General features: G+C 45.1%; 2 protein-coding genes, 3 non-coding genes and 1 pseudogene across 5 annotated transcripts; 4 read left to right on the top strand and 2 right to left on the bottom strand.

Annotated features, from left to right (window-relative positions):
- The first annotated feature begins 4,864 nt into the window (after window positions 1-4,864).
- On the top strand, window positions 4,865-5,399 carry LOC140207638 (uncharacterized). Its single transcript, XM_072276193.1, has one exon. It carries the CDS (start codon window positions 4,881-4,883, stop codon window positions 5,382-5,384), a length of 504 nt encoding a protein of 167 aa, XP_072132294.1. The 5' UTR covers window positions 4,865-4,880; the 3' UTR covers window positions 5,385-5,399.
- Window positions 5,400-36,298: 30,899 nt separating this feature from the next.
- Window positions 36,299-36,398, top strand: LOC140208834 (U6 spliceosomal RNA; annotated as a pseudogene).
- A 5,373-nt stretch (window positions 36,399-41,771) lies between these two features.
- Window positions 41,772-41,844, bottom strand: trnav-cac (transfer RNA valine (anticodon CAC)). The gene has a single exon. It is a non-coding gene; the product is annotated as a tRNA-Val (tRNA).
- A 9,693-nt stretch (window positions 41,845-51,537) lies between these two features.
- trnav-uac (transfer RNA valine (anticodon UAC)) lies at window positions 51,538-51,610 on the top strand. Its single transcript has one exon. It is a non-coding gene; the product is annotated as a tRNA-Val (tRNA).
- Window positions 51,611-54,915: 3,305 nt separating this feature from the next.
- Window positions 54,916-54,997, bottom strand: trnas-gcu (transfer RNA serine (anticodon GCU)). Its single transcript has one exon. It is a non-coding gene; the product is annotated as a tRNA-Ser (tRNA).
- Window positions 54,998-59,039: 4,042 nt separating this feature from the next.
- Window positions 59,040-68,307, top strand: LOC140207637 (uncharacterized). Its single transcript, XM_072276192.1, has 2 exons — window positions 59,040-59,077; window positions 65,434-68,307. The coding sequence occupies exon 2, from the start codon at window positions 65,840-65,842 to the stop codon at window positions 67,565-67,567; it is 1,728 nt and encodes a 575-aa protein (XP_072132293.1). The 5' UTR covers window positions 59,040-59,077; window positions 65,434-65,839; the 3' UTR covers window positions 67,568-68,307.
- The last annotated feature ends 3,782 nt before the right edge of the window (window positions 68,308-72,089 follow it).

Below are 72,089 nucleotides of genomic sequence, written 5' to 3'. Positions count from 1 at the left end.
AGCCTGTTACGTTGCTAGAAATGCTTTGCACACTGAGCAAAGAGAACAAAGATACAGAAACGATCACTGACTCAAGACCCATTCAGCTTTTCATCATTGTCAACTGGTACGAATATTGTTGCTGAGGGCTTGAGTATAGTTCTAAAAATAAAAGAGAAGTATAACATAGCAAAGACGAGTGGGAAGCCGGAGGATTGGGAAACGTTTAAAGAGCAACAGAAGGTAAATAAAAAGGCAATATGTGGAGGAAAAAAATGAGGTATGAAGGTAAACTAGCCAAGAATATAAAGGAGGATAGTAAAAAGCTTCTTTAGGTATGTGAAAAGGAAAAAAAAAATAGTTAAGACCAAAATTGGGCCCTTGAAGACAGAAGCAGGTGAATTTATTATGGGGAACAAGGGAATGGCAGATGAGTTGAACAGGTACTTTGGATCTGCCTTCACTAGGGAAGACACAAACAATCTCCCAGATGTAATAGTGGCCAAAAGAACTAGGGTAATGGATGAATTGAAGGAAATTTATATTAGGCAAGAAATGATGTTGGACAGGCTGTTGGGTCTGAAAGCTGATAAGTCCCCAGGACCTGATGGTCTGCATCCCAGGGTACTTAAGGAGGTGGCTTTAGAAATCGTGGAAGCATTGGTAATCATTTTCCAATGTTCTATAGATTCAGGATCAGTTCCTGTGGATTGGAGGGTGGCTAATGTTGTCCCGCTCTTCAAGAAGGGAGGAAGAGAGAAAACAGGAAACTATAGACCGGTTAGTCTGATTTCGGTGGTGGAAAAGATGCTGGAGTCAACTATAAAAGATGAAATTACAACACATCTGGATAGTAGTAACAGGTTGGTCCGAGTCAGCATGGATTTACAAAGGGGAAATCGTGCTTGACTAATCTTCTGGAATTTTTTGAGGATGTAACTATGAAAATAGACAAGGGAGAGCCAGTGGATGTAGTGTACCTGGACTTTCAGAAAGCCTTTGATGAAGTCCCACACAGGAGATTAGTGGGCAAAATTAGGGCACATGGTATTGGGGGCAGAGTACTGACATGAATTGAAAATTGGCTGGCTGACAGAAAACAAAGTAGCGATTAACGGGTCCCTTTCGGAATGGCAGGCGGTGACCAGTGGGGTACCACAGGGTTCAGTGCTGGGACCGCAGCTGTTTACAATATATATTAATGATTTAGATGAGGGAATTAAAAGTAACATTAGCAAATTTGCCGATGACACAAAGCTGGGTGGCAGTGTGAAATGTGAGGAGGATGTTATGAGAATGCAGGGTGACTTGGACAGGCTGGGTGATAGGGCAGATGCAGCTTAATGTGGATAAATGTGAGGTTAAACACTTTAGTGGTAAGAAAAGGAAGGCAGATTATTATCTAAATGGAGTCAAGTTAGGAAAAGGGGAAACACAACGAGATCTAGGTGTTGTTGTACATCAGTCACTGAGAGCAAGCACGCAAGTACAGCAGGCACTGACAAAAGCTAATAGCATGCTGGCCTTCATAACAAGGGGAATTGAGTATAAGAGCAAAGAGGTCCTTCTGCAGCTCTACAGGGCCCTGGTGAGACCACACCTGGAGTACTGTGTGCAGTTTTGGTCTCCAGTTTGAGGAAGGACATTCTTGCTATTGAGGGAGTGCAGCGTAGGTTCACAAGGTTAATTCCCTGGATGGCGGGACTGTCATATGTTGAAAGATTGGAGCGGCTGGGTTTGCATACTCTGGAATTTAGAAGGCTGAGAGGGGATCTTATTGAAACATATAAGATTATTAAGGGATTGGACACGCTGCAGGCAGGAAGCATGTTCCCGCTGATGGGTGAGTCCAGAACCAGAGGCCACAGTTTAAGAATTAGAACAGAGTTGAGGAAAAATTTTTCCACCCAGAGAGTGGTGGATGTATGGAATGCTCTGCCCCAGAAGGCTGTGGAGGCCAAGTCTCTGGATGCTTTCAAGAAAGAGATGGATAGAGCTCTTAAAGATGGTGGAATCAAAGGGTATGGGGATAAGGCAGGAACTGGGTACTGATCGTGGATGATCAGCCATGATCACAGTGAATGGCGGTGCTGGCTCGAAGGGCCGAATGGCCTACTCCTGCACCTATTGTCTAAATGTCTCAAATGCTGTGAATAAGGCATAACGATACCCAATTTTTGTTCTATTACACAATAAAAGTGAAGAGATTTGCATCCTTATACCTTGGTCATCAAGTAACAGAGTCTCTGGCTTGATGTCCCTGTGTGTAATTCCATTGCTGTGAAGATATTCCTGAAAGTAGGCAAAGACAAATATAAATCAGGTATTCTGAATTTACATCTTTTTCTAATTCTCCAAGCCCACAAAATATCAATCGTAGAAATGGAACAGATTTCTGGCAGAATTAGTGACACTAATAAGTCAGATACAATTGCTGGACAATCGGTTCAGAGAATATTTTGTGACTTAATCTGGGTGCACACTAGATTTCCAGTGCCGATATGAAAGTTGAGTATGAAGGCTGGCCTGGAAGAATGATGAAACTTCTGAAGATGCTCTGGGAGGTCACCCATCCATGAACAGCATTTTACTGTCAAAGGGAACTATGGTGAGCTCCAAAATTGATCTCATTTGAAAATTGGGACAAAGCACTGTTAACCTCCTTACTGCTGGTTATAGTGCTAGTTCAATTCTGGCAGACAAAGCTCTTCGAGAGCAAACATGGGCAGGTCAATCCATCTATGATCATGCTCAGTAATGTACGTCGAAATAGAGAAAACTGCTGCTGCACGTCATAAACACTCACTTAAAACAAAGGGATAAATGATGAGGAACACTTACCACTCCTGCTATCAGCTGCTGGAAAAACCCATCAGCATCTGCCTCGGGCATCCCCACGTCAGGCTCTGTGGGAAGGCAGATCACATTAATCAAAGGCTGAACTTGGGATCAGTTTGCAAATCATTAATATTGTCTGAAATTATGTCATTTTACATCATGCTTAAATTTAATCTCAAATCCCAGGCCTCATTTCACTCAGGTGCCCAAGTAGATGGATTCTCCAACGTGCCAATTGTACCCTATGATCAAATACAAAACAGTTGTGTACATTGCAAAACTTCTGAATGATCCATTGAGTTAAATGCATCAGAAACAGAGCATGAGCCAAATGGTTCTTCATCCCTGCTTCCCCATGCAATAAGATCATTATTGATCTGGTTTTGGCCTCTACACCACTTTCCAACTCTCTCTCTGCACCTGTAGATTTCCATGTAGTTCATATGCCTACAATATATTGTATATTCTATGGCTCTACCATAACTCTTAACGTGGAGAATTCCAAAGGATCACAACCTGCAGAAGAAATTCGTCTTCATCTCCTGATCAATGGGAAACCAATTACTCAAACTATATCCCATTTTCTCGATATCCTCACTTGGAGAAACATCGTCTCAGCATCTTGTCTGACAACACCCTCAGAATCTTGCTTCAGTAAGATCACTTCTCATTGTTCCCTACACGCTCACCCCTCGCCCCCATATGTGAATCCCCTGATTCAAGTATGTCCTTTATTAAAGACGAGATCTAAACTGTACACAGAACGCCAGGTGTTGTCTCACGAGCTCCCAATAAAGTTGCTACAAAATATCCTTACCCTTGTATTCCATAACCCTTACAATAAAGGCCAACATTCCATTGGCCTTTCTGCATATTTGTTTAACCTACACACCCTTTTTGTGTGCTAGAGATTGAGTTTGCACTGCAACATTCTCTAAACACCTCTCTATTTAACAATCAGGTTTGTCTTTCTTCTTTCCAGAGCAGGCAGGCAACTTCATATTTTGTTCTATATTATATTTCAAAGGTCACTTTCCTGCTCATCCACTTAACCTGTGCTCATCACGTTGCAGGCTCTTGTGTACTCTGCATCACCTGATAAGCCACTTATCTTTATATTTTCAACAAATTTGAGAACATACATCCGGTCTCCTCAGATTACAACCAATGCATCCACTATCTCTGATGTCACTCATTTGTAAAGATACAAATTTGTCCTGTACTTTTTCACTGATAAAAATAAAAAAAATCTCTCTCCCTACAGACCTTTGCAATCTGTTATTATTTTCATTATTTAGAATCTGTACCTTCTCATTCCCAATTTTACAATCAGCCTCAAAAACCAACATTACTTTTGGCTTTTTGCTTGTATTTCTGTAAAAACCCCATCAATATATTTAATAATTTACTCATGTGTCCCACATTCTTTACAATTTTTGTGGCATACCTTGTAGTTTTAAACTTTCCCAGTCCTCTTGACTACCATCAATGAATTAATCCTCATTACAACGTATATTATTTCAAAGATATAGCATCCTAACTTCCTTGGGAATTCTCCACAGATGGTGCACCCTTCTCGTGGGGCGTTTCTTCCTCCAGACTTTTGCTGTAAGTTAAGAAATACCTCCTTAAATGAGTGCTTGCACTAACATCAGACGCTAGAGAGGGCGGGCGGAACAGTTCGACAGGACTATCAGCTGAGAGGAGGAGTATTCATACAAACCAGGTCCGCCTCTCTCATTTGGTTGGTGAAATATCAGCTATTTTACACGATCAGCTATATTCGAAAAGAGCTTTCGCGACGAGGGAGAAAAAGACAACTTCTGTCAAAGATTGAGAGAAATTACACCAAACCTACTTCAAACGTTGGAGAGAAGTAGGATAAATCGGTGTCCTGTAGACAGTCGGTCTAACTTAATAGAGGGAAGACTAGCAGGATCCGAAAGGGTCCGGACAGTTGTGGGTATCGCTTCTCCGCTTTTTGGCTGCATCGTCGCACAGTGACAAAGGCAGTGTACAGCTTGCTTCTTGCGTTTTTCTCCGACCTCGGAAACTGCAGAACCATGGCCGGCAAAAACCCCAAGGTTTTTATGGACATCTCTATTCGGGATAAACCCCAGGGTCGCCTAGTGATGGAGCTAAGACCAGATATTGTCCCAAAGACTGCAGAAAACTTCCGTGCATTATGCACAGGCGAGAAGGGTTTCGGTTACAAAGGCTCAACGTTCCACAGAATCATTCCTCGCTTCATGTGCCAGGGTGGCGACTTCACAAAACATAACGGCACTGGAGGCAAGTCCATCTATGGGGAGAAGTTTAAAGATGAGAATTTTCAGCTGAAGCACACGGGGCCAGGCATCCTGTCCATGGCCAATGCTGGACCAAATACAAATGGTTCCCAGTTCTTCATATGCATCACAAGGAGCAGCTGGTTGGATGGGAAACATGTTGTCTTTGGATCTGTGGTAGAAGGAATGGATGTGGTAAAGAAGATGGAGAGCTGTGGCACCGTGAATGGAACACCAAAAGCCACGGTTAAAATCACTGAGTGTGGGCAGTTGACCTAAAGTATTTGAATTTGGAATTGTACTGTTTAAATAAAGTGTGATTGTTTGGAACTCCAAAAAAAAACACAAAAAAAAAAACGTCCGGTGCTGCTGGCAGATCAGCTCGGTGAAAGGCGCTCTTTGGTCGGCCCGAAACTTGATGATCTACCAGATGTCCAGTGTAGACAGGAAAACCTGGATCAGGGGTCGATGGACCGGACCGTGAACCGGAATACCGTCTTTATGGACCGGACGATGACAACATATTTTGGTCTTGTTCTATACAGGAACAGTACTGGATGTCAGTTTTTTCGACAATTTCTAAAGCACTTAAAATTAATTTACAATTTAGCAAATTAACTGTACTTTTTGGAATAATTCCTCAAAATATCCGTGATATCTCTATGTCAGACCATCATGTTATTGCATTTGTTACATTGATAGCTAGGAGGGTCATTTTGTTGAAGTGGAAGGATACATCAGCTCCCACTTTGTCGCAATGGTTCTCTCAAGTGATGCTATGTCTTAGTTTGGAGAAAATTAGAAGTCGAACCTTTGAACCTTTATTTGATTTTGAGAAAAGGTGGGGTTCATTTGCTCGTTATTATCATTTGAGTTAATTGATAGATTTCCTCCATGATCTAATTGTAAATTTTTGGTATATATTTTTTTTCTTGCTGGTGGTTTGATGTTTATTTTTAGAGGCTTTTTGTATGACGCATTGCTCCGGGTTGTACACCTAATGGGGTTTTATCCCAGATTTTCTGCTTAGTAGTTTTTTTTTAAATTATCAGCAACATTTTTCAATCTTTAAAATAATGTTTTTTTTCCTCTAGACATTGTGTTGCTTAATTTGATGTACTCGTGTTATTTTTGAATAATATAATAATAATAAAAAGATTTGAATAGAAAAAAGAAAGAAACTGCTGAGATACAGTCGGCTATGAACCAAGTGCTGATAAATGGGACCCGTGTAGAATTGATGAAGTTCCTGTCTCTTTCTCCATTAATGTTTCCTCCTTACGGCAGAACTAACCCTCTCACTGTGTCAGAATCAGTGATTAAATCCGGCCCCAAACACTGTGCTTTCATCCCTGCACACTGTAACTTGAACCATCTCACTGAGGGTCTCATGGAGACACAACCCCTGCCCTCTGCACATGTGATCACATCTCCCCTGATTCTGACATGTCAAATAACCTCAGAATGGTTTTCTGATTCAGTCTGAAGGTTATGGTACATTCAGCTCATCATCAGACCTGACAAACCATGTCTTCCCACAGCTGGTTCCACCTGTTGGTGTGTCCTCTTTCCTCCAGCTCCAGAGAAGCTGCATCTCCACACAAACTCCTCACTTGAGACGACTGTCTGTACCCGTGACACAGAAAATCACAACACTGTCATTCTCCTGATACCATCCGGGAAGCGGTACCGCAACATAAAAGCCATGACCAACAGGCTCCGGGACAGCTTCTTCCACCAGGCCGTCAGACTGATGAACTCACGCTGATCTGAGTGTACACTATATTACATTGTCTATTTTATTTATTATACATTACTATGATTACACGTTGCACATTTAGATGGAGACGTAACGTAAAGATTTTTACTCCTCATGGATGTAAGAAATAAAGTCAATGCAATTCAATTCCTGATTCCGTATCTGAGCTGCTCGCCTCCGGGTATCCTCCGTCAACGAGCTCCTTCCTCAGTCACCATCTGTGAGATTATAAAAAACAATTAAAAACGATCTATCAGACAGCTCCTGTACCCCTCCACCCCTGTTAAAACTCTCTGCTCAGCCCCTTCCCTATTCCCTTTCCCTTTCAGACTCCCGATGTGCCAGCAGATCCGAATTCACCGTGTGGACATTTCTACCCCACAGGAGGCTGTACAAACCCGTGTCCTTCTCTGATGCACAGCTCAGTGACCCCAATCCCTGTCTGCACTCGCAGCCCATGACGGTGACAGCTGTCCTAGACTCTGTAACTCACAATCTTGTAACACATAATCTTGTTCACAGCAAGTTTAGACAGTCATTAATATGCAGAGAGAATTGTTGTTTCCTGAAAGGACAGGCGAGCGAAGCTGTCTGATCCAATTCACCAGATGGTCCGGTGTTTACAAGTTAATTTGTCCCGGGACCCACACCCACACCCACTCATAACCCCGACCCACACAGACAGACAGACAGACAGACTGTCCCTTCGCCCCAAGCCCCCTGCAGAACCACAAGGAATTGATCCACGGCCCGGGCTCGGTCGCAAAGTGAAAACCGGGGCTGAGGAGAGCCCGGAGACAAACACCCCGCTGCCCACTCCACCAACAACACGGCACAGCCGGACACATCTCACAACACCGGATCCGCTCCCGATGAAACCCGAATTTAATTTTGTTGTTCCAGATCGGACCCAACAAAAGGTGTTTTAAAATTGAAGCGCTCCCCCTCACGTGACGTCACACAGCAGTCCCCCCCCCCATGCGCCTGACGTCACCCATGGTCTCCCCGTATCTGCATCTGCTGTCACGAGCACGGTGCCTTACGTCACACACGCGCTGCTGTGCTCGAGCTTTTTCGGTTTAACGGCTGAGCTACTGAGCACGAGCCGCGCGCCCCCCCGCCCCCCGAGCAGTCAACAGAGGAACTGAATCGATTGCGGAGCTGCGCTATTCCCATTGGTGCGAAGCGATGTCAATCACTGGTTACACCCAATAGTGGAAGCGGACCAGCCGAGAGGGCGTTACCTCGTCTCTGCTGCAGAGCGAACTGCCCGTCAAAGCGGAACAAAATCCCAAAGTAAATGTCCGCTTTCTGATTTATTTCCATTTCCCTCCGAGGGAAGTTGGGGCGTTTGTGAAGCGTCTCCTGCGGCCGGAGTCTGATGTATCGCTGAGAGGTAGGAGGAGACCGCTCGGCCCGTCGGTTTGATGCCGGTTCCCCGGGGAGGGAGAGGATGAAGACGGTGAGAGAGGGGGCGGACAGGATGTTTGTCCCGGTGGGGACAGGAGGGGCTCATCTGTGGAAATGTCTGAGCCCACGGTGGTGGCGATTCACCACATTGGGGGGCAAACACCGGCAGACTGTTGCCCTGCAAGCGGGGAAATATTTAGCTTTCATATCACGGCGGCTGTGGTTATCGGGACAGTGAGTGTGCTGGCCTGTTTGGAGAACGTCCCCTGGGGCTTTGCTTCTGAACCTCTTGTAATAATTGATGGTGTTCCCTGGTATTGTGTTCTTACACCAAGCTACAAGTACTCTTCTTCTTGGGCGGTATTTGAGATGCTTCATCGCATTTTCACCCCTTGTGTCCCATTCTTTCTGATTTTGTTGTTCAATATTCTGACAGCCAGGCGGATTCTAGCGGCCAGTCGAGCCCGCAGGAGGCTCCGGGGACAAAAGAGTGGAGAGAATGACAAGGACCAGGAGATGGAGAACCGACGCAAATCCATCGTTTTGCTCTTCAGCATAACCGGTAGTTTCATATTGTTGTGGTTAACACGTTTGGTATTTTATATCTATCAACGGATTTCAATGAGTTTTGTTTATTATTCTGTCATGCATCCCGTTTACATTGTAGAAGAGACATCGGGAATGCTGCAGATCATCAGTTCCTGCGCCAACACGTGTATTTACGCCCTGACTCAGAGCAAATTCCGAGAGGACCTCAAGAATGCGGTGATATACCCACTGAACTGGATTTTGAAACTCATTCAGCCGATATAAATAAATGCTGTGCAGTAGTACAATTCAGTTGCTTTCATGTCCCTATTCTGTACTCCCACTTGTGAGCAAACGGAAACAATACGATGAACAGAGTTACAAACAAAGCATGAGAAACTCTGTCGATGCTCGAAATACAGAACACACACGAAATCATGAAGATTGTCGGCCCGAATAGTTGAATATTTACTTTTTTCCAAAGTTGCCCCCTATCTGCTGAGTTGCTCCAGCATTTTGTGTGTGTTGCCTTACAGTTATAAAACAGCTATTTACAGTCGATCCCGACGGCACCAGTGGCCTCAGCATTGCAGAAAAATCCCCTTTGCATCTCACCCTCGCCAAACTGAAATTGAATCCTGAGGCTAACCTGTCACCCCTTCTTCCCGATTCTGACAAAACTGTCTGTTTTTGGAGCATAATTTCGTCGGTATCAAGCACTCCTGTTCCCATCATTACCTGTCCTTTCCTTCACGATCTTTTTCTCTTCTGTCTCTACCTATAGTTTTTCCTTTTGTTTTCCCGTTTGAACTAACTTTCAGTGTCAGAATTTTAGCTCTCAGAGAAAGAGTTGCTGGGGGGGGGGGGGGTGGGAGGGGAGAGCTGTGGTTGAGTGGAAGAGGAGATGCTGTGAACCCAGAACAAAAGACACAGTGAAGAAACTGGGAACTGATGTGGTCTAATCCTACACATAGTGCTGGAGAAAAGCTTCAGCTCAGGCAACAGGAACTGCAGAGAGAGAGAGAGAGAGAGAGAGAGAGAGGGAGAGAGAGAGAGATCCAATTCTGCCTAAAATGTCCACAGTTTACTCTTTTCCACAGTTTACTCTTTTCCATAGATGCTGATGTCCACAGTTTACTCTTTTCCACAGTTTACTCTTTTCCATAGATGCTGATGTCCACAGTTTACTCTTTTCCACAGTTTACTCTTTTCCATAGTTGCTGATGTCCACAGTTTACTCTTTTCCATAGATGCTGATGTCCACAGTTTACTCTTCTCCATAGATGCTGATGTCCACAGTTTACTCTTCTCCATAGATGCTGATGTCCACAGTTTACTCTTCTCCATAGATGCTGATGTCCACAGTTTACTCTTCTCCATAGATGCTGATGTCCACAGTTTACTCTTCTCCATAGATGCTGATGTCCACAGTTTACTCTTCTCCATAGATGCTGATGTCCACAGTTTACTCTTCTCCATAGATGCTGATGTCCACAGTTTACTCTTCTCCATTGATGCTGATGTCCACAGTTTACTCTTCTCCATAGATGCTGATGTCCACAGTTTACTCTTCTCCATAGATGCTGATGTCCACAGTTTACTCTTTTCCATAGATGCTGATGTCCACAGTTTACTCTTCTCCATAGATGCTGATGTCCACAGTTTACTCTTTTCCATAGATGCTGATGTCCACAGTTTACTCTTTTCCATAGATGCTGATGTCCACAGTTTATTCTTCTCCATAGATGCTGATGTCCACAGTTTACTCTTCTCCATAGATGCTGATGTCCACAGTTTACTCTTCTCCATAGATGCTGATGTCCACAGTTTACTCTTCTCCATAGATGCTGATGTCCACAGTTTACTCTTCTCCATAGATGCTGATGTCCACAGTTTACTCTTCTCCATAGATGCTGATGTCCACAGTTTACTCTTCTCCATAGATGCTGATGTCCACAGTTTACTCTTCTCCATAGATGCTGATGTCCACAGTTTACTCTTCTCCATAGATGCTGATGTCCACAGTTTACTCTTCTCCATAGATGCTGATGTCCACAGTTTACTCTTCTCCATAGATGCTGATGTCCACAGTTTACTCTTCTCCATAGATGCTGATGTCCACAGTTTACTCTTCTCCATAGATGCTGATGTCCACAGTTTACTCTTCTCCATAGATGCTGATGTCCACAGTTTACTCTTTTCCATAGATGCTGATGTCCACAGTTTACTCTTCTCCATAGATGCTGATGTCCACAGTTTACTCTTCTCCATAGATGCTGATGTCCACAGTTTACTCTTCTCCATAGATGCTGATGTCCACAGTTTACTCTTCTCCATAGATGCTGATGTCCACAGTTTACTCTTCTCCATAGAGGCTGATGTCCACAGTTTACTCTTCTCCATAGATGCTGATGTCCACAGTTTACTCTTCTCCATAGATGCTGATGTCCACAGTTTACTCTTCTCCATAGATGCTGCCTGGTCTGCAGAACTCCTCCAGCGTTTTGGATTTCTAAAATCTGCAGAGCTCCTCTTGTTTGTGTTTGGTCTAATCCTAGTCAGTGTCAACGAGATGTTCGGCTGTGCCAACACAGAACCGACCCTGGACAAAGAACAAGCGAATAATGGTTGAAAAGGACAGTGTTACAGAAACAGACACTTGATAATTAATGGAACAGAGGCTCAGTTAATTTTGAACTCATGCAACTGGAAGATTGGAGGATCTCTCTAAACAAACGCGATGAGGGATATTATTGTTTATACAATTAGAAAGGTGATGAGAGTAGTGGCAGTTTGTATTCAGATATTACATACTCCAGATGAAACTGAATTGAGGAATCAATCTGAATCCTTCAGTGGTTGGTCTGTGATGTCAATTAATGTTCATCGTGAGGGGGTAATATCTAAATATAAACTCTAAATGTAAGCTTGGTTAAGACGGGTAATAGGTAGTGAGGATAATCCTGTTAATTGTATAACCATGACTCCTGGCATTAATGGAGGCTAAATCTTTGAAGGGAATTCTTTGCGATAGGGTTGACAAATATTTGTAGAAGCATAATTAGAGACAGTCAAATGGCTTTGTGAGGGGAAGATCATGCCTTACGCACCTGAATGACTTTCTGAGGGGTTGACAAAACAAAGGCTAGAGTGGTGGACGCTGTGTGTATGGAATTGAGTGAGGCGCTTGACAAGAGCCCCTGCAATAGATTCACCCAGAACGTCGGGAGGCATGGGACTGATGGAAACTCAGCTGCCTGGGCTTGGACTTACCTTGCCCAGTGAGTATGGGACTGGCAGCAGGTGGGGCGTTTCCAGGAGATCTACTTTTTCTCATATTTGTAAACGACTTGAAAGAGGAAGTACATATGTGGGTTGGTAACTTGCAGTTTGAAGCTCCACGTAGCGTAGCGCTTAGAATCAGACTATTCCAGCTCGGGGCACTGGAAATCAGAGCTCAATGCCGGTGTTTTGCTGGAAGGAATTTGTACTAAATCCCCGTCACATTTATGGGTTTTCTCCCAAGTTAAAAAAGGAAACAAAACTTAGCGATTAGGCTAGAGTAACGTTGAGGTTGCTGGGCGCTGCGGCTCATTGTTCCTCACTTCATCTCTAATTGAATCAAGGACACCTATGTGCTGCAGCTGTGGATAGTGTAGAATTTCATCATAGGTTACAATGGGACGTCGACACGGTGTAGAGCTGGGGTACGATGTGATAGATGGACTTCCATGAGTAACAGTACGAGCTGATACATAATAAAAATTCAAACTGGATTACAGAGCACAAATGGCAGATTTTATCGTAGTGTGGAGGATCAGGGGAGTCGTGCTATGCAAGTCTATAGATCCCTCAAAATTTCCAAACAAGTTAATTGAGTAGCTAAGAAGGTTGATGGTTTAAGAACTGGCAACTCCGGAAAAGTGATCTCACTATTACTTCCCGTATCACGGGCTTAAGAGGGAAAAGATGCTAAGGAAGAACAGGTAAATGTGTGGCTAACAATTTGTGCAGGAGGAAGGGCATCGCATACACATATTATTGGGCTCTCTTCGAGGTTTGGTGGACTGGTGTAAGAACATTGGTTTTACACCTGCACTGAAAGGGAGTTGATATTCTAACTGGCAAGTTTGATGTATCTGCCCTGGCATTAACATGTGGCATGTGCAGGCCTGGTCTTGGGGGTTGGGCGGGAGAGTGGGAAATGGAACTGCAAGTGAGTAAGTAGGATTGAGTAAAAGGTAGAGACGAGGTCAAGGAATGCAAAAATGAAGTCCAGCCAGGACCCCGTTAATGAGCCCGGTGTCTCCGAGGGGCTGAAGTGAGGTTATGTCAGTAAAGGTGTGTAACACTTAAGACAGACGTACTTAGAACCTGGATTAGTACGTGACACAGTGAGCCAGATATTGCAGAGCTCTGGTTGAGAGAAGGTCAGGGCTGGTCGCTAACCATTCCAGAATTCAGATGATTCAGGCAATCCAGAGGGTGAGGTGGTGGTGTGGGGGTGGGGGGTCCTGCACTGCTGATCAGGCAGAATTTCAGAATGTCCCAGGTCCGAGATCATCCCATAGGCTTCATCAGTAACACGATGCAGGTAGAGCTCAATAATAAGGAATGTGCAATCGCTCTGATGGTGTTCTACCTGCAGCCTGTAAGAGAGAGCAACAGACAGGTCTGGAGGTTATGGGCTGATGTAAAAGCAATCATGCAGTTATTGCGGGTAAATAATCACTCCAACATTACTGGCATTCCCTTATCCCTTGAGGATGGATGGGGCTTTGTGGTTCAGATGGGTCCTGGAATGCTTCCTGAAAGAGTATTTAGATGGACGACCAGGGAGGGAGACGGGCTTGACTTAGTAGTATCAGTAGTATAATTCTGGAGGTTCGCAAACAGTTTTTGATAAGGATAAGACTGGAGCTGCAGGGGGATAAATGTAAATTCGGTGAAGGATAATGACAGTAGAATTGGGCATTGACTTGCAAACCAAATTATCCCCAAACTAGAATCATTCCAACCATTCACAGGATGACAAAATATGTGTACACCCCCAAATCTGCACACTCCTCTCATATAAGTGTGCACCTCAAATCCAGCGACACCCCCAAATATGCGTGTACCCCCAGAACTGAGTGAAAAACATTCTAAGGAACAGGATATATAAGTCAATCGTTATATGGTAAACTGGATTTTCAGATGACACCTGGATTCGGAGTGTCAGTGGACAGCGAAGTAGGTTATGAAAACTTTTAGCGTGAGTGAAGCAGCTGGAAAAACGGGCTGAACATTTTGAAGTTGGAACTTAATGTGAAATTCCATCGAGTTGGGATCTAGTGTGAGCTGTTGCACTTTGGCAGGACCTACCAGGGCAGGACTTATACAATTAGTGGAAGGTAATTCAGATGTGCAGGAGAGCAGAGGGTTCCGAGAATGCAGTTTCAAAATTCCTAGATAAGGTCATGAGGAGAATCTTTGCACACACGCCTTCATATATCAGAGTACCGAGTACACGAATTAAAATGTTATGTTGAAGTTGTGTAAGACGTTATTGAGGATCAGCGTGGAGCATTATGTATAGTTCAGATCACATATCTGCAGGAAAGAGATCAATAAACTTGAAAGATTACAGAGATAATTTATAATGATGTTTCAGAAATTGAGGGGTTGAGTCAGAAGGAGAGAATCAATAGGCCTATTCTCTCCCAAACTGAGGCACTCTCCCCTCAAGTTAGGTGAGACTGGAACAAGAGTTCATATTTTAAAGGTGAAAGTAGACCACGAGAGGAAGCTTCTTCACTCAGAGGGCGGTATGAACGTGGGATGAGTAGCCAGAGAAAGTGGTGAATGCAGGCTCAATCGCAACATTTAGGAGACACTTGAACGGGTAAATGGATGGGAAGTATATGAAAGGCTATGGTCTTAATGCAGGTCGTTGGGACCAGACCAGAAAACAGCTCGGCAGAGATTGGAAGAGCCAGAGAAAATGTTTATGTGTGTGGTGTTCGATAACACTACATCTAATCCCGAAGAATCCTCTCCAGTAAGTTTCATACCCCGAAGTGTGACTCAGAAGTTGATATTTTCCAGGATAACCCATCCCCTTTTATGAATAATGGAATACCATTTATCTCCGCTTTTTGGGTATCTTGCTTGCAGCTACAGAGGAGAGGTCCTCAGAGTTCTAATCTCCCGCTTCTCCAAGTAATCTGTAAGTATATCCCGCCTGGCCCTGGAAAATTATCCACCCTAATGCTCTTTAAGAGACAAAACACTACCCCCTTAGAGGTCCTGTACTTAAACAAATTTAAAAGACACTTTTGGTAACTACAGGATAGAAAAGGTTCGATCAACGACTCTTACGGCACGGAAAAGTCTCTTCAGACCCAATGCCTTGTGACTGAGATGTACATTCAGGCAAATTGCCGTCCCAGGGCAAACGGGACAAACGCAGGCAGATGGAAATGTTTTGTATGGCACCTGAACGCCACAGAAGGGGTGGGCCGAAGGGCCACTGTCAATGCTGTAATGGAAATGTTGTCGCTGAAAGGTCGACTCTACTCCTCTCGATAGATCCGGCCTGACCCGCTAAGTTCCGTGAAAATGCTGCATTCAGCTCTGGTTAGCATTCTATATCAATGATACTTTGTGCTGGAAGACTGCAGAGGAAGTTGACCAGGACTGGGGCTTATGTCATGGGGAAGATCAGTATGTGTTGATATACTGTGTTGATCTAGAAGGGGGTTTGGGATCCCAGTTCATTACTCTCTTTAGGTGCTGCACAGGGTGAGGGGTTGCTGCGAGCGGCGTAGGGCCTGCTTGTCTTTAGCAGTCGAGGCACTGAGTTCCAGGGTCAGGTAGTTATGTTGCAGTTTTATAAATCTCCAGTTTAACCACATCCTGAGTATTGGATTCTATTATTGGAAAATTGTGGGGGTTTTGAACTGAGAGTCGAAGAGCCTTAACAGGATGCTTCCTTGATAAGGAGAGATTAGACAGTCTTGGGATATTTTATCTGGAGCGGCAGAGGCTGAGGGAGGCCTGATTGAAATTCATAGGAACATGAAAGGCACCAACATCGTGGACAGCCCGTTTTTTTTCTTTTCGCTGAACATGAGACATGAAATAACTAATACCAGAGGGCATGTATTTAAGATGGAAGGCCAGCGAAATCAGCATGGCGGTTGTTGTCAGATCTGTGCCTGGACGAAAGGAGCAAAAAATCAAGCAGTTTGTAGGTTGGGGGAAGAGGCAGAACGAGCCTCTTGTTGGATTTGGAGTAGGCGAGAGGAGGGGAGCTGGAAGCCAAGAGGAGATGGGCAGTGATTTGGCCACCACTGCCGGCCCATCAACTGGAGAGTGTCGTGGTTAAGGGTCGAAACACTCTGTGAAGGTTGGGAACCACCTGATGACATCTGCTCCTGGCTGAAGGCTACGGATACCTTATAAGGTAACTGGAGAATGCATCCTAACAGGTATATGTAACAAGGTGAAAGGGGGAAAACTACTGGTGAGAGAATTTATTGGGCTAATGATAATGTGTGACTGATGAAAATGGAGCATTATGAACTGTAAATTCAAAATCGCCGCTCTGAGAAACGATTCTCACATGGCCACGGAAATAAAAGACATTCAAATATCTGAGTCCGCGTGTTGTTTTGTATTCTCCGACAATATCACTATTTGAGTCCGAACGTGATTTGACTTGGCCTGACAAATTTGGCGACGAGGATGGGAGCCTTTAAACGCGATATAGTGAACCCTTGACCGAGAATTTGGCCCCTCGGACTGCGCCAGAAGAGGTTGTCCCTCACCAGCCGGTGACCAGTGTACCTGCGTTCGGGTAAGAAAAAGAAGGAAACTGCGAGAAGGGACAGGGAACCATGAAATTTAAAATTGCTTTAAAATAAAACTGATCCATTTTGGGACCCAGATGTTCGCTGTTATATTCAATGGATTGTACAAGTGTATAACTGAGGCGCGCGAATGTTGCAACATCTGTTAAGTACACTTTAATTCTGAAAAGTGTTGGGTTACCGTCCTAGTAGGTTGGTGGACCCCTCTAAAGGTAAACCGGCGAGAACCGCGCCTCACGAGCGACGCCCGAGTGATCCTAAAACGAAAGTACCGGTAAACGACACCACGATGTAGAAAGTCGAAAAGTACAAGACAAAGAATTTGTTGGTTTCCTGCAGGGTCGCCCGCTGATAAGGTTTGGTTGAGAACAGGGGATAGCATGTACTCTGTCACATTTTCTAGTGAGTTATATGCTTGGAGTCAAGGGGATTGGACTTGTGGCGGTGCTTTCGATTCGCTAAAACTAAAATATTAGACTTCGATTACATGTTGTGGTTTACTAACAAATGGGACACCAACAACTTACAACTGAACGCAAGAAAGAACATATTTCTAACAAATGAATCATGATTTCGAGGACTGGCGCTCTCTGCGTCGGCTATTGTTTCCGCCGAGGAGCCGGGTCAGAATGGTTCCCCGAATTAACACCTATTCGTCGGGAACAGACAGGTCAGAAAACAAAAAAAAACAAAGGGAACAGGAGCAGAAGCAGCAGATAGATCTACTGGAGAAGATATCAGTGAGTTTCCCCAAAAATTGTGGGGGAAATCACAATTGTAAAGCCCTGGGTCGCGCCTGTGGTATAGAATACCGTTAATTAATCTCCTAACCCGCTAAGACAACCAACTGGCTCACACAAACTTGTCAAGTTTTCCAGCTCCTGCCCGGGGATTTGCGCGCACTCCTCAGTGTTACATATGGAACTTCTTGGGGAGGGACACACAGTAGGTTCTCCAGTCCCAGACAGACGCCCGAACGTGACTGGAAACCAGGTCGGGCGGGCGATGTAAGACAAGCCATGGGTCGCTAAGGTAATGGAACCCATTTTAATGACGGCCCGACAGCACGGGGAGTTTTGCGAACTTTCCCGAAGTCTACATATAAAAGGCGAATCCCTTTCGGACATTATAGCTCGTTTTAAGGATACCTGGTAGTCCAATGCTGGCAAACTCCTAGACCATCAGAATACCCAGCTGGCAGTGTAGACTTTTCTGAACTGCCTCCGACCTGCGATTGCCCAGTCCTTTCAGTTAACTAATCTTAATTGGCAGACCCAGCAGTTATTATTAAAGTTTCTATAAATGAAACATTCTTGAGATTTTTCACTCCCCACCCCCCACCCCAAATCGGTGTGCAAATATATTTGCCAACATACCCCTAAATTTGTGCACATTCCTAAATCAGCACGCACCACAAAATCCTTGTGGAATCCCAAATCTGTGTCGGCTTCCAAATTCACGCAACCCGCAAACTCGCTGACATCTCCACATGCACATTAGATTATTCTTGAGCAAAATAATTTCAAACAGATCACAATCTATCTGCTTCCACCTTATAAAACAGTAAGAACAAAGTTTATAATTGAAAGTGCTTTAATTAATAAAATATCGGAAGTAAAGGAATGTTGAGATTTGTCACAACTCCACATACAACGGCTCCCACAAATCCGTGTGCAGCCCCACTTGCCTGTGCAATCCCATCTTGTTAAAATGATTCTTCTTTGAAAATCAAATGTGCATACGTGGGTGTCAGCTGGGTTGGTGGTGCATACGGTCTGAGGGTGCTTACAGATTTGGGGATGTCGGTCGATTTTGAGTTGTAACGAATCTCAAGGTTGTTTCATTGATCGGTACTTCATTAATAAATACACATTTAATGTTCTTCTCTGCTGTTACTATGATTTTTTAAGATGGAGGTTGCTACTGAGTGGACTATTTGAAATTATTCCTCCTCTGGGATAAGCTGATGTGTATCTGGAGGGTGTTGGCGGGTTCGCAGTGAGCAGCGATATGGGTGTCCATCCGTATTTGTGAGTGCATCTCGATTTGTGGGTCTTGGTGGATTTGGGTTAATGACAAATATCAAGGTTGTTTCGTTTAGAGATACTTTAATAAATAATGCACTTCAACAGCGAACTTTGCTCTTGCTATTTTCAATGTGGATTCAGCCATCTTGTGAAAAAGATCGAAATGATTCTTGCTCCAGGATAAACAATCGTACTTGCAGGAACGCACTCGTATTTGAAGGTGCACAGACATTTGGAGATGTTCACGGCGAGATTGAGTACACATGGATCTGGGGATGTCTCAAGGTCTTTTTGATATTTCAGTCGACTTAGCTGAATATTAAGTTGAAAAAATGGCTCTTAAATAATAAACAAATGTATGTATTTTGTTTTAAAATCCCGTGTAAGGAATGAGGTAAATAAGTCAAAAATCACATGTGATTCTTCCTTGGTGTGTGTAAAATAAGAAATGCAAAACAGCGGTTCTGAAACAGCGCATTAGCTTAGGACGTGTTAATTTTTATAAGAGAGAAAGACTATCAGCCTTTCTAGAAAAGGGGTTCCCTTGGTAGCCGGGAGTGGCGAGTAGACAAGAGCGGCAGACATGTGGAGAGGAGGAAGACAGAAGGTGAGGGAGAGAAAGTCAGAAACAGAGTCAGAGAATGATGGAATTAACTGTCGGCAACTGGGTTCCCTCCAGCACAGTGTGGATCAGATCACCGAGTGGCCGCTAAGTATTCATTGCACACAGTCTTACTGTGCCTTTACACGTGGCTGATTAGTATTTCTCATGTCATCCTGATATAGTAGTAGATTAATAATCTTCAACATGTGTACTCTGTCTCACTTTACTGCGAATTCTTCATGCTGTTAAATCAGAAAGAAACAAGGAAAAAAATAACCCCTTACTGTCGATACCCGTATACCATACAAGAGGCCAGGACGCATTCATACATACATTACTACTCTCCGGCAGCTGATGCAATTCCGCTGGGTGAAAAAAGTCGATGTGACAGAGAATACTTAAATCTAGGAGCATCAGCACCTTTCTATGAAATGACTTTGTATTTATTGGCAAGCAAAGGTGACGCTGTACGTTTGTACAATTTACCCTCCATTGAAAATCACACAAAAAACAAAAGACACCAGTGCTCTAAATCGGTTATTCGGTTTACTTTATTATGTTTCTCCTCTTTATGTGCCTTCTTGCAATGTTTCCTGTTCTTTAACAGTATCTGCCTTCATATATTATTTGAAAATCTTTGGAAACTGGTGTTATTTTCATTTCCCTGAATAATGTCATGGCATATTTGTGAGACTGCAAAGATCGAACGGGAACTAGTGAAACACGTCTCTTCTTGGCTGTTATTAATCTCTGTTGTGGTTTGCAATGAGCTCCTCTTAAAACTTAGAAATGTAGAAACAGCAGAACGGGCACGTTTATTCACAATGGTCACCGCAATAAATTTGACAGAATGGTGTTCAAAGCGGTAAGCTTTTGATTAAAAGCGTACACGTTGCAATAAAACATATTTCTTCGTCACACAAAACATCAGGCAAGCACAGTTGTGCACAGCAGGTGTCGAAGTAAAGGTATTCTTAGATTTCTTTTGTCGGCACCATTACGTCCAGCCACTAAATACAAGCGGCACATAGTTCTTTGTCTGCTAATCAACTGAGCAGTGATCAGATTTAGATTTGTGCATATAAATCACACATTTCAACAAATTCTTTTTACAGATGTGTAACCCTGTGCGATAAACACTCGTTTTCCCTGCTGTGCTCGGAGTGTAACCACGTCTGATGTGATGATAACGATAAAACACAGCGAGCGTTATTCCCCAACAGCATGTGTTTACTGATATTCTAGTGTAAAAAAAAATATCTAGGTCTCCCATCAATGATACCAATCCTGAGCCACTGACTCTGCAGTTTTGTATCTTGCTCAAACAGCTGTTATATTTGCCTGCATGTGAGCGGCCATTGACAATCGAATATATTATGAATATTTTCATATTTGCCTTTCGTAACCCGTGACAATGGGATCACTGATAATTGGACATCATCTTTAGTCGAATAGCTCTGCTGAGTGAATTGTTTAAAGACAGAGCTTCGCACTGCCAGTGACGGTGTTGGAGTAGCAGCGACATTACTAGTGTGGAACATAATGAGATTGAGCAAGCCGCTTAGTTATCCTTGCGGAGAGTGATGGGACTGGATATGCAGTGAGATTATCACTGTGGTCAGGGATGTGGATTTGATCAGTCGTGACTCTGTCAGTCTGGTCAGAGATGTGTCTGGATCTGCAATGATAACAAGGAATAGCATATTTCCCTCAGCAATCAGGATTCTGAAAGGGCATTGAACCCAACAATACTCCCTCACTACATGTTGTCCTCTTTTTTCACTAATTAAATTTAGTTTTTTTTTTTTACATATTATCTTCCAACTGTGATTTACAGATTTTATTATTATGTATTGCAACGCATATCGACACATTTCACGACATATGCCGGTGATATTCAACCTCATTCCGGTTCTGATTTTGTACACTCTGTGATTCGCTTCTAAGATTCGCGGCTGCTCCATTTATTACTACTCGGGTCCATTTCAGGAATAAACTATGCCTCTGATAGCCGTCACGTTCCAGAAGTGCAAACGATTTTTCTCCTTCAGATCTGACAACTTTCTCTATCTACTGTGCAATATTACACTTGTAAATGTTTTGAGTTTACACTCTAACACGAATCACCTTATTCAGAACATTTGAGATTCCTCTGACATATGTTTGGAAGAGTTTTTCCTCAGATCCTTCTGTATTACCAATCCCTTTACACAGTTCTATTGTCGAAATACTCTCCCGTCTCATCGGGTGAGAAAGCTGTCCGGTTTTGAGTATTTCACCACCAGATGCAATGAAGAAGATATTGATTATGACTTATCTTGTGCGTAAGTCTATACTACACACGCGGAGTTTGAAACATTGACTGCACAGAAGCTAAAGCTGAAATTAGCAAAATGTTTTCCACCAAGTTGCATTACTGCTTTGCTCAATCGCTTCGCTCCGTCGTCCGAGCTATAACACAAGTTATTTCTGTTGGTGTCTGTTTCATAGAATTGGCAATCAGGTGTGCGGTGGCTTACCTATATAGATTCCAGGCCAGATGCAGTTTAATAATTTGCAATCTATTGGCACTATAATAACGACATATGGGCTGCACGTTTAAGATAAAAGCCGATGTTCGGGCTAGGCGCTGATCCTGCACCTGAGATTAGCGCTGAATCTACAGGACAGTAGATGGAGCAATAATGTAGAGCATCTATTGACGCCTTTGATCAATATAATCGCGATCATCTGACTGCAGGGAGCTCTCACTTGATAATTCTCAACTTGGATTCCACGCAAAGTGGAGGAATTTAAAATATGGGTGCCCTGACAATGACCAGGACACGCTGTTACATAACCAGTACTGTCAGTGTTAAGGCCACAGAGACAACAACATTATCATCATGGTCAACGGTAGTAATGACGCGGCAGCTTGGCCTGCAGTGAGATCATCCAGTCAGCTGAGCTGAGTTCCAGAGAAGCAGTGACAACACCAGGGTGTTCAGTGACGTGCTTTGAAAGTGCAATCCATTCTGCGTATTGAATACAACAGCCCGTAGCGGTTCTGACGCTCCAGCATTACACTCAATGTGTCGGCATCGTGCCTGCTGTTCTGCATTTCCAATGCAGGGAGTGGCTCCCTGGAGGTCGGAGAGATGCATCTGACCGCGTTTAGTGGAGACTTCGGCCAGATTTATCAAGGCTGTGTTTTACATCCGTCCCCATCTGCAGAGTCCTTCTCCGTAGAATATTGACTCCCATTGTAGCAAACATTTCAAATTATTGCACAATACTTAGTAATAACATGTCGTACTCTCATTTTATACCAGCATATGGCTCATTCCATATTTCTACATGTACTGAACTACATCTGTTTCTGACTGCAGTTAATCTGATTTGTGATGTGCAATAATTCTCTTTGTTGTTGTACACTGCCTGGCTGGCACAGTACAAACCCCAACATTTATTTGCAGCACTCTTTACAATATGTTGAAGCGTTTAAATATATTAAACGTATGTTTACGTGCATACAGGATATTTTAATAATTATATTCACAATGTTATTGCCAGTATGGGAGAGCAGAAATAAAGAAGCAGCTGTAACAAGCTGAAAGTGATGTCGACTGATATTTTTCGGTTCCCCGGTGAGTTCCATTATCTGCACCTCTCAATACAAGCTGCACCTCTTTTCATACTTTATGTTCTTTATCCACTAATCAGCCGACAATTATTCGGAATTATTTTAGTGCAGGCAGACCAAATAAAAGAGATGAGTGCGCCTCCTTTCCTCCGCCTGTCTGCAGGTTACACTTGAGCACGGTTCGCCTACCTGCTTAGACAATTACTCTGTTTCGCCCCTCCGCCGACAGATCAGGGGGACTTCCAGCCATGGGAGTTGGTGGAGGATGGTCGTATGAGCAGCTGGTGTATATCACAGGTCCCGGTTATGCGACCACTAACAGCGGGCAGACGATCACTGAAGAGTGTAGGTTATGCCTCGGGTGTTCAATCACAGGGACGATGTGTTGCCTTTTTGGTCATGGGCATTAACGATGTGAATGAGTTAGTTGTTGAGACTGTGCAGGAGATTCTGGAGAGGGTATGACCGGTACGAGAGGGAGGGATGGGTTACAAGTGAATTTAGCGGGCAGGTTGGCCTGAGTTGCTTGGGTGGGTTTAAATTAATTTGTCACGGGAATGGGAACCTGCAAGATGGTGCTGAAGATGTAGTCGTTGGTTTACAAGCAGAAGCAATGTGTAGAGAGCCTCCTTGAAAGGAAAGGCCGTTGATAGGGCAAACTTGCAGTTAGGAGGACGAGTTGCAACATCAAAGCGGGAAAAATCGAAGTGTCTGAATCCAGGAATGTTGGTGTGATATTGAATGCACGCAGTACACTGGATATGGTAGAAGAACTTGTAGCACAGTTACTCATTGTCATACATGCATATGCAAAACGGAATCATAGTTGAAAGAAGATTATAGCTGGGAGTTAAATGTCAAGGATACAAATTGTATCGAGGGACAGGCAGGAAGCTAGAGGGGCGGCTTTTCTCTGTTCTGTAAAGATTAAAGCAAATCATTAGAAAGACGTTTTATAGGAGAGGAAGGGGTTGATTCATTGTAGATAGATCTATGATCGAACTCATCATGAAACTTGAGAAGGAAAAATGAAAGTCAGATGTATCAGAATTTCAGTGGAGTAAATGAAATTACGGAGGCATGAGAGAGGAATGGGCCAGAATTTATTCGGGGGGGGGGGGGTGGGAAACACACGGGCAGACATGGCGACAGAGCAGCAGTGGCTGCAATTACGGAAAGGATTTAGAAGGCACAAGATACGTGCGTCACAAGGAGAAGTAGTATTAAAAAAGAAATCTGACACAACTGTGTCGAACAATAGAAGACAAAGCCAACTTAATAGCCAAATATCAGGCACGTAAAAGAGCAAAAATTAGTGGGGTTAGATGATTGGTACGTTTTTAAACAGTCAACAGAAGGCAACTAAAATGTCAATAAAAAGGCTTCAAAGGAATACAAAATAACGCTAGCCAACAGTAAATCTAAGCATTTGTTTAGATATATAAAGTGAAAGAGAGTGACCAGACTGGACATCGGACAGCTGGAAAACGATGCTGGACAGATACTAATGGGGAACAATGAAACAGCGGACGCGCTGTAACATTTTGCATCAGTTTTCTCCGAGGAAGACAGTAGCAGTGAGGTGGAAGTTCCATATGTCAGGATTCATCAAGAGAAACCAACACTCTCCCCAATAATCCCAAAATCAGAGTTGCTAAGTATTTCACGTTCTGCATACGAACGAGTAAATTTCCTGTCACATTAGAAGCACTTCAATGCTACGTGATCCATCATTGGATCAACAGTTCAGTAGTTTCTTTATCATAGTAGCACATTAGCTGGTGCACGGTGTTTCTGAAGTTGTGGATGTTGGGAAAGTCTCATAGACCGGAAAATATTATATACAGCACTGAACAGACCATTTGGTGAACAACGTTTGCCGACATTGTGCTTTTATAAAGGTTTCCCTTTAGTAAAAATGATCAGCTGGGCACAAAGTGTTTCCCAGATACCCCCACCCCTTCCAATAAACAGCCACAGCATAGAAAATGTAAAAACTGTTTTCCGCAAGGACCGCCCCCTACGCGACTCCCTTGTCCATTCGTCCCTCCCCACTGATCTCCACCCTGGCACTTGTCCTTACAAGCGGAACAAGTGCTACAGCTGCATGAACACCTCCTCCCTCAATACCAATCGGGGCCCCTGACAGTCCTTCCAAGTGAGCCGACACTTCACCCGTCAGTCTATTGGGGTCATATACTGTGTACGGTGCTCCCGGTGCGGCCTCTCGTATATCGGTGAAACCCAACAGAGTTTGGGAGACCGCTTCGCCGGGTACCTATGCTCCGTGAGCCACAACAAACGGAATCTTTCAGTGGCCACCCGCGTTAATTGTATTCCCATTCCCATTCCGATATGTCCATCGATGGCCTCCTCCATTCTAGAGATAATGCCACACTTAGGTTGGAGGAAAAACGCCTTATATTCCTCCAACCTGGTGACATGGACATCGAATCCTCAAACTTCCTCCTCGTCCTCACCATCACATTCCAATGTCCCTCTCCTTGCCCACCCTTCGCCTCCCTCTGCTGCCTCTCACATCCAACCACCGCCCCACCCCCCGCCTTATACTTTCCTACAATGGACTTCTGTCTCTGTCAGCAATCAACTTCCTTCGTCATTCCTTCATCCGTACCCCTCCGTTTCACATATCGCCTTGCGTTTCTCTGGCAGCCAGTTCTGGTGCGGTCGCGGGAGCAGGAGCATCTGTAACAGCACACAATGCTGTTCTCGGGGTGGATTGGGTGTGGTCTCCATTTGAACAATCGCAAAAACCTCTCCCCTGTAGGACACCCTTCCGAACTGTCCAGTCGATCGCTGGCCCAACCGCTGAGAAGGCCCAGTTCATTTGGTATTCACTCCCCATTCAGACCGGGGTTGAGTGCCTTCAGGTGCCGTGCGCAATTTCTTCTGTTTCTCCGTGCACCGTGCGGTTGCAGTATTGGCAGCTCATGTCTCTGCTCTAACTTGGATCCCTCCCCTTCTATTTTCCACAACATTTTTTTCTGTATTCTGTGCTGTACAGCTCATAATCCACCTTCAGCAATCAGCCGTCATTACAGAGTCCCGTTACCATTACACTTCAACATCCTATTCGCGGGCTTTTGTCACACTCTCAGCGTCTTCAGCACATTTCGAGATGAATATAGTCGACCTTTCGGACGAGACACTTCCAGTACTGGCCCTTGAGCACATCCCATCCACGGACATCAAGAGCCAACCAAGATATTCCTATCTGCCTGCCTTTATACCGTCTCCTCTGGCATAGAAATTAGCCAGAACGTGCATCTCAATCACTGAGTCTGAAGGGTCTTTTCGCTGCTGTAAGAGTCTTTGTTTAAACTTTTCCTCTCCTGTATTTAGCGACAGTGTCTTTTAAATTTGTTTACTTACAGGACCAGGAAGGAGCTGGTGTTTAGTCTCTTAAAGTGTATTCCTGTGGATAATTTCCCAGGGCCAGCAGGGATATGCTGCAGATTATTGAGAGAGACAGTAGATCAGGTAACTGGGGATTTGACCAATAATATCTGTGTCTTCTCGAGCCACAAACAAGGTACCAGAAAAGTGGTGATAAATGGTATTCTATTATTTATGTAAGGGGAATGGATAATCCTGCAAAATACAGTCTGCTCAGTCACACTTCACGTGTAAAGAGGATTCTTAGGGATAGGATGGAAAGTTGGAGAACACCACACACATAAACAGACTCTCCGATTTCTGGCCTAGTCCTAACGACCTGCACTTGGACCAGAGCCTTTCATACACCGCTCATCGATGTACAAGTGTCTCCTAATTGTCGCGATTGAACCTGCATTCACACCTCCTCTGGCTACTTATTCCATGCTCAACACCGCCCTCTCGTGGTCGCCATTCGTCTTTAAAATATGACCCCTTTTTCTAGTGTTATGTACCCCGTAACTGGGTTGCCAAACCAGCAGAAATGGACCACTTAGTTGGAGTCTGGATTACTGGAACTAAGAAAGTTTTATTAAAGAAATAAGCAACACAGTACTCTAATCGCACGGATATAAATGCAACAGTTCAGCAATGATAAAACACACATGTACACAGAACTAGGATAATAGGATCAATCAAGCTCTATTGCAGTCTAGGGGTCAGTTTAGTTCAGTTCGGAGTAATCGCGGTTGTGCCGTTGGGGAGAGAGAGAGAATCTGACAGTAACAGTTCCTCATGAACCTGCAGCTGTCTTCAGTCACCGTGATGGTTAAACATTTGACACGCAGCTGATTTGAACTTCCTCCCTGATGTGAAGTTGCTGGTGTTGCAGCAGCTGGGATGATTGAGTAAAACTCTTCACTCACTCCGGACAGAAATGTGGCCTCTATTTATTGTGAACTCACCGGAGCATCACCCGGTGGGTTAACTGAATGAGTCTCTTCGCACACACGGAGCAGGTGAACGGCCGCTTCCCAGTGCGAAGCTGTTGGTGTATCTGCGATGGCCGACTGAATCCCTCCCAAAATGAGAGCCAGTGAATGACCTCACACTGCTATCAACGTCATGGCAATATATCCAATCAGATCACGGATATGGACACGTGATCGGGCTCACCTTGTAGCGAGTGGGGCGCTGTCTTCTCCAATATCTCCGATTCCACAATTAACGATCGGCAGCATTCATAGTCATACTCATAGTCATAGTCATAGTCATACTTTATTGATCCCGGGGGAAATTGTTTTTTGTTACAGTTGCACCATAAATAATAAATAGTAATAAAACCATAAATAATTAAATAGTAATATGTAAATTATGCCAGGAAATAAGTCCAGGACCAGCCTATCGGCTCAGAGTGCCTGACCCTCCAAGGGAGGAGTTGTAAAGTTTGATGGCCACAGGCAGGAATGACTTCCTGTGTTGCATCTCGGTGGAAAGATTCTCTGGCTGAATGTACTCCTGTGCCCACCCAGTACATTATGTAGTGGATGGGAGACATTGTCCAAGATGTCGAAGCAAGCAGCTGAGAAGGGAGTGAAGAAATCGGGTAGAAAAGTCGTTTTTTTTTAAAACACTAACCGGGGAGAAGGGTCCGCACTGCGCAGGCGCATGACGTTGCGCGCCAAGGTTTAAAAACAGACCACATATACAGCGGCCATCGTCGGAGTGGACTGAGTCAGAGTGGTACGGCTTTGGATCAACAGGCTCCGGCGAGAACAGGCAGTGGCCAGGGTAGGTTCAGGTAAGTTTTTTTGCTCAGATTGTTTAGAGTAGAGAGAATGCCAGGCAGGATGTTGGAATGCTCCTCTTGCAGGATGTGGGAAGTCAGGGAGCCCTCCAGTGTCCCTGACAACGACACCTGCAAGAAGTGCATCCAGCTGCAGCTCCTGTCAAACCGCGTTAGGGAACTGGAGCAGGAGCTGGAGGACCTGCGGATCATTCAGGAGAGTGAGAAGATTATAGATAGTAGCTACAGGGAGGTAGTTACGCCAAAGGAGCAGAGGACAGGAAATTGGGTCACTGTCAGGCGAGGGAAGAGGAAAGGGCAGACAGAGCAGGGTTCCCTTGTGCCATTCCCCTGAACAACAAGTAAACAAGGATACTGTTGGGGGGGGGGGGGGAATGACTTACTTGGGAAAAGCTGCAGTAGCCGGATGTCTAGCACTGAGTCCGGCTCTGCAGTGCAGAAGGGAGGGTGGAAAATGAGGAGAGCGGTAGGGATAGGGGATTCGATAGTTAGAGGTGCAGATAGGAGGTTCTGTGGTCGTGACAGAGAATCCAGGATGGTTTGATGCCTCCCGGGTGCCAGGGTCAAGGATGTCTCTGATCGCTTGCATGACACTCTGAAGTGGGAGGGTGACCAGCCAGATGTTGTGGTGCACATCGGTACCAATGACATAGCAAGGAAGAGTGAGGAGGTCCTGGAGAGTGAGTATAGAGAGCTTGGTAGGAAGTTGAAAAACAGGACCTCAAGGGTGGTAATCTCAGGATTGCTACCTGTGCTATGTGCCAGTGAGGGTAGGAATAGGATGCTCTGGAGGATGAACAAGTGGCTGAGGAACTGGCGGAGCGGGCAGGGTTTCAGATTTCAGGACCATTGGGACCTCTTCTGGGGCAGGTGGGACGAGTACAAGAGAGACGGGTTACACTTGAACTACAGGGGGACCAATATCCTTTCAGGGAGGTTTCTTAGTACTATTGGGGAGGCTTTAAACTAGATTTGCAGGGGGATGGGAACCAGAGTGCCGGAGCTGACAGTGTGGCTGGGGTGAAAATAAATTATGTTAAGAGTTCAATCAAATCCGCTGATAGAAAGGTTGTGAGTGGTGGTAAAAATCTTCTGAGGTGTATATATTTCAATGCTAGGAGTATTGCGGGGAAGACGGATGAGCTGAGGGCGTGGAATTATGACGTTATAGCAAATAGTGAAACTTGGCTACAGGAGGGGCAAGACTGGCAGCTTAATATCCAGGGTTCCGTGATCGAGGCAGAGGACTGAAAGGTGGGGGAGTAGCATTGCTTGTTAGGGAAAATATTACAGCAGTGCTCAGGCAGGACAGATTAGAGGGCTTGTCTACTGAGTCCTTATGGGTGGAGCTGAGAAACAGGAAAGGTATGGCCACATTAGTGGGATTGTATTACAGACCACCCAATAGTCAACGAGACTTGGAAAAGCAAATCCGCAGAGAGATAGCAGGCAACTGCAGGAAACATAAAGTTGTAGTGGTAGGGGATTTTAATTTTCCATACATTGATTGGGACTCCCATACTGTTAGGGGTCTAGATGGTTTAGACTTTGTAAAATGTGTTCAGAAAAGTTTTCTAAATCAATATATAGAGGGACCAACTAGAGGGCATGCAATATTGGATCTCCTGTTAGGAAACGAGTTAGGTCAAGTGACGGAAGTCTGTGTAGGGAAGCACTTTGGTTCCAGTGATCATAACACCATTAGTTTCAATTTGATCATGGACAAGGATAGATCTGGTCCTAGGGTTGAGGTTCTGAACTGGAAGAAGGCCAAATTTGAAGAAATGAGAAAGGATCTAAAAAGCGTGGATTAGGACAAGTTGTTCTCTGGCAAAGATGTGATTGGTAGGTGGGAAGCCTTCAAAGGGGAAATTTTGAGAGTGCAGAGTTTGTATGTTCCTGTCAGGATTAAAGGCAAATTGAATAGGAATAAGGGACCTTGGTTCTCAAGGGATATTGCAACTCTGATTAAAAGGAAGAGGGAGTTGTGTGAAATGTATAGGAAACAGGGAGTAAATCAGGTGCTTGAGGAGTATAAGAAGTGCAAGAAAATACTTAAGAAAGTAATCAGGAGGGCTAAAAGAAGACATGAGGTTGCCTTGGCAGTCAAAGTGAAGGATAATCCAAAGAACTTTTACAGGTATATAAAGAGCAAAAGGATTGTGAGGGATAAAATTGGTCCTCTTGAAGATCAGAATGCTCGGCTATGTGCGGAGCCAAAGGAAATGGAGGAGATCTTAAATAGGTTTTTTGCGTCTGTATTTACTAAGGAAACTGGCATGAAGTCTATGGAATTGAGGGAATCAAGTAGTGAGATCATGGAAACTGTACAGATTGAAAAGGAAGAGGTGCTTGCTGTCTTGAGGAAAATTAAAGTGGATAAATCCCCGGGACCTGACAGAGTGTTCCCTCTGACCTTCCAGGAGACTAGTGTTGAAATTGCGGGGGCCCTAGCAGAAATATTTAAAATGTCGTTGTCTACGGTTGGGTGCCGGAGGATTCGAGAGTGGCTCATGTTGTTCCGTTGTTTAAAAAAGGATCGAAAAGTAATCCGGGAAATTATAGGCCGGTGAGTTTAACGTCGGTAGTAGGTAAGTTATTGGAGGGAGTACTAAGAGACAGAATCTACAAGCATTTGGATAGACAGGGACTTATTAGGGAGAGTCAACATGGCTTTGTGCGTGGTAGGTCATGTTTGACCAATCTATTGGAGTTTTTCGAGGAGGTTACCAGGAAAGTGGATGAAGGGAAGGCAGTGGATATTGTCTACATGGACTTCACTAAGGCCTTTGACAAGGTCCCGCTTGGGAAGTTAGTTAGGAAAATTCAGTCGCTAGGTATACCTGGAGAGGTGGTAAATTAGATTAGACGTTGGCTCAATGGAAGAAGCCAAAGGGTGGTGGTAGAGAATTGCTTCTCTGAGTGGAGGCCTGTGACTAGTGGTGTGCCACAGGGATCAATGCTGGGTCCGTTGTTATTTGTCATTTATATCAATGATCTGGATGATAATGTGGTAAATTGGATCAGCAAATTTGCTGATGTTACAAAGATTGGAGGTGTAGTAGACAGTGAGGAAGGTCTTCAGAGCCTGCAGAGGGACTTGGACCATCTGGAAAAATGGGCTGAAAAATGGCAGATGGAATTTAATACAGACAAGTGTGAGGTATTGCACGTTGGAAGGACAAACCAAGGTAGAATATTTAGTGTTAATGGTAAGGCACTGAGGAGTGCAGTGGAACAGAGGGATCTGGGAATACAGATGCAAAATTCCCTAAAAGTGGCGTCACAAGTAGATAGGGTCGTAAAGAGAGCTTTTGGTACATTGGCCTTTATTAATCAAAGTATTGAGTATAAGAGTGGAATGTTATGATGAGGTTGTATAAGGCATTGGTGAGGCCGATTCTGGAGTATTGTGTTCAGTTTTGGTCACCAAATTACAGGAAGGATATAAATAAGGTTGAAAGAGTGCAGAGAAGGTTTACAAGGATGTTGCCAGGACTTGAGAAACTCAGTTACAGAGAAAGGTTGAATAGGTTAGGATTTTATTCCTTGGAGCGTAGAAGAATGAGGGGAGATTTGATAGAGGTTATATAAAATTATGATGGGTATAGATAGAGTGAATGCAAACAGGCTTATTCCACTGAGGCAAGGGGAGAAAAAAAACAGAGGAGATGGGTTAAGGGTGAGGGGGGAAAGTTTAAAGGGAACATTAGGGGGGGGGCTTCTTCACACAGAGAGTGGTGGGAGTATGGAACTGCCAGATGAGGTGGTAAATGCGGGTTCTTTATTAACATTTAAGAATAAATTGGACAGATACATGGATGGGAGGTGTATGGAGGGATATGGTCCGTGTGCAGGTCAGTGGGACTAGGCAGAAAATGGTTCGGCACAGCCAAGAAGGGCCAAAAGGCCTGTTTCTGTGCTGTAGTTTCTATGGTGTAGATGAATCCATGGTCAGATATGCCATGACCTTATTAAACGGCGAACCCGGCTCGATGGGCCAAATGCCCTACCCCTGTTCCTATTTCTTATGTTCTTCTGTTTTTATGCTTGCTGCTCGTATGGTTACATTTGGTTAGCACATCCAGCTAATACCCAAAGGTAACTTAACGGCTTCATTAATTCTTCACTTGGTCCTCTATCCTTGTATTTTCGGAAAAGTCGAATGTTACAAATGTAAACCTGAGACTTTATAAAAGTGCGATGTGTTGTGCCCTTTTGATATGTTCGCATAGGAACACAGTCCAATCAATTTCCTTTCTCCTGCCGTACCTTGACATTACACTGAGCTCTAGTGATCAGTTGCCTGTAACAGCTCACTATGATTATCCGCGGGCAATAATGTCCTATTATCATGATCAATGTTTCTCAGCTGCTGAGGTACAAAGGATGTAGGTTATGTTATATTCTTCATTCAGATTCCTGCCCCTGTTTCCTTCCATTGCGACTTTCTCTCTGGGCGCAAATGGGGAAGGGAGTCGGAGTAGTGACAATAGTACTGGTTTCTTTGATTGTATGCTGGCAGGAGATGTTTGGAAACAGGTTAACTTTCATCGTCATAACCGGACGGAGCTGCGTCGCTACGTCCACCACCAACCTCCTGTTTCATATCCAGCCCCTGTTTATTATTTCTCTGTGAATGGGGATGTTGGCTCAGCAAATTTCCTATCGGCTGCAGAATCTCGATTTGATCTCTAGTGTTACGTTCCTTTTATGAAAATAATTTCGACATTACATTCAAAATGTGTTAAATCAGCATACATTTTACTCTTACTTCCACTTCGCTGCAAACTGAAGTGCTTCCTTTCATTCACTCTTTTCTTTCACAAGCATTCTAAAACTGATTCAAATGCATTATTTACACACTCCTCCCAACCACCTTCCTCGCAAATGTGTTGCATTCTCATTAAGGTTGACAGCTTCTCTTCCAGATGTTCATCCGTACTCTCACGTCTGTTTCCATCATATCAGGATTGTGCACGGCACCCTACTTGACACATAACATAGATAAGATAGAGGCTGGAACTTGGGGCATAGCCTCATGTGACGGCAATGTAGATTTTGGACGGAGATAAGGAGAAAACGTTTTCCCAGACAGTGTTGAATCTGCAGAGTTCTCTGCCCAATGGAGCAGTGCAGACTACCCCAGGAAATATATTTAAGACAAGTTCGGATAGATTTTTGCAAAATAGTGGAATTAAGGGTTAAGGGGAAAAGACAGCCAGGTGGAGATGAGTTCATGGTCAGTTTGGCCATGACCTTGTTAAATGTTGAACAGGCTCAATGGGCAAATGCCCTACCCCTGTTCCTATTTCTTATGTTCTTCTGTTTTTATGCTTGCTGCTTGTATGGTTACATTTGGTTAACACATTCAGCGGTGTCTTCTGCTAATACCCAAAAGTAACTTAACGGCTTCATTAATTCTTCACTTGGTCCTCTATCCTTGTATTTTCGGAAAAGTCGAATGTTACAAATGTAAACCTGAGACTTTATAAAACTGCGATGTGTTGTGCTCTTTTGATATGCTCGCATAGGAACACAGTCCAATCAATTTCCTTTCTCCTGCCGCACCTTGACATTACACGGCTCTCTAGTGATCAGTTGCCTGTAACAGCTCACTATGATTATCCGCGGGCAGCAATGTCCCATTATCATGATCAATATTTCTCAGATGCTGAAGTACAAAGGCCGTAGTGCATGTTATATTCTTCATTCAGATTCCTGTTCCTATTTCCTTCCATTGTGAGTTTCTTTCTGGTCGCAAATGGGGAAGGGAGTCGGAGTAGTGACAATAGTACTGGGTTCTTTGATCGTATGCTGGCAGGAGATGTTTGGAAATGTGCTGACTTTCATCGTCATAACCATACGGAGCTGCGTCGCTACGTCCACCACCAACCTCCTGTTTCAAATCCAGCTCCTGTTTATTATTTCTCTGTGAATGGGAATGATGGCCCAGCAACTTTCCTATCAGCTGCAGATACTTCATTTGATCTCCAGTGTTACGTTCCTTTTCTGAAAATAATTTCGACATTACATTCAAAATGTGTTTAAATCAGCATACATTTTGCTCTTACTTCCACTTCGCTGCAAACGGAATTGCTTCTTTTCACTCACTCTTTTCTTTCACAAGCATTCTAAAACTGATTCAAATGCATTATTTACACGCTCCTCGCAACCACCTTCCTCGCAAATACCTTGCCTTCTAATTAAGGTTGACAGCTTCTCTTCAAGACGGGTCTCCACATCATGGAAAACATGATTGCTTCATCTAATCAGTCTCTTTGTACTCCATTTTGCTGCCGTAATTCTACCCAATTTTTAATCAAGCTTCCTTTTGCTCCAGCTTCGTTTAAATTCCTTGCCTCACATCGTCCCATGGGTAATCATCGAGAGCCTCATCACAGGCATTTAATATCCTTCGTACATCCGTGACCAGCGATGTCCCCACACTGAGGAGAGTTCCACGTTACCGTGTAACAATCAGGGTAGAATTCTCAGTACGGAAGTTGTTGAGCCTGTCGGAGCAAGTTATCATTTCATTGTTAATCCAGGGGATTATATCAATAAAAAATACAGTAGATGTCATAAAGGAAAATGTGTGCAGATGCGGCTGAGACTTCAGAAATTAAACTGAAGGGAAATGCTGGATGTTGAGTCAATTTCAGAACAACGGGGTCGATTTAAAATGTTTATTCACGCTGTGCAGGGAGCTTCCGAACCCAAGGTCGTCAGAAGCACAATAAAAACAATAGATTAATGTTGAAAGTTCAAAGTAAAATTTATTATCAAAGTACATAAAACATACAACCTGAGATCCTTTATTTTCTGCAGGCATATTTAGCAAATCTATAGACGAATATACGGATCAATAAATATATAGGTAAAATATTGAAGAAAAGACAGCTATAAAAAGAATAGAGAAAAGGTAGTAATGATGTTAACCGTACGGCACATGAAATAGTGAGAGCAATAGTCAAGAGTTATATTCGGACTCCCAAAATGCAGGTTGAGAAGAGTATTGCCGATAATGCTGAGACTGAGGGGAATAGAGTTTCTTCCTTGTCGGATAAATATTAGGAACTGCACTCAGACACGGAGGAGATCGCTTCAACCAATCTTTATTCGTGATATCACGGGAAGCTCTTCCCTAAGAGCGGGGTGTCAGAGTTCCGGAAACAGCTTCAAGTACAGCTTCATTGATGCAGTTGAGTACATATCAGTAAGCTCTACAAGCAGGGGTTATCGGTTAGTTATCAGCTGTTCACGCACTCATGCGCACAGCACAATCAATTGTAGGATGCAGGCCTTGGGGTTTAAATCAACATTAAATGACAACATTCACAGTCAGGTCCTGATACTTGACATTAGTGCAGACACGCAATACATTCTGTTGCCGTTTGATCACGATAAGGAAGCCGCTCTAGCAAAAATATGCTGATGTGTGATAAAGAATTACAAAAACAGGGACAGACTGGTGCGTTGCCCGCCGCCGCCACCCCACCCCCGGCCCCCAACTCTCGCCTTCACAGGTTTCAGGCATTTATTTGGTTTAGTCCATTTTAACCCTTTGACGCTTGAAAATTCCACGACAAATCACTCCTTGTTGATCTATCTTCCAGATCAACATCCTAGTACGTTGTTTTCTTCTTCGTCCTGAAAAGAGGGTTCGTATCCTTCAGGGAAGGGACAGTCGTTTCTCGGATACACTTTCTCCCCCAGCCAATGCTCTTCGCTGGCTATGGACCCCATCATCTGGGGAACTACTGGGGTGCCTAAAGGATTTACAATATGTTTGATCCACTGATTACAACACGGCGTTAATGCTCCACATACACAGCACCCGAGAAGACATAACACTACAATTATCATAACTCCATGGATGATTCACAACCTCCAGCTGGAGAACCAGCCAGTAAGCCAGTCCCACCAGCTCGCCGGCCCCTGCGTGAAGCCATCTATGTAATCACGTATTTCACCTATAGCATAGGAAATAATATACCACTCGTCCCTGACATGGGTGATAAATTTATCTCCTGCTATGGCACAGAGCCCTCCTTGTTGGGCAAGTTCATAGTCAACGGCATAGCGAGTCTGTTGAGCATACAGCAGCATCTCTGCCAGTTCTTGGTTGACAGCATTAAACCCATCTATTGTACTGTTGCCTAAGATAGTCAGCCCACACATGAGATGGTTTCGATTCTTTGCAGCTATGGTACGATACAGAGAAGATTAGCATGGCCCCTGCGCAAGGATGACACGCAAATTCTCAAAAGTGAACTCAGGCATAGGCATATGGTCGTCTGTGGCCGGACCTGGGGCCTTAGTATTTTGCTGACAGATGGCACATCTTTTCACAACCTCAGCAATGGCTGTTGTTATTCCTGGCGCATACCATTGCTGTTCTATTGCATGTAGCATCCCTCCTCTGCCCATGTGGGCCGCACATCGATACCAGTTCCAAGATAGATACAGACATGAGACTTTCTCCGGCAACCGAGGCCACACATTGGTACAAGTTCCACACTGGAAGCAGGGTGCTGAGGGTTTCGGTTATCTAATAAGCCGAGGGCCGCTCTTCGGTACCAGTTTCACAATAGGCACGCAATAGTTTGTACTACAAAAGCAGAAGGAAATGAGATTGAAAGGTGAGCTTGAATACGCCCTCTATTCTGCACAGACTTAGATTGGTGACGAAGTGGAAAATGAGAAGACACTGAATGGGGAAATGGGACAGAGATAGTCATGAAGTCACAGATTATTACTATAGAAAATAGGTTCTTCATTCAATCTAGGCCATCCCTCTGTGATCTTCCGCCTCGCTCCATTTTTCTGCACCCTCCGTCCCTCTCTCATACACGTCCCTACACAACCTCCACTAAATGATACAATTGAATCCGCATCTACCAGTTACGCTTGGAGTTCCTTCCACGCTCGCTCGACCCTCTGAGTGAATAAATTCTATTACATATACTTCTTGCATATTTCAACTTTCTCCCCAAGCCTATGAACTTTAGTTGTAGATGTTCTCCAAGGATATGACATAGAACATAGAAATCTACATCATATTACAGACCTTCCGGTCCACAATGTTGTGCCGATATGTAACCTACTCTAAAAACTCCTTAGACTTTCCCTAGCGCATAGCCCTCTGGTTTTCTAAGCTCGATGTACCTGTCTAAAGGGCTCTTAAAAGACCCTATTGTACTCGCTTCCACCACCGCCACCGGCAGTGCATTCCAGGCACTCACCATTCTCCGTGTGAAAAACGTACCTCTGGTATCCTCTCTGTACCTATTTCCTAGCACCTTAAAACTATACCCCTTTGTGTTAACCTGGGGACCAAAAAAAAAAACTCTGACTATTCACACGATCAATGTCTCTCTTCATCTTGTACATCTCTGTCAAGTCAGCTCTCATTCTCCGTCAGTACGAGGAGGAAAGGCCAAGCACACTCAACCGGTTCTCCTAAGGTACGCCCTCCAATCCAGGCAACATCCTTGTAAATCGCCTATGCACTCTCTCTCTCTCTCTCTTCAGTATCCACACAGCCTCTCTATAGTATTGACCCTGGATGGGGAAGATCTGCGCGCATTCACACTGTTCATTTCCCGATTTCTTCCTTTCAAATTATCGCTGCACTCTTTGAAGTTTATTGATATTTCAAAACTGTAAGTAGATGGCCAGAACAGCCCACGATATTCTATGTACGGTCTCACCAACGTGTTGTACAGCTTCAACAAAACGTCCTGATTCGTGTACACAGTGATCTGATTGTGAAGGCCTCTGTGATTCGAGCTCAATACGACCCGATTTGCCCGTGACGCCGCTTTCCTGGAGTTATCAATCTGTATCGCCTTGTCTCTTTTTAAATACTGCGCACTAAAGTCCACATATTCAATATGTGCGTCGAAACCCGTTGCACCGTTCCTCACAACGCAGACCGTCGCACACTGTCTGTATTAAATGCCATCTGCCAGTTTTCAAGCCAGCTGACATCAAGCTGCAAGCTTGGATGGAGATTCTGGCCGGAACAGCGCCCCCAACCTTAGGGTGGTCCGTAATTCTTCTGATTCAGTTTTCTACATCGAGATCTGAGTCATTAACATGCATGATAAATAGCAATGGGACTAACACCAATCCCTGCAGTAGACCCGTCACAGTCAAAAAATCAACAACCCACTCTCTGCTAATCCGGACATGAACGCTCATCAATCCGTCCGTAAACCGCAGCTAAATTCCTCTGGGCGGGTAACTTTTTATTACCAAAGGTCCCTGGAACATTGCTCTCGATCTCTCTGATATGCTCAGAAGAACATACGTACAACATGTTTTATTGTGACACATGTCATCAGCTGTTACTGTGACCTTCTTGTTCAAATGACTCGAAATGACTAGAAGAAGCGACAGAAAAGAATGATCCTATCTCGCCGTTCAATAAGGTATATTCCATTTCACCTGCCGAGCTGGTGTCCCGCCCTCAATGTCAGAAGCGAATGTGCTCCGCTGAATGGGATAAAATAAATCTGCTTCTCTCTCTCCAAATTTCTTGTAGTTAATTTAACGGCGATCGTGATCCTATCTCGGGGAAAGTGCGGACTGTCCAAATGCATCACCCGTTACCTGGTTGGAACGGCAACAACGGATCTGATGGTGGTTATAGTTTTCGCTTTAGTGGACCGGACCAACAATATCTACATTTATTCCAGATCACTGCTGATCACTCCTGTATGCGCTCTGACAAATGTATTATTTGGTGTGACGAGAGACTGTTCTGTGTGGTTTACGGTCAGTTTCACATTCGACCGTTTCATCGCAATATGTTGTGGAAAACTGCGGGACCGATACTGCACTGAGAGAACAGCAACGGTCATCATGGTGACCGTGGTTATAGTGAGTTGCGGGAAGAGTGTCCCGTTTTACTTTGCTCTTGAACCTTACGTCATCATTGACAACATCCCGTGGCGTTGCTCCTGCACACATGAATACACTACTTCACCCGTGTGGAAGGACTCGAATTACGAGGGAGCATTTTAACACCATTGCTACCAATCAGCTTAATTCTTATCTTCAATGGGTTAACAGTAAGACATATAATTGCGGCAAATAGAGCCCGCAGAGGGCTTCGGAAGAGCAGCGATAAACAGAAAGATACCGAGGTGGAAAACCGCAGAAAATCGATGATCTTATTGTTTGCAATTTCAACTAATTTCATATTGTTTTGGATGCCCTATATAGCTCATTCTCTGAAATGGCAAGTGGAAAATTACTATTACCAGGACAGATATTTCAGTTCCCCGGTATATATACTGCAGCAAACTGGATTAATGTTTCAAATTCTTAGTGTGTGCACCAATACTTGTATCTACACACTGACACAAAGGAAATTCAGACAACAGCTGAAGGATGGAATGAAATATGTGTTTACGTTAAATGGCCTTCTGTATAGGCAACGCCAACTCCAATTCCAATTCAGCGAAGTTTTTGAATAAAGCAGTTTAAAATTCAGTAGGTTTGGCAAGTACGTCATAAATTCAAACAATCATGTGCCTGGTCATCCTGAAATGAATAAATTCCAAACTATTACAGAGATCTGACAATAATCCGGGAAACCTTACCGCAGCATAAAAGCCAGGACCAACAGTCTCCGGGACAGCTTCATCCACCAGACCATTAAACTGACTAACTCACGCTGGTTTGAATGTTTTTCTATGTTCCATTGCCTGTTCCATTTATTATAAATTATTATAAATTACTAGGATGGCACATTGCACATTTAAACAGAAACGTAACCTAAAGATTTTTTTTTTATTCCTCACGTAAGTGAAGGACGTAAGAAATAAAGTCAATTCAATCACAAGGAGAGGAATGATTTCCGTACTTTTACAGGTTCAGGTGTTTCAAAATGCTCATAGTCGGGTAAAAGAGAGTAAAGGGAAAGCCTTTTAAACAAAGGGGGAGCTTCATAGTAGCACAGCGCGGAAAGCGGGGACAATGTGGTGGGATTGTATGCTAATGGACTGTGAGTGGAACTCAGAAGTAGGAAGGGAACAAACACTCGTTTGAGAGTATTCTGTACAGACCTCCCATCACCAAAACGAAAACAACACACACAGACAGTGACAGATCGGAAGATAGATTTTGCACAGCTGCTTATATTAACACGGCTGTTGTCACAGGCAACTTAAACTTCACTGATATTCATCGGCAATTCCTCTGTTTAAAAGGTTTAGATGTGACAGAATTTCTCAGTTGTGTACAGGCAGAAGAATTGGTACAAGTAGCGGGCAGGTGGACTAGTGAACAGTCGATCCTGTGCTAGGATCACCAGAAAGTGAAATGGATCAGGTAACTGATCTCTCCGCGTGTCAGCAGTTCAGATGGATAGAGCACAGCGATTCGACATACCTTACACTGGGATAGCAGCAGACAATATGGAATGCACTTAATTGATACTATTGGGTAGGAACGTTGGAGCCGATTTTGGGAAGCGATTTGTACCTTCAAATGCACATATTCAAATATGGAGATCGTTAATGCAGCATTGATTGGGATTCAGTATTAGCTTCTTTCATTGAGGTGGGGATCGGATGGCTCCGTAAAGTAACTCTGGTTGATAAGAGATATGGAACACCTCTTCAAGAAAAAGAAATAAATATACTGAAGGTTTTGGAAGAAAGGATCAGACAGTGCTATGGAAAGTCACAATGCAGCCAGGAGGGATTTAACAATCGACTTAGAAAAATTAAAAGGAGGTATGAGAAGGCATGAGAGAGCCGCATTAAGATAGGTGAAAAACAGGAGGATAACGAGAGAGAGTGGGAGAGATCAGAGATAAAAGAGGAAACTTGTTTGTAGTCCAAGGAGGCAGTGACACTTTGATACTTTGCTTCGGGATTCACCAGTCAGTGAGACCTTGATGAATGTGGATACAGCGAAAAAATGCGGGTGAGCTGAGGCATGTAGACACTTAGAATTACGACCTAGAAACTGGGAATACATGAATATAAACCATTTCCCGGTGCTGGAAGCTATGTAATCCAGGTAATTATAGAAAGCGAGCGAAGATGTTGCAGCGCTTTTGGACATGACATTTGCATCATCACTGTCCACAGAAGTAGTACGGGAGGATGGGAGAATGGCAAATATTACTTCTTTGTGCAGAAAATGTAATAGGGATAGTCTTGGATAGGACCCTGGTCAGACCCTACTTAGGGTACTGTGCTTAGTTCTGGTCACCTGACTACAGGAAGGATGTGGAGCGATTTAACATCTTAAAGTAGTTTTGAAATTTTGCAGGACACGGTATTTGCTCCTGATGTTTGTCTGGATGGGAACATTTGAGATGTCCGCTCCGGTGACACCAGAACACATCCTCCGCTCTGCGACAATAGCTTCGAACCGCTAATTCTCCCGTTGTGCCGTCTACGTCATCCACGAACCTACTTATGTTTAAATCCGTTTATGTTTTCCTGGAAATTATATATCATTTTTATTATTTTTTCTTTCTTTACTTTACCATTGTCAGGTTTGAAATACAATGTGCTACTGCTGGAAAAGCGGATGCTCATGTACTTACACCCTGGATGCCCACGACAGTAAACCTGAACACGAACTGAAAAGTTCAGTTTCAAGTTCATCCCAAACACTGGAGCCCAAACGATGTTTCTGCCCAGGATTGAACTGGGGACCTTTCGCGTGTGAAGCGAACGTGATAACCACTACACCACAGAAACTCTGCAAAGCGCTCAATACTCTGCGCTATTGAGCAATGACCCGAGGCACCTCCTCCCCACCCTGCTCTGCAATACAGCAATAAGAACAAGTCATTACCCACCGTTCCTCTTCGCTTTCAATGACAATTATTGCATTTATGTGACATATACGGTTACATGCATTAACAATTTCCTGTGGGGTGCTGGTCAGGGCGCGACATGTAACAGGTAACTGAACTATGTTGCTTATATACAGCAAGGAATTCAAACAGCAAACACGAGGAAATCTGTAGATGTTGGAATTTCGAGCAACACACATAAAAGTTGCTGGTGAACGCAGCAGGCCAGGCAGCATCTCTAGGAAGAGGTACAGTCGACGTTTCAGGCCGAGACCCTTCGTCAGGACTAACTGAAGGAAGAGTTAGTAAGAGATTTGAAAGTGGGAGGGGGAGGGGGAGATCCAAAATGATAGGAGAAGACAGGAGGGGGAGGGATGGAGCCAAGAGCTGGTCACGTGATTGGTAAAGGGATATGAGAGGATCATGGGACAGGAGGCCCAGGGAGAAAGGAAAGGGGGAGGGTGAAGCCCATGGGCGAAGGGTATAGTGAGAGGGACAGAGGGAGAAAAAGGAGAGGGAGAAAAAGAATACACACACACACACACACACATATATGTGCGTGTGTGTATTTTTCTCTCTCTCCTTTTTCTCCCTCGCCCTCCTGTCTTCTCCTACCATTTTGGATCTCCCCCTTCCCCTCCCACGAGGTTGTGCTCCAGCTCACGAACTAAATTCAACGGCGCCTTTAAGATTTCTCACCCTGTCTCTCTCGTCCTTTCTCATCACCTCAGATTACAAGTTAATTGAAAGTGACTGAACAACGTGCCGATACACTTATAGACAACAGGACGCGTTACAAGCCGGAGTTACTGGTGAGATGATACCAGCTGTAGAGTAATGAATCACGGCCAATCGTCACACTGAATCCACACTAACACCAGACACACCATCACACTGATATCTCACTGATGATCATGTTCCAATCTAATCCGTCGGATCGCAACCAGACAAAGACATGAAAGGCCAGTTATACGACCGATTGTGAAGGAAATTTATATTGGGAACAACAACCTTCAGGCAAATAGACCAAATCAAAGGTCGCAGTGGAGGGATCGCATTGCAGCTAGAGGGATCTGACCATTGGAAACGGAATCTCAGCATGTCAGTAGAATCGGGGGAGGTGTCCTCTCTTTCACAGAGGCTTAGTGAACACAGGACATGTGAGAATTATTTTATAATTCTGTCCTGAAATAGTGGAGCTTCATGTTGGGAGAGAGGGATAGAGATATCATCATCTCGATACCATTTCTGGCCATTGAGGCCACGATTAATATCTCTTTTGTTCGCGTGGGCCTGAAACAACTCGCCGTAGTAAGTAAACATTGAGCTTAATCGACAGCACAGCGAACCAAGGCGAGGTGCAATTACAGCGTTTCTGAGGCATGGCTTCAGGAAAGGTCGGGTTCGTTGTTTCACTGTTTGGTTAATTGAATTGAGAAGACAGGAATGTGTTGGGCTTGTGATGTCCTGATTCAACAAAGAAATCGCTTGTTCAGGCACGTTCAACAAAGGGAAGTGAGGCTACGCGTGTTGAGCGAGAGAAGCAAACACGGAGAATGTTTGCAGCCCCGCGGGCACATGCCTTTTAGTGAATAAGGTCAAAGGTGCATCGCTTCGAAGTTAAATGCAAGTAATAAACAGGGTGCTCAGCTTGAAAAACGCGCAGTCACCTGGGTGTTGCAAGCATTAAAATCACAAGTGCTCTAGGTGAGGCTGAAACTCCCAGCCTCGGCATTTCTCCGCCGTGTACTGCCATATAAGTACCGCGCGCTAACCGATTGCGCCACTAGAGCCCAGCGCTGCAAACACTTGGTTGTAAATATCTGGAAAGGAAAACTGGAAGAAATTCCAATATCATGCAGCAAACAGCACAGAAATATACGTGAAAAGGCCGTTCGGCCCACAGTGTATTGCCGTGGCATCTAAACAGCAAATCAAAGATACTCAAACTCTAATCCCTCCTTCCTACCATGTCCATATCCCTCGATCTTCCTGACATCCATGTGGATATCGAGTAATCAAATGTGCGCATCAAGTACCGCCTATAAATTTGCTGATGATGCAAACATTGTAGGTAGAATCTCAGATGGAGAAGAGAGGGCCTAGGGGACTGAGATATGCCAACTAGCGGAGTGGTGTCGCAGCAACAACCTGGCACTGAACATCAACAAGACGAAAGAGCTGAGTGTGGACTTCAGGAAGGGTAAGACGAAGGAACACATTCCAATCCTCATAGAGGGATCAGAAGTGGAGACAGTGAGCAGTTTCAGGTTCCTGGGTGTCAAGATCTCTGAGGACTTATCCTGGTCGCCACATATCGATGCAGTTCTAAAGAAGGCAAGAAAACGTCTGTACTTCATCGGGAGTTTGAAGAGATTCGGTATGTCAACCAATGCACTGAAAAGCTTCTATAGATGTACATTGGGAAGCATTCTGACAGGCTGCATCGCTGTCTGGTATGGGGAGTGGGGCTACTGCACAGAACCGAAAGAAGCTGCAGAGGTTTGTAAAATTTGTTCCTCTCCATCGTGGATACTAGCCTACGAAGTACCCAGGACATCTTCAAGGAGAAGTACCTCAGAAAGCGTCCACTATTAAGGACCTCCAGTACCCAGGACATGCCCTTTTCTCACTGTTACCATCAGATAGGAGGCACAGAAGCCTGAACGCACACACTCAGCGATTCAGAAACAGGTTCTTCCGCTCTGTCATCCGATTTCTAAATGGACATTGAACCCATAAACACTACCTCTATTTTCAAATATATATTATTTCTGCTTTTTTACACAATTTTTAATCTATTCGATATACGTATAACATCATTGATTTACTTATTTATTATTATTTATTTTCTTCGTCGATATTATGTATTACTTTGAAATGCTGCTGCTGAGTTACAAAATTTCACGACACATGCCGATGATAATAAACCCGATTTTTTTTTCCTGAATTCTGATTCTGATCTCTTTAAAGCCTCTAATGTTTTTGTTTCTACCACCGTACCGGGCAATGCACTCCAGGCATCCACCACTCTGATCAAAAAAGTTTGACCTTGACATCTCCCCAGAATCTACCTCCTCCCATCCTCAATGCATGCCATCTGGTATTAGTTACTTCAACCCTGGGAAACCGACACACCCTGTCTACTCTAACTCTTCACCTCATAATCTTCTAGACCTCTACTAGATCTCCCCTCAGCTCCCGGTGCTCCAGAGAAAACAAACCATGTTAATGCAACCTTCCATAAACACACATTTCCTTTAAACCCGGCAGCATCCAGGTAAACCTCCTCTTCAACCTCTTCAAAGCCTGAACTTCCTTCCTACAGTAGGGCGACCAGAATTGTATGCAATACTCCAGAAATAGCCTAATCAGAGTTTTATAAATTTGCAACATAACCCCTTCACTTTTGAACTTAAGGCTTCGACTAATAAGAGCAAGTTTCATCTTATAAAAGCAAGGTTGATCGATGAACCTCCTTATCGATCTTCGCTTTCAGCTCAAGCGGGTATAACTTCAGATTAAAAGGTACATTTATTATCAAATTGTACAAATCTTCTTCTAATTCGGGTGGAAATGAAACCTAGAGGGAAACGAAAGGCAGCAGGATCATCAACGCACATATCCCCCACCGCAGACGGAGATTAAATTCCTGATACCAGTGGATTCAGCATTAATCGGGAACTCGGGATCAACCGCGTAGACAAGTGTTCCGTAGATTGAGCAGCCAAACTCAGTGTGTTTATTGTTACAATGTTTCTCGTTGTGAACAATGAAAGTACAGTAGCCTCGGCCGGCAAATGTCCAATTAAATCGTCGCGTCATTGCATTACGTCAGAATGGAACAAAGAAAGTCAACACATTACGGGACAAACTCTGAAACCTACACTTCCACTGAACCTGTGTCCATCGTGTTAGGTGCAGCTGATATAGAAACATAGAAACATAGAAAATAGGGTGCAGGAGTCGGCCATTCGGCCCTTCGAGCCTGCACCGCCATTCAGTACGATCATGGCTGATCGTTCAACTCAGACCCCTGTACCCGCCTTCCCTCCATATCCCCTGATCCCTTTAGCCACAAGGGCCTTTTCTAAGTCCCTCTTAAATATAGCCAATGAACTGTTTCCTGTGGCAGAGAATTCCACAGATTCACTACTCTCTGTGTGAAGAAGTTTTTCCTCATGTCGGTCCTAAAAGGCTTCCACTTTATCCTCAAACTGTGACCCCTCATTCTGGACTTCCCCAACATCGGCAACAATCTTCCTACATCTAGCCTATCCAATCCCTTTAGAATTTTATACGTTTCAATAAGATCCCCTCTCAATCTTCTAAATTCATAGCGTATAAGCCTAGCCGATCCAGTCTTTCATCATATGAAACTCCTGCCATCCCAGGAATCAATCTGGTGAACCTTCTTTGTTGTTGTTGTTGTTCGTCCTTCGTAGTCGGAGATGACCATGGCTTCAAAGTCAAATGGGAGATTGGTGGCTGTGGGTCCGGAGGTGGCTGATGAGGCCAATCCGGGCCCTGAAGGCTCGCCCACATGTGGGACACAAGTGGGTGGGTGCTGTCATGGCAGTGGATTCTGCTCGGGCCTTGCTCACAGCACGCTTTCGTTGCGCCTCGATGGTGCGCCTGACTTCAGCTGCACGGGCTCCTGTGGTGATCTTGCTGCGCCAAGCTGGACGGTGGAGGGCAAGCGGCTCCCACGTGTTGATGTCGACACCCAGGCCTTTGAGGGACGCTTTGAGGCGGTCTTTGTAACGTTTCTTCTGCCCCCCGACTGAGCGCTTGCCCTGACACAGTTCTCCGTACAGCAGCTGCTTAGGCAATCGGCTGTCTGGCATTCTGACCACATGTCCAGCCCACCTGGCTTGGGCTTTCAGCAGGAGGGTGTAGACGCTGCAGAGCCCAGCTCGTTCCAGGATTTCCGTGTCGGGGACTGTGTCCTGCCACCTGATGTGGAGGAGTCTGCGGAGACAGCTCAGGTGAAAGTGGTTGAGCTGTTTGGCGTGTCTGCTGCAGACAGTCCAGGTCTCGGCGTCTATGTTCACTGCGCGAGAGAGTATGCTGCCCAGGTAGGTGAAGTTGTCGACTGCCTGGAGGTTCTGGCCCTTCACCGTGATGTGCGGCTCCTGTTATGGCTTTCCTGGGGTAGGCTGGTACATAACTTCGGTCTTTTTGGTGCTGATAGTGAGACCGAAGTTGTCGCATGCTTGTGAGAAGCAGTCCGTTTCACGATGCATCTCCTGATCTGTGCTGGCGTTGAGTGCGCAGTCATCAGCAAACAAGAAGTCTCTGATGACAGTCTCTTGCACCTTTGTAACTGCCTGCAGGCGCCTAAGGTTGAACAACCTGCCGTCAGTCCTGTACCTGACGTGGATTCCTTCTTCGTAGTTACGGAAGACATCTGTCAGCATGGCAGAGAATACCATACTGAACAGAGTCGGGGCAAGGACGCAGCCTTGTTTGACGCTATTTCTTACTGGGAAGGTCTCCGACTCGTCGCCGTCATCCAGAACTTTCACCATCATATCGTCGTGGAACTGCCGGACGATTGTGATGAACTTGCTGGGGCAGCCAAACTTCTCCATGATCTTCCACAAGCCTTCTCTGCTGACCGTATCGAAAGCCTTGGTTAGATCGACAAAGGTCACGAAGAGGTCGCTGTGTTGCTCCTGGCATTTTTCCTGGAGTTGGCACGAAGCAAAAATCATGTCCGCCGTCCCAAGTTCAGCACGGAAGCCGCACTGGCTTTCTGGGAGCAGACCTTGATCAAGATGTTGGAGAACGCGGTTGAGCAGGACGCGGGCCAGAATCTTCCCCGCAATGGACAAGAGGGAGATGCCTTGGTGTTTGTCGCAAGACTGGCCGTTGCCTTTCCTCTTGTAAATGTGGACTATGCCGGCATCTTTCAGCTGTTGCGGGACCTGTCCCTTTTTCCACATGGACTGGAAGAGAACAGTCAGCTTTTGCATCATGACAGGGCCTCCTGCTGTGTATACCTCAGCAGGGATTATATCGGGTCCTGGCACTTTGCCACAGGAGAGTTGCTTCACTGCCTTCCTGACTTCATCTACTGTGGGGAAAGTGTCGAGGTTCTTGTTGATCTCTACCTGGGGCAGGCGGGCAATGGCCTCGTCGTTGATGTCGGCAGGGCGGTTAAGGACGTTGTTAAAGTGCTCAGCCCACCGATCCAGAATCTGCTTCTTCTCTGTCAGCAGCTGCGTCTCATCTGCGTTGAGGAGGGGTGAGGAGCCGGAGGATCGGGGTCCGTATACAGCCTTAAGCACATCGTAGAAGCGCTTTACTCGTGGCTGTCTGCATAGCCCTGGATTTCATCGGCCTTCTTGCTGAACCAGCTGTCCTGCATCTCGCGAAGTTTTTTCTGCACCTTTCTTCTTGCGTTGGTAAAGGCATCTTTCTTGGCTAGCGACGTGGGGTCTTTCTTATGCGCTCTGTAATGTTGATGTTTCTCCGTTAGTAGTGCCTGTATTTCTTCATCATTCTCATCAAACCAGTCTTGGTGGATACAGGTTCTCCTGGAGCGGTCGCAGCAGCGCTGAACGACGAGAAGCAGGCGTGGGATTTGCCATCAATTCTAACCTCGCCCGTAAACTCACCAAGCACCCAGAGAGCATCAACGACCGCCTGATGACACTTCAGCTCCCACTTGCAAACAAGAAGAGTGCTACGCTGATTAGTGCCTATGCTCCCACCATGACCAACCCAGATGACATTAAAGACAAGTTCTATGAAGAACTCGACGCCCTCATCTCAGCAATCCCACAGTCAGAGAAGCTCATCGTTCTCGGGGACTTCAATGCCAGAGTAGGGACAGACTCCCAAACCTGGGAAGGGATCATCGGAAGACACGGCACTGGCAAGTGTAACAACAACGGCCTTCTGCTCCTCAAGACATGTGCCACACACGACCTTGTCATCACCAACACCCTGTTCCACCTACCCACCCGCAAGAAGACGTCATGGATGCACCCACACTCGAAGCACTGGCATCTGATTGACTGCATCATCACCAGGAAGAGGGACAGGATGGGTGTCAGAGTGACGAGAGCCATGTGTGGTGCCGCCTCATTGTGTCCAAGTTCAGGCTTCAAAGCAGGAGGCCCTGTCATGATGCAAAGACCCCAAGGGCAGAAGATTGCAAAAAGGCTGAATGTCTCCAAGCCGAAAAGCAGCAGGGTTGCAGAAGAACTCGTCGATGACCTTGAAGGCAGACTGCCAGACACACCACAGGAAGACGGGACCAGCGTTGAGGAACAGTGGACGGCCTTCAGAGACGCTGTCTACACCACCGCCTTCGAACACCTGGGACCAGCAACCTGAAGAAAGCAAAGTAAGTCTCCATTAATTCCCACGTGGCAGACCAAATGCAAAGATTACTCGCATTGGCAGTCTTAAGACACAAAGTGATTCCCAGAGACACAGGACCTACTTTTTACGATCGCAAGTAACCCTCAGAGCGTTATATTCGGGTTACCTTACTTCATAATTTCCATTAGCGCTCACCCTGCCACCCCACCCACCCCCCGCCCCATCTATCCCTCTTGCTGACAACTGCCCCTACCTGTCACTTTTCCACCTGGTTTTCACTGCTTTCCATGCGTGTTTTTTTTTTCTGTTGGGAACTTCAATACATGAACCGTGTGCAATCAATTTCAGATCATCATGTAATCTGCTCACGGGTAGTGTAGCCGAGAGGTTTCTGTCTCCAGTCTTTAAAGTGAAGGGGCTTCGAATCACAACACAGCCACGGTTCGAATGTCCCCCTATGCTTTTTCGAGAAGCTGTCGTTGGGCGGATGGTCGCAACCGACATTCACCAACCTACAGTTGTAACAGAAATCTCTCATACCTCTGATGATCCCGTACATCGATTCTCCTTCCACCCCAGCGCAGTAAAACAGTGGCTAAGATTGTGTCACTAAATTGAACGTAGATTGTTTTTTACAAGTGGAGTCCTCATGTTGTAATTAATTTTGGAAAGAGCTGACCATCCACTCTCCAAACAGACTGGCCGGAGCTCTCATCATTGAAGCCAATCTGTTCTTTACATAGGTGAACCCAACGTAAAAGAACAGGTCGAGGAGAGAATCCCTTTGCCCACCAAAGTCCGTTCCTCATTGAAACATGCGATAGAAACACCACAACAGTTTCTCCACGTTGCTAAAATTACCTCTGCATTGAACGGAGTCACGTCCACGTCTCACTCACGTAATAAATATGTGCACTGATCTGCCAGCGTAAATTAAAACAATATACTGTCCATAATCCCGATAAAACCCCGCATGGATTTGTTCCTCCTGTACATGACATTAAATCAAAGGTGGAGTCCCGGCCGATATGCAAGCTATCAGTTACCCAGTGAAACCGCGCGACATGCGATGTACCCAGCATACGCGCCGAGCCGCAAATGCTTGGAGGACAGTATCAAACTCCATCTTCCAGCACCCTGACATGGGGTTAAACTGGAGGAATTATCCATGTCATTGCGGCTGTCGTTACAATACAAGGTGAGCGCACGGAATGAAAACTAAAAGGTCCGGAAATGGGCAATTCCTTGGTTACTTTTCACACTAAACTATTGAAACCTGCAGTTGAGACGATTCCATTCTGGAACAGAATTATAAATCAGTTCTTCCATGTCCAGTGTAATCCGATTTCTGACTTGCTTTACCAAGCTGCTGTTAAAGAATGGAGCCCTCCACCAAATCTACTGACATGCCGATTATCAGATCCTTCAGGCTCTCTGTGACCTGCGACCTCTGATGTGACCGACTCAGCACTGCTGTAAAATGCTCACATTCCCGCTCTCCTGTCACACGGGCCTCGCTTCCTGATGGTTATTGTGATTAATATAATTTTCCATCCAAAAGAGGTTGTTTGATTATCCGCAGATGAGTGGGTCTGGTTCAGATACGACGGAACAGATTGGAAAATGAAGATTAAGATGGAATTAATGAAACATTAGTGTGATTGTGTGTTTAATAATAGCTCGCTTGTGCACTAGGCGGGGCTAAAGACATTGGTTTCTGACTCTACAGATGCTATTTCCTCTTGTTTTCACTATTTCCGTTGTCTATGAATTATTTCCTTCAATTAACGTTCTGGCGAGAGTGACGAGAACGGAAGATTGGCGAAGACTGGCGAAGAACTAATCTACAGCGAGAAATGTCAAAATTACAGCTGAATTATCCTTGAGAGGCGGGGAGCCACCATGTGGTGACTGAAGGACACTGCAGCGGCCGATACGTTTTTCGTTGCAACACACATAAAAGTTGCTGGTGAACGCAGCAGGCCAGGCAGCATCTCTAGGAAGAGGTACAGTCAGATGTTGTTGGATGTTGCGCCCTGACCAAAACATCACAGCAAATTCGTCGTGAATTTAATAAATATGCCCTATAAAGTTGGCCCTTGTTCCTGAAGTGGGAACGAAGAGTGGACAAAATTTCGTTTTCTATTGCTTGCGGGCAGAAAAAAAATTGTCCTTAAGAGCAGGATGAATAAATAGAGAGTCGGAGGTGGAGGGTGTCTGGTCAATGCTCAAAAGCGTAGAACATTGAGCTCCTGACAGCGTTTCTGTGGTGTAGTGGTTATCACGTTCGCTTTACACGCGAAAGGTCTCCAGTTCAATCCTGGACAGAAACACCCTTTAGGCTCCAGGATTTAGGAGGCATGTGATCTCAAAGATCCCGCGAACTTTTACGTTCGTATTTACATTTATTATCATGGGAATACCCCTGCGGGAAATTGAAAAGGAATGGTCAAAAACCTCGTGCATAATCTACAGAGCAAGGGAATTGGGAACCGTTTTGTTTCGAGACAAGATGATGATGATGCGAGATCGTATATCGGTATAGAGTTATAGTCACTATATTTTAATATGTCGGTCTTGCTGAGTACTGATGCAACATGTAACTACTTACGGAATATCCCACGCGTGCATGCAGATGAGTAATTAACCAGTGATGTTTTTCCTTTCTTCGTCGTTAACGTCACGAATAAGTTTATATTTCGGTATACACTTTGCCCTGTGACTCAACACATAGCTCCCGATGTTCCCTCGGCACCCTGTTACCTCTATTACATTATTAAAACATAAGGGTCAGTTATCCTCATCAAACCGGCCACTGTTACGTATATTCTTCAATGTCTTGATGGCGGACTTACCACTGATGTTCCAATCTGCCCACAGTCGATATAAAATATGTATCACTGAAGTTGCAGAAATGTCAGTCAAAATGTATCCGGAGGTATCAGCAGAATGGAAGGGAGAAAACATAAAACTGTACATCGGAAGTAAAGAGACAGATGGGTGGGGAAATCGCGGTTTAATCGGTGCCGCCCACAGTATTCATGCGCTGTATGGAAATTCCTTCAGTTTGTGTTTTACTTGTAGATTCCTCGCCTGCGGGGCCGCGGTTGATGCATTTCACTTACTCGGTCCGGACTTTGTGCCGCTCTTCTGCTGTCTCCGGAATCGGATGACGAGAACATACTCCGCTCGATCTGTCTTTGATATCAGTTCGGTACACTCGAGTATTAATCGACACCGCGCTGTGTTTAAACGTTTCTGACGCGTGTTCTGCAGGAAGGTTTGAAAATCACCTGCTTCGGGATCTGTGCGCTCAACTCCCAGTTCAGAATTTCCGCATGCACCTCCATCCGCCCTTCATCGTTGCGAAGAGACGGAGGCTGAATGAGGAAACTGATAAACATCGCAACTTACAGTGACACTCATACATTTTCCCCTGTAGGCGCATTTGTACTGATCGTTCAAGGAACAGCAGACTTTGGAACAGTTCAGGAGAACTGGAAAATTGGAAATGTCTCTCCACTCTTTAAAGGGAGAGAAACAAAAGACAAGAAATTTTATTCCCATTCCCATTCTGAACACATTTTAATTCCACGTCCCATCCCCATTCTGATATGTCTATCGACGCCCTCCTCTACTGTCAAGATGAAACCACACTCAGGTTGGAGGAACAACACCTTATATTCTGTCCGGGAAGCCTCCAACCTAATAGCATGAACATTGACTTCTCTAACTTCCGCTAATACTCCATCTCCCCCTCTAACCCCATCCGTTATTTATTTTTATACACACATTCTTTCTCTCACTCTCCTTTTTCTCCCTCTGTCCCCCTCACTGTACTCCTTGCCCATCCTCTGTTTCCCCCATCCCCCTTTTCTTTCTGCCTAGGCCTCCTGTTCTATTATCCTCTCATATCTCTTTTGCCAATCACCTGTCCAGCTCCTGGCTCCATCCCTTCCCCTCCTGTCTTCTCCTATCATTTTGGATCTCCCTCTCCCCCTCCCACTTTCAAATCTCTTACTAGCTCTTCCTTCAGTTAGTCCTGACGAAGGGTCTCGGCCAGAAACGTCGACTGCACCTCTTCCTAGAGATGCTGCCTGGCCTGCTGCGTTCACCAGCAACTTTTATCTGTGTTACAGGAAATGTTAGACCCGTTAGTCTTCTTCCGTGTTTAGGACGATATTGTCCATTATTAAGGATGAAGTTTCGGGGCACTTCGAGGCACATAATAAAATAGGACAAAGTCAGCCTGGTGTTCCTCAGGGGAAATTTAGCCTGACAAATCTGTTGGAATTCCTCGAGGAAATAACAGACAGGATAAATGGAGACGGGTCAGTGGATGTTGCTGGCCTAGAAAATCAGAAGGAATGTCACAGGGTGCAACTCTTGAGGATTCTTAACAAGAGGAGAGCCGATGGTATTACGGGAGTTATACTAGCATGGATCGAAGATTGGCTGAATGGCCGGAGGCAGCGAGTGGAATTAAATGGAGCGTTTTTCTTGTCGGCTGCCGGTGACCAGTTGGTGTTTGGGTCACTTATTTTCACGTTATATGTCAATAATCTGAATAAGGGGATTGATAATTTTCTGGCCAGTTTGCAAACGGTATAAATATAGGTTGATGGTTATGTTGTGTGAGTGTTGATCAGCAGGAACTTGGCAGAAGGAACTGAACTGATTAGGAGAGAGATGTAAAATTATATTGGGAAGTGTATGGTCGTTCACTTAGGCAGAAGCTATAAAGGCGTGGTCTATTTTCTAAACGGCGAGCATGTTCAGAAAACAGATGTGTAGAAGGAAGCGGGAGACCTGGTACAGGATTCCCGAAAGATCAACTTGCAGGTTGGCTCAGTATTAACGAAGGGAAATGCAGTGACAGTTTACATGTCGAGAGAACTGGAAAAGGAAAACAAGGATGTAATGCTGAGTCTTTGTAAGGCATTGGTCAGACCGCAGTTGGAATATATTGAGCAGCGTCTGTTCCTTAACCAAAAGCGGGTGTGCTGGCATTGGAAAGCGCCCAGGAGACATTCGCCAGAATGATCCTGGGAATTACAAGGCGAAATATGCACAGCGTTTAATGACTTTGGGACTATACTTGCTGTAGTTTCGGAGAATGACGCGGGTATCCCATTGAAACTTATCGAATAATGAAAGGCCTGGAGATAGTGGACATGGAGAGGATGCTTCTTGTCGTGGAGAAGTCTAAGAATAGAGGGAACTAACCCAGAATATAAGGAAGTCATTTTCGAACTGGGGTAAGGAGAGATTTCTGTAGCCTGATGGTTGTGAATTTGTGGAATTTATTGCTACAGATAGCTGTGGAGGCCACGTCATTCGATATATTAAAAGAGGTGATTGACAGTTTCATGATCAGTAAGGGGGTCATATGTGACGAGGAGAAGGCAGGAGAATAGGGTTGAAAGGGATAGTATATCAGCCATGCTGGAACGGCAGAGCAGACCCGATGGGCGGAATGGCCTAATTCCTCTCCAAATGACCAAATTTGGAGACAAATTCCAATTGTGAACATTATTTTTCATGACTCACAAAGCAAACTATCTGGCAAATATTGGAGACTTGGAAGCTTTAAAGTACAGTAATAGTTCAACAGATGGCCCCTCACATAAAGAGGTCTCGACGAGGATGGGATTCGAACCCACGCGTGCTGAGCACAATGGATTAGCAGTCCATCGCCTTAACCTCTCGGCCACCTCGTCTGTTCTTCTGTCTCTTGTGTTACAAAATTCTGAATTTCTTCACAGCACTTAGAAACTCCGCTTATGTTAGAAATATTTGTTTTCAGATACCATTTATATTTACTTTGTCTGTGATGCTTACCAGAATTTCTGGATATTGGGAAGAAAGACTTAGTGAGATAAGTGCTAACCATAGGGAAAAACAGAACTAGCTATTACTAGCATTTCAGACGCCACCGCTGTGCTATGCCAAATTGATCGATTCCGTGTGCTGTAGCTCTAAGAAATAGTGTGTTTTGGGTAGTGCAGTGAGATAAAATTATATCGAATTTAGTAAACGTCTAGTAACTTGTTTATCAAATTGTTTGATTTCAAGAAACACGTATTATCGTAAATTATCATCTGGCTCCAAAACAACGGCGTTTCGTGTATTGGCAATTATGAGAACCCGATAGCTATTAAATTACAGAAACGCTGAAGAGCACTTAGCTCCGTCTGCGGCAGCAGATCTAAATATCCCAACCTTAACCGACACAATGCATGGCTGCTCGGTTCTGGTATATGCATATGATATATAAAAAGAAATCACGCCCGATGATGTTTTGAATGAACTGGACCATTTTGCTGATTCCACTCCCAGAATTTATGGCCGCCTGAAAAGTCAGAGGCGCGTGCCTTTAAGGATGGCTTTTTATGTAAGAGAAACAGAGATACAGAATATTAAATCGTTGTAAATGAAAGTCGCAAAATGTAGTGATATTAACAACATTGGCCGAATATTCATCTGGACGTGTGTAGCAGCATTGGGCCGGTACCGAATTTAAACGAGAGCCGATGGTGGTACGGCCTGGGGGAAGTATCTGAGGGTGAGACCCTCTTAGTGGAAGCTCCAAAATACCACGAGGGAGGGGAGTTGACCGCTGAAGACACCTGAGAGAGGGGTCGCGGCGACTGGCCCCTGCAGCCGTGAAGGACGTGTGTGTGGATTATAGGACTCTGATAAGGCGCACTGTCATTGACCTGAATACGGGTCTGACGGCCGAAGACGCGATGGTCTGTCTGAATGGTGCGATGTGGTTTAATGTGCTGGATCTGAGGAGTGGATGTTGCCAGATCCCGATGAGTGAGGCCAATGAGGAGAAGACGGCAGTTATAGGTCCCCTAGGATTCTTCCAGTCCGAAAAGATGCCACAGGGCATATCCGGAGCCCTTGCAACCTTCCCGCGGGGGACGGGGGATGTGGACTTGTTTGGAGTTTTGGTGTATTTGGATGATCTCCTAGCATTGGGATTCACCTTGGAAGACTATGAATTGAGGCGAGTGAGGAATCCCGGGCGACTAGGGATAAACTAAGTAAAACTTTCTTTGGACGAGTGCCAGCTCTGGAGAAGGACGCAGATCCTGAGTGTTTGGCGGAGAGAGGAGATTTGTACCGCTGAACTGAACGCTCAGAAATGCAGGATGGAGACTGAGTGCTGCAATTTTGGGACACCCATTGCAGGATTGGAGTCCACGCTCATCAAAGTGGAGACGGGGAAACGGTATTCCGAGCCGAAACTGCGGTCATTACTGATGAATTAATCCAAAGAGACGCTGCAATGACCAACCTTCGAAAGGATCAGCAGAAGCTCAAGAAATCGACCCAGCACAGATTGGAAGAAGCTGGTGGTGTAATTGCGTCCCAGATAGAGATGGACACGGAGCGTAGGTCAGAACTGCTGCGACTGCGGGTGGAGGTCGAGGAGTCAAAGAGTCAGAGGACATCTCGATTGCCGGAGGTTGAAGAGGCCGCAGTGGCAGCCCAGGCTAAGTGCTTCCGTTTGGAGAGCATCAAACAGCATTTACCAATCGAGGAAATGGGGAGGAATATGGATTCGAAGGATGGTGTGCTGGTTGTGTGGTACATACTAGGTGAGAGTAAGCGTTCGACACGGACTAGAAGGGCCGAGATGGACTGGTTCCGTGCTGTAATTGTTATATGTTATGGCTATAGAAGGAGGTGGAACCATGAGGGAGGTGGTAGGCAGCAGGGGGAGGAGGCAGAGTAAAACTGGGATAGGGGAAAGGCGGGGGCGGGAATTTCCGGAAGTTGGGGAATTCAATATTCATACCAAGGGGCTGGAGACCACCCAGACGGTATATGAGGTGTTGCTCCTCCAACCTGAGTTTAACCTCATCATGGCAGTAGAGGAGGCCATGTATGGACATATCTGAATGGGAATGTGAAGCAGAGTTGAAGTGGGTGGCAACCAGGGGATCCTGTCTATTGTGCTCGACGAAGCAGTCCCCCAATCTGCCTCGGGTTTCACCGATGTAGAGGAGGCCGCACCGGAAGCACTGGATGTAATAGATGACCTCTCATGGTATTTTTTAATTCAAATCAGCCCTGTGTTAAATGTTTAACTATCACAGTGACTGAAGGCAGCTGCAGGTTCATGAGGGACTGTTACTGTCAGATTCTGCAGTTCTTGCGGCTGCTCATCGCACCCAGGACTGAACCCTGGTCACTGAGTATTGGAGGAGTCTGTTCTGCTGATGTTAGCCTTAAACTAGACTGATGTTTAATATTGTGGATCTGTGAAAGATAAATCAGTTCTGTATCAAATCCCGTGTCTCAGGTACTTACTGTATCTACCACACTCACAATGTACACTAGAGAGGTCACTCGGCCCATCTGGTCCCTGCCCAGGTTTCGTTTCCATATCAGTATTTGAAAATCTATCCCTGCCGTTCCCCTCTCACTCTCCCTGTGATGACAGGTTGCAACTAGTTACTACTCCGTGGGATAGGAGATTTTTTTTGAATTTCATGGAATCATAGAAATCTACAGCACATTACAGACCCTTTGGCCCACAATGTTGTGTCGACCATGTAACTTACTCTAGAAACTGTCTAGAATTACCCTACTGCATAACCCTCTATTTTCCTAACCTCCATGTATCTATTTAAGAATCTCTTAAAAGACCCTATTGTGTCCACCTCTACCACCATCGCTGGCTGTGCTTTCCACACACACACCACTCTTTGTGTAAAAACTTAGCTCTGACATCTCCTCTGTACCTACTTCCAAGCAGCTTAAACCTATGCCCCCTCGTGTTAGCCATTTCAGCCCTGGGAAAAGCCTCTGGCTATCCACACGACCAATGCCTCTCATCATCCTATACACCTGCATGAATTTCCTGCATGATTGTCTCCAGGCTGAATAAGACGATGAACTCACTGTGGTTTTGATGTTCTTTAGAGCTCTGAACTAAGGTGGTTAAACTCCTCCTTCCCCGCTCTTTTCAACGTTTTCTATCATTTTCACTCATTTCAAAGGACTGTGCCATAGACAGCTGGGTTGTTGCAATGCACCTCTAAAGTCTGACAGCAGACTAGCGAGTGAATCTTCGATGGAGCAGAGGCAGAAACCAAAGAGTTGCCAGCCTGAGTCAGGGCTTTGGGGCTCTAGAAAGAGATGGGGTCTAGAGTTTATGAGGAGGAGGAGGAAGAAGAGGAATCAGACCAGCAGGATGTGGCTACAGAAACATTTGGAAGCTGATTGATTTTTAAAAAGGTGGTTAATGTCTGCAAAATACTGGAGAAAATCAACAGATGAGGCCGCAAATGTGGAGAGGAATAAATAGATAACGATTAGGCCGAGCCCCTTCGGCATGGCTAGACTGTGTACTCCTCTGCTTAGTTGCTGCCCGAACTGCAGAGTTCATCCAGAATAGTGTGTGTGTGTGTGTGTGTGTGTGTGTGTCTACATTTCCAGCAACAGCAGAATCTCTTGTGTTTTATATCTGCATTTTGTGAGAGGATTGTACCTTGGCTCCTGACACGCGAAATGCCTGTTGATATTGAGTATATTATTTATGGAAGCTGCTTTCTGCGTGAAAACAGCTGCTGAGTTTTCTACACACAAAACACAGTGAGGCATGGACATGGAACCGGTGCCTGCAGAAACCTAAAGTCACCGTGATCACCCAGAAAGCGGTGCCTTAAAAATAACGCCCGCGCTGCAGCACCGATTAAATGCGCAGGCGTCAGGGTTGTTGACTTTCCCGAATATCACGCATGCGCGCAGTACACAAAAGGCCGCGGAACGATCAGCTACAGGTAAGAGCATATTCCGGGCGGGGGGTTTCGACTCTGACTGAGGGGCAATTGCTCCTGCCATCGTGGCCCGCAATCCCGGGGCAGTCCTGTTCTCTTCCCTCTCTCTCTCTCTCTCAGCCCCACCATCCGTACACGGGCCCCGGGGAGCTTCCGGCTGATGAGGGAGTGGGAACCGATGCATCTTTCAGACAGAGCTGAGCTCCAGCTGTCTAAATACAAGGATTAGGAACTCGGGGAAAGGGAACAAAATCTTTTAGATCAGTAGCTGAGAAAATCTCCTTTGTTCTACCTTCAACCACAAACAAAAGAAACTCTGCAAATGCTGGAAATCCAAGCAACACACATAAAATAGGTAAAATAGAACTATTTTCCATAGATGCTGCCTGGCCTGCTGAGTTCCTCCAGCATTTTGTGTGTGTTGCTTGTTCTACCTCCTCTTGTTCTGGACGTTTCTACACGTGGGAACATATTTTGACCCATTCTGTCCGGTTACATAATGATATCAAACACCTTTGACCTGGGCAACATGTAGCTTTCACATAACAAACGTGCCAGACTCCAATGAGACAGACTGCTGCCCTTCCCTTCATATTCATTGGCATTGCCATCAATGAGTTCACCACCATCAGTCACCTGGGGGAGGGTTCAGGAGAGATATTTATGTACAACACAGAAAATGGTGTTACCTGTGTGTATTGTGGCAATGCAAAAGTTGCTGGAGAATTTGCAAGTGGGAAGAAGTGAGTGATATTGGGAAATCTGACATTTTAAAGTATCATTTTACGAGCAAATCAGATATGGACAGTGTGCAAAATTTCTGTTGAGAAGATCCTTCATTACCCGCTACAGGCCTGCTACATAGGTTGTGTGAGAGTGCAGATGAACATGATCAAACCTAGGGGAGATCAAAGTTCTTATTGATTGTGATTTGCTAACTGTTAAAATCAATACCTCTCTATATAAAATTCAGTGTGCACGTTTTTGTTACTGTTAAAAATTGCACAGCGCAAGATATTTGCACACACTTGTCATTACAAATTTGAGGGGGCATTGGTGGAAAGGTGGGGAGACCTCCAGTGCCCCTGACACCATCACCTACAAGATGTGTATCCAGCTACACTTTAAGGAGTTGGAACTCAAAATGGATGAATTCCGGATCATCTGGGAGTCAGAAGGGATGATAGATATGACATGAAGAGAGGTGAGTTACACCCAAGGTGCAGGACACAGGAAACTGGGTGAGAGTCAGGAAGGGGAATGAGGTTCAGTAACCATCGCAGAGTGCTCTTGTTGCCATCCCTCACAACAGCAGATGGACCACTTTAGAAACTTGTTGGGCGGTGGGGGGGGGGGGGAATTACCTTGCAGGGGAAAGTCAAAGTGGTGATAGGGGATTAGTTAGTTTGGGAAATAAAACTAGCAGAGGTCTAATATCCTAGTGGTAAGGCTTGCTATTGCTAGTGTGGGGGTGGGAGTGTTGGTTAAAGTAAAGTTGCAGGGGGGTGGGGGGCGGGAGCCAGAATGACAGAACAGATAGTGGAGAGGGTGAATTGAATTGAATTGACTTTATTACATACATCCTTCATATACATGAGGAGTAGAAATCTTTACGTTACATCTCCGTTTAAATGTGCAATGTGTAATTTATAGTAATTTATAACAAATAGTTTGTACATAGGACAGTCTATATAACATAGAAATACAGTTCTATCAGCATGAATTAATCAGTCTGATGGCCTGGCTGGAAGAAGCTGTCCCGGAGCCTGTTGATCCTGGCATTTACGCTGTGGTACCGTTTCCCAGATGGTAGCAGCTAGAACAGTTGGTGGCTGTTTCTGTAAATGTCCTGTCAGTGGAAAGTTTACATCTGCAGATTCGCTGTGCTGTCCGCACCACTCTCTGCAGAGTCCTGCCATTAAGGGAAGTACAGTTCCAAACCAGGCAGTGATGCAGCCAATTAGATTGCTCTCAATATTGCCCCTATAGAGTGTTCTTAGGATTTGGTGGCCCATAACAAACTTCTTCAACTGTCTGAGGTGAAAGAGGCACTGTTGTGCCTTTTCCACCACACAGCCGGTATGTACAGACCACATTAAATCCTCGTTGATGTTTATGCCGAGGAACTCAAAGCTGTTCACCCTCTCAACCCCAGATCCATTGGTGTCAACAGGGGTTAACCTGTCTCCATTCCTCCTGTTGTCCACAATCAGCTCCTTTGTTTTTCTGATATTGAGGGAGAGGTTGTTTCCTTGACACCAGACAGATTTGTTCAGACCTAAGACGAAGTCAGCAATCAGAAGGTTGAGCATGGTGCGATGAATGTGCTGAGCTGTGTATATCACAATGCAAGAAGCATTGTAGGAAAGCCAGATGAGCCCAGGGCATGGAATTATGATATTGTAGGCATCACTGGGAGCTTGTTGCACCCAACAGTCTGAGGGATTCAGAGGAACAAATTTGTAGAGAGTTCACAGACTATACCAAGAAACAAAAGTTGATATTGTAAGTGATTATAACTTCCCATATGTAGCCCCCTGGTAAACCTCAGCTCGCTCAACTCGCTTTCATCTAGGGGAAGCAGCCTTCGGCCCCGCCAAACTGGGTAATCAAGTTTGTGTGGATGCTGTGGCCAGTTAGAAGATTAGGTTTTGTACCTTTAAATTAATCATGGACATGGACACGTGACCGGGCTCTTCTTGTAGCGTATGGTGCGCTGTCTTCTCCAGCATCTCCGCCTCCACATTCAAGGATCAGTGACATTCCCGCAAAATAACAGACAATACAGCATATGCCATTAAATGATTACAATTTATAGATATTACTGGAACTATGTAATTAATAGAGATAAAATATAAAAGGAAATAAAAGGCGCCAAACTTATCAAAGTTCACTTCGTGCACAACAGTTGGATCTCAAGTAACGGGGTCTTCTTTCCACCATTCAATCCCCTCCGACCACCTCGACCCGCCGCCTGGGACCAACCACAGTGGTCGACCAGACGCTCCACACGAGTATGTCTTCGTCTCCTCTCCTCGCTGAAGACCCTGGGCCTTGGACTCTGGCTCGTGGTCCATCCTATCGGCCAGCCCACAGCATCGTGTCCACTGTCTCTGTCCCCATCGTGCCTTCTGCGCCAAAGCCCGCGCATCACACTAGCTTACAGACACACAAGAAAAAATAATGTCTATCCCAATTGGTTAGCAACTGAATACTACTCTCTTTGTAACCCAAACAAGCAGCTAGAGAGAAAACTTTCTCAGCAGTTAACATAACAAAGAAGCCATTTTGGTTACCGTACACAGTAACATAAAAGAAGAAACCCCTTACACATATATTGACTGGGACTCCCATACTGTAAAAGGACTAGTTGTCAAATGTGCCTTAATTAGTATGTAAAATTTCCGATGTTGAAGTGTGCAGTAAGCTATTAGAAAATGGTCCAGGGCTGGTGACTGAAATTAGTGTACGGGAACACGTTATGTCTAGTGATCATAATGCCATGAGATTCCAAGTAAATACGGAAAAAACAGAGGTATGGACCAGGGGTTGAGATTCTAAATTGGAGAAAGTCAATTTTTATGGTATTTGCAAGGATTTGACAAGTGTGGATAGGGACAGGCTGTTTTCTGACAAAGGAGTACGTGGTAAGTTGGAGTTCTTCAGAAGTGAAATTTTGAGGGTGTAGAGTTTGTATGTGCCTGTCAAAATAAAAGTTGAATTGTAACTAGTGCAGGGAACCTTGGTTTTCAAGAGATATTGAAGCCCCAGATATTTTGTTCCTGTAAATGCCTCAGGCTGTTGGGTGATACCAAAACACATTAATGACTACAATATCATATTTCCACACCCTGAGCTCATCTTTCTTTAGTTGTCTTCTGTTGGTTTCTAAAAGCTTCTCAATCTTTTTTGTTCATTATCTGCACTCTCTTTGTTTTTTATGTTGACTTTGGCTTCTCACTTCAGCCATGGTTGTGTCCTCCTGCCTTTCTAATGCTTCCACTTTTTTGGGATGTGTCCATCACTCACCTCCCGAATTGCTCACAGAAACTCCAGCCATTGCCGCTCTGTTGTCATTCCTACCAGTTTCCCCTGACAATCAAATTTGGCCAGCTTCTGTGTCACAGAAACATGGAGAAAGTCAGTGCAGAAACATGCCCACTCTGGAAGATCCGAATGGTAATTTATATGAGGAGACAAAATAGATGGGGGAGATTTTACATAGTATTTTTGCATCTGTATTTGCTCAGGGGATGGACACAGAGTCTATAGAAGTGAGGCAAAGTGGCATCACCTTCGTGGACCCTGTACAGATTACAGAGGTGGAGGTGTTTGCTGTCTTAAGGCCAATAAGCGTGGATAAATCACCAGGGCCTGACAAGTTGTTCCCTGGGACCCTGCGGAAGACAAGTGCAGAAATTGTTGGGGCCCAAGCAGAGATACTTAAATCATCCTTAGTGACAGGTGAGACACTGGGGGATTGGAGGACAGCCAATGTTGTTCTGCTATTCAAGAAAGGCTCTAAAAATAAATAGGAAATTCTACATTGGTGAGCTTGACATCAGTTGTGAGGAAGTTATTAGAAAGTATGTGCAGTATATCTAAGTATATGGATAGATGTGGACTGATTAAGGATAGGCAGCATGGCTTTGTGCATAGTAGGTCATGTCTAACCAATCTTATAGAGCCTCACGAGGATGTTATTAGGAAAGTGGATGAAGGCAAGGCAGTGGATGTTGTCCACATGGACTTTAGCAAGGCACTTGACAAAGTCTCATCTGGGAGGTTGGTCAAGAAGGTTCAGTCATTCAGCATTCAAGATCAGATAGTAAACTGGATGAGACACTGTCTTTGGGAGAAGCCAGACTGTGGCAGCAGATGGTTGCCTCTCCGACTGGAGGCCTGTGGCTAGTGGTGTGCCACAGGGATCACTGCTGGATCTGTTGTTGCTTGTCATCTATATCAGTAATCTGGATGATAGTGTGGTTAACTGGATCAGCAAATTTGTGGATGACACCAAGATTGGGGTGTAGTGGACAGTGAGGAAGACTATCATGGCTTGTAGTGTGATCTGGACCAGCTGGGAAAATAGTTTGAGAAACGGAAAAAGGAATTTAATGCAGACAACTGCGAAGTGTTGCATGTTGGTAGGAACAAGGTCTTACACAGTGACTGGTAGGGCACTGAGGAGTGATGTAGAAGGAAGGGATCTGGGACTACAGGTCCATAATTCACTGAAAGTGGTGCCCCAGTTAGATAGGGATGGAGAGAAAGATTTTGGCACATTGGCCCTCATAAGCCAAAGTACTGAGTACAGGAGATGGATGTTATGTTGACATAGTACAAGGCATTGGTGAAGCCTAATTTGGAGTATTGTGTACAGTTTTGGTCGCCTACCTACAGGAAAGATGAAAAAGAGGTTGAAAGAGTTCAGGGAAAATTCATAAGGATGTTGCTAGGTCTGGAGGACTTGGGTTATAAGGAAAGCTTGAACAGGTTAGGTGTTTATTCCTTGGAATGTAAAAGATTGAGGGGAGATTTGATGGAGGTGTACCACAATTATGAGGGGCAAAGATAGGGTAAATGAAAGCTGGCCTTATCCACTGAGATGGGGTGGGACAACAACATGAGGCCATGGGTTAAGAGTGAAAGGTGGAATGTTAAGGGGAACATGACGGGAAACTTCTTCACACAGACGGTCATCCGGGAGTGGAATGAGCAGACAGCACAAGTGGCGAATGTGACCTCAATTTCAACACTTAAGAGGTTTGTGTCAGTACCTGGATAGTAGGGATATAGGAGTAGAAAGTTCAAATAGTTCAGCACAAACTAGATGGGCTGAAGGGTCTTGTTCTGTGTTGTACTTTTCTATGACTGTGACAAAAACCTTAAATAGTATTAATATTCACTCTAATTCCTTTTATCAGACCGACCGTTCATCTCAGCAGCAAATTTTTATATGGCGTTAAAACTGTGGCACTTTAATCTAACAGTGCATAAAAGAAAGTCCCAGCTGCAGGTCAACAAAGGCTATTTGTGTGAGAGTGTTTCAGTCACTGTGGAACGAGACACCCATGCAGCTCAGTGAAAAGAGGGAATAATACCAATGGAGGCACAGATTGGAGATGGCAGAAATGCCCCATTCTTATAGAGACAGGAAAAGCATCAGAGAGATTGATTCCAGTTAACATTTAATCCTAGATACCAGCACTGTGCCAGTTCGAAGATGAGTTCTCTCTCCAACTTGGGTTGAAGCTCACTGTAACAGTGTGATGTCAGATCACAGCTTGCTGACTAAAGTGATCTCATCTGAAATGTTGTCCTTCAGCCATTGATGGATTTTGTAAATGTTTTCACAGGTTAAAAACGACAAGGAATTTATCTACAGGAATCTCGAACACAACACGCCAGATTTTCTGACACTGTCCAGATATTTAAGAATTGGAGCAAGGGCTTCACTCGATCGTCCTTCCTACTCAGACTGGGCAGGGATTCACTCGATCATCTGACCGACTGGCATGCCTGTCATTTTACACTGGGGAGAGGCTGTTCACCTGCTCAGACAGCAGGAATGGATTCACTCGGTCATCTCAACTGAAGGTACATCAGCAAGTTCACACTGGGACAAGGCCATTCACCTGTTCTGTGGGTGAGAAGGGATTCAGTCGGTCTTCCCACCTGTGGACGCACCAGTCAGTTCACACTGGGCAGAGGCTGGTCATCTGCTGAATTTGTGGGGAAGGATTCACTCAATCAGCTGACCTAATGGCTGATCAGCGAGTTCACACCAGGGAGAGACCGTTCACCTGCTCAGACTGTGGGAAGGGATTCCATCAGTCATCCACCCTACTGGTACACAAGTCAGTTCACACTGGGGAGAGGCCGTTCACCTGCTTGAACTGTGGGAAGGGATTCACTCAGTCATCCAATTTAATAGTGCACCAGCGGGTTCACATCAGGGAGAAGCCATTCACCTGCTCAGACTGCGGGAAGGGGTTCACTCGGTCATCTGACCTACTGGTGCACCAGCGAGTTCACACTGGGGAGAGGCCATTCACCTGCTCAGACTGTGGGATGGGATTCACTCAGTCATCTAAACTGAAGGAACATCAGAGAGTTCACACCGGGGAATGGCCATTCACCTGCTCAGACTGCGGGAAGGGATTCACTTGTTTATCTAAACTGAAGGTACATCAGCGAGTTCACACTGGAGAGAGGCCGTTCACCTGCTCAGACTGTGGGAAGGGATTCTCTCGGTCATCCAAGCTACTGGCACACCAGTCAGTTCACACTGGAGAGAGACCATTCACCTGCTCAGACTGTGGAAAGGGATTCAGTCGGTCACCCGACCTACTGGAACACCAACGAGTTCACACTGCAGAGAGGCCGTTCATCTGCTCAGACTGTGGGAAGGGATTCACTCGGTCACCCGACCTACTGGCACACCAGAGAGTTCACACTGGAGAGAGGCCGTTCACCTGTTCAGACTGTGGGAAGGGATTCACTCGGTCACCCGACCTACTGGAACACCAACGAGTTCACACTGCAGAGAGGCCGTTCATCTGCTCAGACTGTGGGAAGGGATTCACTCGGTCACCCGACCTACTGGCACACCAGTCAGTTCACACTGGAGAGAGACCATTCACCTGCTCAGACTGTGGAAAGGGATTCAGTCGGTCACCCGACCTACTGGAACACCAACGAGTTCACACTGCAGAGAGGCCGTTCATCTGCTCAGACTGTGGGAAGGGATTCACTCGGTCACCCGACCTACTGGCACACCAGAGAGTTCACACTGGAGAGAGGCCGTTCACCTGTTCAGACTGTGGGAAGGGATTCACTCGGTCACCCGACCTACTGGAACACCAACGAGTTCACACTGCAGAGAGGCCGTTCATCTGCTCAGACTGTGGGAAGGGATTCACTCGGTCACCCGACCTACTGGCACACCAGAGAGTTCACACTGGAGAGAGGCCGTTCACCTGTTCAGACTGTGGGAAGGGATTCACTCGGTCACCCGACCTACTGGCACACCAGAGAGTTCACACTGGAGAGAGGCCGTTCAGCTGCTCAGACTGTGGGAAGGGGTTCAGTCGGTCACCCGACCTACTGGTACACCAGCAAGTTCACACTGGGGAGAGGCCATTCACCTGTTCAGACTGTGGGAGGAGGTTCACTCAGTCCTCCACTTTACAGAGACACCAGTCAGTTCACACAGGGGAGAGGCCGTTCAGCTGCTCAGTCTGTGGGAAGAGATTCACTCGGTCATCCAACCTAGAGAGTCATCAGCGAGTTCACACTGGGGAGAAGCCATTCACCTGCTCAGAATGTGGGAAGGGATTCACTCATTCATTCACCCTACACAGACATCAACGAGTTCACAGTGGGGAGAAGCCGTTCACCTGCTCAGACTGTGGGAAGAGATTCACTTGGTCATCCCAACTACTGGCACACCAGTCAGTTCATACGGGAGAGGCTGTTCCCCTGCTATGAACGTGGGAAAGCATTTCTGCAATCATCCTGCCTACAGAGACACCAGTGAGTTCACACTGGGTAGAGGCCATACACCTGCTCAGAGATTGGGAAGAGATTCTCTCAGCTATCGCCATCAAATGTGCATCATTGAGTTCACAGTGGGGAGAGGCCGTTCACCTGCTGTGAATGTGAGAAGGGATTCACTCAGTAATCTAACCTTGTGACACGCTACCGGGTTCACACTGGGGAGAAAGTTTCAATAAGCTTCATGCTGGATATTTGTCCATCATTGTTTCTCAATGCAATTTTGAGAGTGACTGTCGGTGCTGAACTTGGGGGGGCTGTGACGTCACCTGTGGGGGAGCGCTCGTATTTAAAAGCACCCCAATGGACGTTTCTTATGATTTCAGTGGGACAACAACATTAATCACGGGTTTCATCACTGAATCCAGTGTTGTGAGATGTAAAGTCCCCTGTTATGTGTCCGGCTGTGCCGTGTTGTTGGTGGAGTGGGCAGCCTGGTGTTTGTCTCGATTCGGGTCACAACACCAGAATTGCCAGCGGGGTCCACACACAGTGTATTAGTGACCAGAAAACCTCCCGTCCCTGCAGTCTTTGTCTCCTGGTAAACTCAACACCCTGACAATGTGGACCATAGATACCCCTTCCTCTCAGAGTCAGGGGATCATTCAGACAGCTGATCAAAGAGAGGAATTATATTTATTGATCATTAAAGTTCACCCAGATTCGATGTTATTGTTCCCATTTGTGGGAGGGGTGGGTTTTGGGGGTTGACGATCGGGATGCCGTTCTTTTTTATACGGGGGTGGGGTGGGAGTCCGATTTTTTTCGCTCTGAAAGCCTTTTTCTTTCTTTGTTTCGTGACTCTCTGGAGGAGAAAAAAAACTCAGAGTTGTTTATGGATACCTGCTTTGATAATAAATTAACCTTTGAACTATCCGTCCCGAGCGGGACTTCCCGTGTCCAAACATTTTCATTCCCATTTCCATTCCGACGTGTCAACCCATCGTCTCCTCTTGTGCCAAGATGTGGCCACCCTCAGGGTCCAGGATCAGCACCTTATATTCTGTCTGGGTTCTCTCTCTCTCTCCGACTGCCTGTCTGCAGATATATATATATATCTCCAACTTCCCAACTTTTCAGCTCAGTGCTTCAACTAATAAAGACAACCACGCCATTTGCCTTCTTAACCACCCGATCAATCTGTGCAGTCTCTTTCAGGGAGCATTGAACTTGGAGTCTAAGATCCCTCTGATCATCAACACTGTTCAGGGTTTTGCATTTAACAGTGTACTGTCCAATACATTCGACCTACCAAGCTGCCAAGATGATCATCACTAATCAAAACTCACTGAGATTTCTCAGGTCCTCTTGAATTTATTGCCAAGTGCACAAGTACGGGAAGGTACAGGTACAGAGATACACTGACTTGTGGCAGCACCAAAGGCAAGTACATTCAGATAACACACGGAACACAAATTATACGATTCTCTGTCAGTCACAATCTATAAATATGTTTTATGTCATTAACAATATAAAACATACATTGTGTCCTGATCAATATTAAAATGTGCATTTTGTGTCAATAACAGACTTGGAAATGTTGAATTTTGGTCCCTGTCTCCATTCCTTCTGTAATCCACAACCAGCTCCTTTGGTTTTGTGACAATGAGGGAGAGGTTGTTTTCTGGACACCACTGTGTCGGGGTGATGACTTCTTCTCTGTAGGCTGCCTCGTTATTATTTGCGATTAGGCCAATCAATGTAGTGTCGTAAGCAAATTTAATTAGCAGATTGGAGCTGTGGGTGGCGACACAAGTCATGGGAATACAGAGAGTAAAGGAGGGGGCCAAGGAGACAACCCTGCGCGTATGAGTGCTGAGGGTCAGAGAGACAGAGGTGAGGGAGCCCACTCTTTCCACCTGCCGGCGATCTGACAGGAAGTCCAGGATCCAGCTACACAAGGCAGGGTGAAGGCCGAGGTCTCTGAGCTCCTTGTTGATACCTCACGCCTTCGTATGGCTACTGCTCTGCCCATGACTGCAAGGAACTGCAGAGAACTTTGGAGAGCAGAGAACATCAGAGAAGCAAACCTCCCCTCCATGGACTCTTCCTACACTTCCCCTGCCTTGGAAAAGCCAGTCATATACTCAAAGATCCTCACAACCCGGACATTCTTGCTGCAAACCTGCTCCCCCATCGGGGAAGAGATACAAAAGCCTTAAAGCGCGTACCACCAGGCTCAAGGACGGCTTCCTGTCTGCGGTTATAAGCCAAATGAATGGTCTCCAGTCCGATAAAATGGACTCGACCTCACAATGTAACTCACCGTGACCCTGCACCATATGTCTATCTGCACTGCACTTTCTCTGCAGCCATAATGCTTTGTTACAGTTATTGTTTTGTCGTATATCAGATCAATGTACTGCCGTAATGTATAGATCTGTGTGGATGGTACGTCAGGCAAGATTTTCACTGTAGCTCAGTACATGATAATGATAAACAAATTCACCATTTTAATTGTGTGTAAATATTAGACAGACCGAGCTTCTGCTTTGGAATCACAGAAGGAAACTTAACTGAACTATTGTTATTTCTGAGGAATGCAGATAAATAGAAAAGGCTTCAATCTCGCATTACGATCTGCGGTAACAACTATGAATTGCAATAATGTACATATTAAATTGTTAAATTATATAAATGTTGCAAAACTAGAAATAAAAGATGTAATAAACTCTTTTAATTGTGTGGAAATTCTGGAGCAGAACTTAACTAAACTGTACACATTTATGAGAAGCTCAGAAAAATAGAAATGTCTAAATTCTCAAATGCATGGCTTTGTGTTAAATGTTTAACCATTACGGTGACTGAAGGCAGCTGCAGGTTCATGAGGGACTGTTACTGTCAGATTCTGCAGTTCTTGTGGCTGCTCATCGCACCCAGGACTGAACCCTGGTCACTGAGCATTGGAGGAGTCTGTTCTGCTGATGTTAGCCTTAAACTGGACTGATGTTTAATATTGTGGATCTGTGAAAGATAAATCAGTTCTGTATCAAATCCCGTGTCTCAAGTACTTACTGTCTCTACCACACTCACAATGCACACTAGAGAGGCCACTCGGCCCATCTGGTCCCTGCCCATGTTTCTGTTCCATATCAGTATATCAAAATCTATCCCTGCCGTTCCCCTCTCACTCTCCTTGTGATAACAGGTTGTAACTAGTCACCACTCCTTGGGATAGGAGATTTTCCTTGAATTTCATGGAATCATAGAAATCTACAGCTCATTACAGACCCTTTGGCCCACAGCGTTGTGCCGACCACGTAACTTACTTTAGAAACTGCCTAGAGTTACCCTACCACATAGCCCTCTATTTTCCCGAGCTCCATGTACCTATCTACAAGTCTCTTAAAAGACCCGATTGTATCCACCTCTACCACCGTCGATGGCAGTGCATTCCACACACACACCAAACACTTTGTTTATAAAACTTAGCTCTTCCACCTTCTCTGCACCTACTTCTAGGCAGCTTAAACCTGTGCCCCCTCGTGTTAGCCGTTTCAGCCCTGGAAAAAAAGCCTCTGGCTATCCACACGACTAATGCCTCTCATCATCCTATACACCTGCATGAATTTCCTGCATGCTTCTCTCCAGGCTGAATAACGCGATGAGCTCACTGTGGTTTTGACGTTCTTCAGGGCTCTGGACTAAGGTGGTTAAGCTCCTTCTTCCCTGCTCTTTTCAAAGTTTTCTGTCATTTTCACTCATTTCAAAGGTCTGTGCCTCAGACAGCTGGGTTGTTGCAATGCGCCTCTAAAGTCTGACAGCAGACTAGCAAGTGAATCTTCGATGGTGCAGAGTCAGAAACCAAAGAGTTACCACCCTGAATCAGGGCTTTGGGGCGCCAGAAAGGAAATGGGGCCTAGAATTTACAAGGAGGAGAAGGGAGAGGAATCAGACCACCAGGATGTGGCCACAAATGAAAGATCAGAAACATTTTGAAATTGTTCGATTGAAAAAAAAGGTGGTTAACCTGTGCAAAATACTGTAGGAAATCAACAGATCGGGCCGCAAATGTGGAGAGGAATAAATAGACAACGTTTAGGCCGAGCCCCTTCAGTATGCCTAGACTGTGTACTCCTCTGCTTAGTTGCTGCCTGAACTGCAGAGTTCCTCCAGCATTTTATGTGCATGTGTCTGCAGTTCCAGCAGCAGCAGAATCTCTTGTGTTTCATATCTGCATTTGTAAGAAGATTCTACTTCGGCATTAAACACGCGGAAAGTTTGCTGATATTAAGTGCATTGTTTATGAAAGCTGCTTTCTCCATTAAAAGAGCTGCTGAATTCCGCACCCCCCAAAAAAAATCTGAGGTATGAACATGGAACCGGTGTTTGCAGAAATGTTTAATGGCACCGTGATTACCCAGAAAGCTCTGCGCAGGAATTGTCGCCGTCGCTGAAGCGCCGATCGAATGCGCATGCGTCAGGGTCGCGGATGGTCCTGAATATCGCTCATGCG

Source organism: Mobula birostris, chromosome 13, assembly GCF_030028105.1.
Source record: "Mobula birostris isolate sMobBir1 chromosome 13, sMobBir1.hap1, whole genome shotgun sequence".
NCBI lineage: Eukaryota > Metazoa > Chordata > Chondrichthyes > Myliobatiformes > Myliobatidae > Mobula > Mobula birostris.
This window is presented reverse-complemented; position numbering and strand designations above follow the sequence as displayed.

Excerpts from the sequence above, each read along its gene's own strand:
- LOC140207638 (XM_072276193.1), top strand. The coding sequence starts at position 4,881 with ATGGCCGGCAAAAACCCCAAGGTTTTTATGGACATCTCTATTCGGGAT.
- LOC140207637 (XM_072276192.1), top strand. The coding sequence starts at position 65,840 with ATGGCTGATCAGCGAGTTCACACCAGGGAGAGACCGTTCACCTGCTCA.